At 48.2% G+C, this 60,246-nt stretch overlaps 2 protein-coding genes across 3 annotated transcripts; one reads left to right on the plus strand and one right to left on the minus strand.

The window, feature by feature from the left end:
- The first annotated feature begins 9,538 nt into the window (after positions 1–9,538).
- LOC119260114 (growth/differentiation factor 11-like) lies at positions 9,539–17,672 on the plus strand. Of its 2 annotated transcripts, none has more exons than XM_037528997.1 (4): positions 9,539–9,950; positions 14,475–14,872; positions 15,316–15,697; positions 17,039–17,672. In XM_037528997.1, exons 1-3 carry the CDS (start codon positions 9,539–9,541, stop codon positions 15,694–15,696), a joined length of 1,191 nt encoding a protein of 396 aa, XP_037384894.1. In that variant the 3' UTR covers position 15,697; positions 17,039–17,672. The 2 variants fall into 2 exon arrangements, with proteins under 2 accessions (XP_037384894.1, XP_037384895.1); XM_037528998.1 differs by having other exon boundaries at positions 17,042–17,672.
- Positions 17,673–22,715: 5,043 nt separating this feature from the next.
- Positions 22,716–55,660, minus strand: LOC119260116 (SAP domain-containing ribonucleoprotein). Its single transcript, XM_037528999.2, has 9 exons — positions 55,603–55,660; positions 55,304–55,371; positions 49,317–49,368; positions 48,404–48,477; positions 47,944–47,972; positions 45,267–45,292; positions 43,876–43,944; positions 26,019–26,108; positions 22,716–23,046 (listed from the first exon to the last, which is right to left on the minus strand). The coding sequence occupies exons 4-9, from the start codon at positions 48,472–48,474 to the stop codon at positions 23,005–23,007; spliced, it is 327 nt and encodes a 108-aa protein (XP_037384896.1). The 5' UTR covers positions 48,475–48,477; positions 49,317–49,368; positions 55,304–55,371; positions 55,603–55,660; the 3' UTR covers positions 22,716–23,004.
- Positions 55,661–60,246: the final 4,586 nt, after the last annotated feature.

Here is a 60,246-nt window from a genome sequence, read left to right on the forward strand (position 1 = left end):
CAGGTCCCGCCCCGCGGCCGAGCCCGGGGGTGCCGGGGGGCCCGAGCCCGCGCGCCCCCCGCCCGTCGGGCCCGGGCGCCGGGCCCCAACCCCGGCCCCCGCCCCCCGCCGCGGAGAACGGTCCCCCGCCCGGCCCGGCCCCCACCCGGGGCCCGACCACCCCCCGGAACACAGACGAGGTCGGCCCGGCCCGGCCCGGCCCCGAACTTCTCCGAAGTCACAAAGTTGCGGGGCCGGAAGGCGCGGGCGGGGGTCCCGCCTCCCCGCGAGCCGCAGCGGGGGCTCGGCCCGGCCCCCGCCCGCGCCCCCCGCCCGCGCCCCCCGCCCCGCTACCTGGGCCCGCGAGCTGCGCTGCTGTCCCCGCGGCCGGGCTCTGAGCCCCCGCGGCCCGCCCCGCCCGGCCCGGCCCGGCCCGCCCCGCCCCGGCCCGCGTGACGCGCAGCGGCGCCCCTGAGTCAGCCGGCGCCGGGGGGCCCGCGGGGACCCCCCGCGGGGGGGGCGCCCTGGGCGGAGCCGGGCCGGAGCCGCCCGCCTCCCTCGGGGGCCGCAGGGGGAGACGCGGCTCCGAGGGGCCCCGCGCCCGGGCCCGGCAGCGCCCCCCGGGGCCCCCCGGCTCTGCCCCCCCCACCCCCGGCGCAGGGGGCTGCGGGCCGCCGGGGCGGGTGGGGCCCGAGGGGGCGCTTCCAGGAGGGCCCCGGCCTCTCGCCCGGAGTCTGTCCCCCACCGCAACTGAGGGGGCGCCCTGCCGCCCCCGCAGTTCGCGTCTCGGTGTGCGCCGCCCCCGAGTCACGGCTCCGGTGGGAAGGAAGCCCCGCCCCAGAGACACCCCCCCCCTGTCCCTCAGGGCACCTCGAAATCCCGCCCCTCCCCCCGAGAGAGCGGACGAGGCCTCGGGTCTCCCCTCTCGGGACCGGCCTGCTGGGAGGAGAGGGCCCTGGACACCCCGCCCAGCCCAGCGGACACCCCCAGAGGGACGGCAGGAAGGAGAGGCCGTGGCAGGGGGGATCCCCAGAAGGCCCTGTGTCAACGGGTCAGGGATGGGGCCCAGCCCGCGCCCACCGCACCCTTTGGGGTCCTGAGGCTCGTGCGAGTGGTGTGGGTTTTGGAGTCTCTGGGTTTGGGGTGCGGGGTCCTTGGGGTCACTCTGGGAAAGGTTTCCCCGGAGCTCCCGGGAGACGGAGACTCAGTCATGTTGGGGAGCGGGGCCAGCCAGAAGAACCAGGGACCCGCGCAGAGGGGTGCACCGAAGGGGCGGGCTGGCTGGGAGGCTGCGGGGCTGCAGGCGGCGGCCTTGAGGGGGGGTCAGTGAGGAGACGCCCCGGCAGGCACAGGGCAGGGGCAGGCGGGGGCTGCGGCCCTAGAGCAGAGAGTGGGTGGAAAGAGGCACCTGCAGAGTCTCAGGTGGGCAGACGGGTGCTGCCCGGGGCTGGGCGGAGACTGCGGGGATCGAGCCCTCCAGTTCGGGAGCGGCCCCTCCTTGTGAGCCCTCAGCTTGTTGCTGGTTTCGGACAACCTTGCGGAATCCAAAGACGACAGAAGATTCCAGGCCGAGCCCGACCTCCATCAGTCTGTGCTCCACCCGCTGCCGCAGCCTGGCCCTGCTGCGGGCTCCTGCCTTGAGGGACGGGACGGCATGACCTCTGCAGCTGTGTCGATGGTCATGTTATTTTCCTCTACCCACCTCCTGTGTGAGTCAGGTTTTAGTCTTGTGAGGCCTCCTTTCCAGTCTTTTTATTCTTTTTTAAAGATTTATTTATTCACACAAGCACTGGGGGTACAGGCCGGAGGCGAGGGAGGGTGAGAGGATTCACCAGAGACAGAGTGGGGAGCAGAACAGGCAGATGGACCAAAACCATTGCTGAGGGGAGCAGCAGGGAGACAGGAGGGGTCTGCCGCGCCATGTGCGCATCTCCCTGGAGGGCCAGGAATCGAACCCGCGATGCAGAGGCTGCGGACAGCTTCACAGCACTGCGCTCAACCCGCTGCGCCACCAGGGAGAACCCGGACTTTTCATTCTTGTCCTCCATCATGAGCACCCAAAGGAGGGAAGAAACTGCCAGAGTGAGGAAGGCGCTCTGCTGGGTGGGAACCAACATCCCTGTTCACACCCTCCGGGTGAAAGCAATCAGGCATGATAAAGCAGGCAGCCAAGCCCTTGCTGGACCTTGCTCCCTGGCCAGCTGAGCAGGCGGGCGGTGGAGTTAGGTGGGCAAGGTGCTGAGGAGGGGAGTTCTCATCAATTTGTCTCTATCATGCTGCCCCTGGACGCCAGGCATGTGCCAGGCTGGGGCAGCAAGGCCAGGAAGGGAGCCGTCTGCCCTCCACCAACAGGCAGACCCAGCCTGCGAGAACAGAGGCCCCCCACCCTCGTCTTGTGTGGTTTTTTTAAAGATTTATTTATTTATACAAGAGCTGGGGTACAGGCCAGAGGTGCGGGGGGTGAGAGGATTCACCAGAGACAGAGTGGGGAGCAGAACAGGCAGACTGACCAAAGTACACTGCTGAGGGGAGGGGAGCAGCGGGCGAGTCAGGAGAGGTCTGCTGTGCCATGTGGGTAGCTCCCTGGCGGGGCTGGGGAATCAAATTCTGCTGCAGAGGCAGCAGATTGCTCCATAGTGCAGTGCTTAAGCCCCCCCGCCCCCCGCCCCATCTTGCTTTTTTTTTTTATAATAGCTGTTCTCACCAGAGTACGGCAATACCTGTGGTCTGGGTTTGCATTTCTCTCACAAGGAGAGAGGAACACCTCTTCCTGCGCCTACTGGCCATTTTTACATCTTCTTTAGAGGAGCGTCTATTCAGATTCTCTGCCGGTTTGTTTTTTTTTTAATTGGGTTGTTTGCTTTTGTTGTTGTTGAATTGTTTGAATTCTTGATACAGAACACTTTGGATATCATGAATACGTGACTTGTGACTTTCTCCCACTCAGTAGTTTGCCTTTTTGTTTCTATAACATACACCGGGCGGGCGTTGATTGCAGCTTTATTGATGATAACCAAGAATGGGAAGCAACCAAAGTGCCCATCAGCAGATGATTAGTTAGGAATGTAAGGCAGAGGCACATGATGGGATACTTTTCAGCTGTGAAAAAAGAAAATCATGAAAGCTGCTATTTGCAACAGCTGTGGGTGGGCTTCGAGGGCCTTATGTTTAGTAAAATAGATCAGATGAAGAGAGAGAAGTACAGTATTTCACTCCTGTGTAAGGTAAAGAAACAAAACTAATGAACAAAGCAAAACAAAAACAAACTCGTAGACTCTAAGAACAAAAGTAGTTACCAGAAGGGAAAAACGGGATGAGGGCAGATAAGGAGGGTAAAAAGGGGTCAGTTGTGGGTCCCCCTGGTGGCGCAGGGGTTAAAGTCTCAGCACTCTCCAGCTATGGGCAGCCACTGCAGCACAAGTTCGATCCCGGCCAGGGAGGTGACCCACAGGGCTCAGCAGACCTCTCCTGTCTAACCACAGCTCCCCTCAGCAGTGTGTTTCAGTAGATCCACCTGCTCTGCTCCCCCCTCTGTGTCTGGTGAATCCTCTCACTCTCCGCACCTCTGGCCCTGGCCCGTACCCCAGTTTTTGTATGCATAAATAAGTCTTTAAAATAAGAAGACACATTCTAAAATATTGAAGGGTGAAATCTCATGTCTTCAATTTGCTTTCGAAGACCTCCCACGACGGCAGACATTAGAGGTGTGAGGCCCTGTGGAGTAGCCTAGAAGGCAAGGAAGTGAGGGGCAGTTGGGGAGGTGAATTATCCCTGGATCTGGAGATGAAGAGGAATGACTTCAGGTAACCTAGGAGGTCAAGGTCGAAGGGGAGTTAACGAAGCCTGGAACCACAAGAGGAAGTGAAAGGCAACCAACCCATTCCGGGCAGGTTTGTGAACGGTTCTAGCAGCCACATGCTCTTCGCCGTTGTTTGTAGTCGCTGTACTCCTCGGTACACTCCACTCCTCCACCCTGGACACCGCACCCCCACCACACCGCACTCTGCTGCGCCCCCCTTATAAACCAGTCTCTTAGCTCAGGTGTACCCACCTATGCATGCCCACACCTACTCCAGGGCCCGCCATCAGGCCTGCACTCAGGACCGCAGGGGTCCGTCATCTCATCTCCTACTCGCTGGATTCTATTTATTTATTTATTTATTTAAATAGAGACATGTTTTTTATTTATTTATTTTTATTTGTTTGTTTTGTTTATACAGGCACTGGGTACAGTCAGAAGCGCGGGAGGGTGAGAGAATTCACCAGAGCCAGAGCGGGGAGCAGAGCAGGCACACTGACGAAGTACACTGCTGAGGGGAGCAGCGGGCCGCAGGAGAGGTCTGCGCGCTGTGTGGGACCCTCCCCAGTGGCTGGGGATGGAACCGGTGCTGCAGAGGCCGCGGGCAGCTTCACAACCCAGCGCTCAACCGCTGCGCCACCGGGGAGGCCCCTTGCTGGATTCTAGATTGCTCTTTCTGCCTGGACTCCCGCAGAGCTGTGAGAAATACCCATCGCATGGCTCCTGCCGCCTCGCGGGCACTGCATCCACTCAGGGTTTCTTCTCTTTCATACAGGGCCTGTTCCAACTGCCCCGGGGATCCATCATCCATCCTGATGGCGGGAGGGCAGAAAAGCCTGACATTTTCCTTACCCTACAGGAAGGAAGTCTCAGTGACATTCCCAAGGACAAAGGACCCAGGGATCTTTACCTGTGAAAGGTGAGAGGACATGGGAGGAGTCCGGGATGTCTCAGAACTTTCAGACCTGGGCAGTTGAGGTGCCAGGTACTGTCTGGGAGGCAGGAGGCACACAAGTGACATTCTGGTGGAGACATCCCACCAGGACTTGGAAATGTGTAACTCGGGAGAAGAGTAGTCAGATTTTAGATTAAAAGTGGTATCTAGGGCCTTCCTGGTGGTGCAAGGAGTTAAGATGCAACCTATGAAGCTACCCGCAGCCACTGCCTCCACGGCCACTGCCTCCACGAGTTTGATCCCCGGCCAGGGAGCTCCCCACATGGTGCAGCAGACCTCTCCTGACTCGCCCGCTGCTCCCCTCAGCAGTGGATTTCAGTCAGTCTGCTGTTCTGCTCCCCATTCTGTCTCTGGTGAATCCTCTCACCACCACCCCCGCACCTCTGGCCTGTACCCCAGTTCTTGTACGCATGAATAAATTAAAAAAAGAAAGAAAGAGGCAATGCTAGGGTGGCCCAGGGTTTAGTTCGCTGGGACTGAGAGGTCTAGACGAGGCCAAGGAAGCATCCCCCACCCACCCACGTAGTGAAGCCTGTCCATGCCGGCCCCTGGGACTGTTGGGTGAGACATGGCCCCGCCTTCACGGTGATGACACCCCCCACCACCCCAACCTTGACCTGCACCGGCCTGTGCTGGCTACTGGACCCTGGACTCCCTCTGAACCTTCCGGCCTCCAGCTCTCCCCTGCTCCCCAACAGCTCCTCGCGCGGGGCAGCCCCGGTGGGTCATGCTTTGTCCCCTCTGGGTCGGCGCCTCACCCGTGGTCGGCATTCCCAGGGAGGCCGGCGTGGCCGGACCCTCCCTTCTCACCGCGGGGGAGGCCAACGGGGACCAGCGCCCGCGGGGCCGCCGCGCCGCCAGCAGCAAGGGAGTGTCGCTCCAGCGCCTCTGGGCGCCCCGGTCGCCTCCCACCCACCCCAGCGCTCCCGCTTTGCTCCCCCTCCCGAGCTCCAGCTCCTCCGGGGCCCGGGCGGGCCGGGGGTGCGGCTCTGGGGGAGAAGATCCTCGCTGGGGGCTCCGGGGCTCGCGGGAGAGGCCAGCAGGCGGCGCGGCCCGCAGAAGCCCCGCGGCGCGGAGCAGCCCCCCGCGAGCCGGGCCGGCCGGGAGGGACGCCCCCGCCCCTCGGCTGCTCTGGGGGCGCGGCCCCCCCGGGGAACGGCCCGCGGCGCCAGGGAAGGAGTCCACGGGCCCTAAAACGGCCTTTCGGGGACACGGGCGAGGACCCGGGCCGGGAGCCCGCGGACCCGCTCGCAGGGGCGGCGCGGGGGGGCACGGGCCGGGCGCGCGGCTGGGGCGCCCCCCGGCTGGGGCCCGCGCGCCCCCGCGGCCCGGGGTTCCCGGCCCCCAACCTTGGCCGCGGCCTCCGGGGTCCGCAGTTCCTTTTCCTGAGCTCGCGGCGGACCCTGTGCCGGAGGCCGCGCGAGCCCCCGGGCCCGGCGGGTCTGGACACCCCGCGCCCGCCCGGGGCCGCCGCCGGCCCCCCGCCCGCCCGCCCGCGCCCCGGCCCGCAGCGCCCCTCGAGGCCGGACCCTCACTACCGCGCAGGCAGGACCTGGGGGGAGGCGGGCCTGGGGTTGCCTGGAAACCCCGCGCGGGGCCCCGCGGGAGGCCGGTTGCCGGGGAAACGGGGAGTGGGCGGGGCCGAGGCCGGGCCGGCCGGGCCGGGAGCCGGAGCGCCGGGTCCCTCCTGCGCGCCCGTCCGGCGGCGGCGCCCGCGTGGCCGGGCCTCGAGCGGGGGAGGCCGGCGCTCCGGACGGAAACCGCCCGGCCCAGCTCTGGCTCCTCGGGGGAGCCGCGCAGCGCCCCGGGCCGGAGGCCTGAGGGGAAACAGGCGAAGCGCGAAACAAAAAGGCTTCGGCCGCTCCGGCGGAGGCCGCGGGACCCGACGCCAGGGGGCGGCCTGTCCTCTCGCGGGCGCGGCGGCCGGGCCCGCGGCAGGCCCGAGGCGGAGCCTTCGCTCCCACAGGTTGTTCCCGGCGCCTCCCCCTTCCCGCCGGCGAAGCCCCGCCGCGCGCGGCCAGGCCGCTGTCTCCGCGCCGCCGGGCTCGCCAGGCCCAGTTAGCAGAGTCCATCCGCTCTTTATTCAGAACAGCCAAGGGGGGGTCCCGGTGGCGCAAGGGGGTAAGACTTGACCTGTGAAGCTGTCGGCAGCCTCTGCAGCACGAGTTCGATCCCCCACCGGGGAGCTGCCCACGGGGCGCAGCAGACCTCTCCCGGCTCCCCGCTGCTCCCCTCAGCAGTGTCTTCAGTCCATCCGCCTGTTCTGCTCCCCGCTCTGTCTCTGATGGGTCCTCTCACCCCCACACCCCTGGCCTGCACCCCAGTGCTTGTATGCATAAATAAATAAACCTTTAAAAAAAAAACCAGCTAAGGTGAAAAAGGTTCCTGCTCGCCCTGGTCTCCAGAGGAGGGGCTCACCTGGAATGATAGTAATGACTAACTCACTGAGACCCGTGGTTACACGGCACAAAGGAAACATGGACATCAGGGCTAACAAGCAGGTTTAATGCGCTGGTATTTCGCGGATTCGCATGGAGGCTGAGCCCATCTGCAGGAAGTCATCAGGGCCTTGTATACACCTTCAGTCTCCGCAAGGTTGGGGGCCGGGGGTTGGACATCGTCAGAGGATGTGGCTACATAGCAGGAGGTGAGGCATATGGTGAACACCGAGGGTGAGTAAGCACAGGACCCCCCCATCCTGCCTCGTGGTGGTACCTGGTCTGAGATGCATATCAGGGGCCTCCCTGGTGGCGCAAGGGGTTAAGCACCGGACTGTGAAGCAATCTGCAGCCTCTGCAGCACAAGTTCAATCCCCCCCCCCCCCCCCCGCAGCCAGGGAACAACCCACATGGCACAGACCTCTCCTGTCTCCCCGCTGCTCCCCTCAGCAGTGTGTTTCAGTCAGTCTGCCTGTTCTGCTCCCCGCTCTGTCTGTGGTGAATCCTGTCACACACTCCCCCATCTCCGGCCTGTACCCCAGCTCTTGTATGCACAAATAAAAAACCTTAAGGAAAAAAAATCCTGAGGCAGAAGGAGCCCATGGAGGCCACTACTGAGTGGCTGCCGTGTAATCCTGCACACTCCTTGAGGGGGGACAAGGTGATTCTCATTTTGCAGATGAAGACGGCTGATGGCATGTTGAAATGGCCATGATTTAGCCCCAAGCAAGCGCGGGAACCAGCTGTCCATGTGTTGGGTGGTTGTTTTTTCCCCCATTCTGCCGCTGTCTGCGTTGCTGTTCCCCATGGAAATGGATTCTCTTCCAAGTTCCCCAGCCTGGCGCCCCTAATCCCTCCCTCACACCTGGAGCCCCGGTTTCTTCCCTCAATGCCACTCCCGCTTCCCAGCCCTGCTCCCGCTGGAGCCCAGGGCGCAGCTCCCGCGCGCCGACTTGAGGACGGCCCGCTGGGCTTGATTCCGGAGAGGAAACTGCCGCGCTCGGCTGTGTCCCTGGGGCCCAGCATCGTCACCCGTCCATTCAACTCAAGTTGTCAGTGCCGGGAAGCAGATCGGACCCCCTCAAACAGCTGCAATTACCGCGACTATTGTGTTTTGGCCTCCGGGGCTTTGGACGCAAGGAAGAGACCCGGGGAGAGCGAGGTCTGGGAAGCCGTGTCCGGCGCCGGGAGTTGAGCCCCTCGACAGCGTTTTGGCCCCGCGGCGCCGCCTGCCCGGCCCCGGCTGCGCCCACCCAGGCCGCACCTGCAGACCAGCCCGCCCGGGTCTCCAGGCCGCCTCGCCACAGCCCGCAGCTCCCCCGCAGCCCAAGGCCCTCCTCGGATTTCTAGGACCCCGCAGAGGCGAGCGCCCAGCCCGGAGCCCCGAGGCCGACTCCCCGCCCGGCGCGGGGGTCTCTCCCCGCCCCTCCCCCGGTCCCGGGCAGTGCCGGCCTCTCCCCGCCTCCCCACCCCTTCGAGCTTCAATTTCAAGTTCACTTTCTCCCCGGCTCCCGGTCCGCCCGTGCCCGCGGGGCGCCCAGTCCCCGCCACCCACCCCGGGGGCCCCGGGGCCCGTCCGCGTCCTCGCCGCCCCATTGTCCGCGCCCCCGGCGCCCTCCCGGAGCCTCCGGCTCAGATTCTCTCCCTCCGCCCCCTCGGGCGTCCCGCGCGCCCGCCGGGCCGGCTCGGGTCGGGCTGACTCTGCCCCCACCCCGGGGGCGTCTGCCCGGGCCCGGCCTCCCCAGGCCCTCGCGGAGCTGGGCCCCGGCACCTCCAGTGCCGCGGCCCCCACCCCTCTGGGCGCCCCCGTGCCGGCGCCCTGGCCTCGGTCTCCCGGTCCCTCCGCCTGGCACCCCGCCCGCCGGGCGCTGCCCCCCGCCCCCCGCCCCCGGCCCCGGCCCCGCCGTCTCGGGGCGGCTCCGTCCGCGCGGCGGCGCCCCCGGGCCTCCCCCGGGGCCCCCCTCGCGGCCTCGCCTCCCGGCCGCCGCGCCCCCGACCGGCCCCCCGACTTTGACTTTCGCGGCGCTTCCCGCCTCGCCGAGCGCGCGCCCGTCTCCCCACCTCGCCGGCGCCCGCCCTCTCCCGCCGCGGCGCTGCGGCGGCCGCTCTCGCCTCGGATGACAGCGCTGCCTCTTTTGTTGGCTCCGCAGCCAATCGCGGCCGCTGACGACACGGGGGCCGGGGCTATAAAGGGCCCGGCCCGGGCTCGGGCCCCCCCAGCCGCCCGCCCCGGCCGCCGCCCGCCCCGCCCGCGCGCCGCCGCCCCGGCCCCCGCGGCCCCCCCGGGCGGGCCGCCCCCTCGCGCCCTCCCCGCCCCTCCCCCGGGACCCCGGCGTCCCGCCCCAGTCTCCTCCCCTCCCCTCCAGCATGGTGCTCGCGGCCCCGCGGCTGCTGGGCTTCCTGCTCCTCGCCCTGGAGCTGCGGCCCCGGGGGGGGGCGGCCGAGGGCCCCGCGGCGGGCGCCGGGGGGGAGCGCGCGCGCCGGCCGGCCCCGTCCGCGGCGCCCGAGCCCGCCGGCTGCCCCGTGTGCGTGTGGCGGCAGCACAGCCGCGAGCTGCGCCTGGAGAGCATCAAGGCGCAGATCCTGAGCAAACTGCGGCTCAAGGAGGCGCCCAACATCAGCCGCGAGGTGGTGAAGCAGCTGCTGCCCAAGGCGCCGCCGCTGCAGCAGATCCTGGACCTGCACGACTTCCAGGGCGACGCGCTGCAGCCCGAGGACTTCCTGGAGGAGGACGAGTACCACGCCACCACCGAGACGGTCATCAGCATGGCCCAGGAGAGTGAGTGCGGGCCGGGCGCGCGGGGCCGCCCGGGAACTTTGCGGGCGCGCGGAGTTGGGGCTCGCGGGCCGGCGGGGCGAGCGGAGACGTCGCTGGGCGCGCCCGGCGCTCGGGCCGCGCGGAGGGGGCGCTCGGGGGCGCGGGGCGCGCAGAGGGGGCGGCGGTCAGCCCCGAAGGGCCGCGGGGCGAGCGCACGACGGGCCGGGGGCTCCGGACCCCGGGCGTCCCCGCCGCCCGCGGGCCCGGCCCCCGCGCCCCAGCCGGTCCCCCCGCGCGAGCGCGCCCGCCGGGCCGCCCAGGGGCCCCTCCCCTCCCGGGAGCCAGCCCCGGGGCCGGGGACCCGGCCGGGCAGCCCAGCTGGCAGCTTGTCGACCCCCGGCCCCGGTGACACCCGGGGCCCCAGGGCCCCGAAAGCTGTCTTCGGGGCGCAGCCCGAGGTCAGAGGAGCCGGCCCCGCGCGCCGGGCTAAGGGCATCCGTCGGCGCGTCCACTCCGCGCGCCGCCCCGGGCCGGAGGGACGGGAGGACCTGGGAGAAAAAGAAAGAAACCGACGGGGCGGGAGGGGAGCCCGGGCACCCCGGCCCCCGGCCGAGCGGAAGATGAACATGTTCATGGACTGGAGCGGCTTTGAAATTTTATGGCCCGGAAAATCCAGGCCAGTACCCCGCCCCCCAAAACTCTCCCCGCGCCCAGTCCTCCCGAGGGTCTGATGACCCCCTCTCCCCTCCCCCACGAGGTCCGCCCTCTCCCCCAACTTGTCCAAGTTGGAGCCCAGACGCGTTCCCATTCCCTGGGGCTTGGCAAGTACCCCCCACACACTCCCTGCGCGCACTGTGAGGTTTTATGGCTCTGAGCAGAAGAGGGGGAGGCTGGTTTATGGGCAAACGGGTCATAAAAAGCCGGGGACGAGGGGCGTCCGGGACCTGCCCCCCGGAGAGGCCGGGCGCCCAGGTGCGCCCGGGAGGGTGAGCGCCTCGTGCAGCGCCGGCGACTGCGCGGCCCCAGCGCAGCCCGGGGGGTCGGGGCTGCGGAAGGGGCGCCCGAGGGCGAGGCACCGACTTGCAGGGGGCGTGCGAGGCCGGGCTCGGGCCGGCCCCCGTTGCCCGCGGAGGGTGGACCGAGGCCGGCCGCGGCGGGGCGGGCGTGCGGGACCGGCTGCGCAGGAATGCTGCGAGTTGCTGGACGGCGGCGACCCGGAGGGGACCGGCGGCCGGGCCCGCGGGCGGAGCGAGAGGACTCCCGAGCGGGAGCTGGCGCTGCGGCTCCCCGCGCCCCTGCGCCCCAGGACCCGCGCCCCGAGGGCGCCCCGAGAGGGGTGCAGGACGGACGGGACCCCGCGCGCGAGGAGTGGAAGCGTGGGGCGGGCTGGCGGGGCGGCAGGGGCGGACGTCAGCGGGGGGGGTTCCACCCCAACTTCGGTCCCTCGCCCCCCACGACTGGGAGCCGAGGAGCCGGGGCTCGGGCCAGGTGCGGCGCGGCCCCTTTAAGAGCCGAGCCGAGCTCCCGAGAGCGGGAGGGGGCGGCGGGGAGCGCGGGGAGGGGAGAGGGGAAGAGGAAAAAGAGACTTTTATAGTCTAATCCCCAGGGACCCGCTTTAATAAGAGACTTGTGCTCGGCTAATCGGGGGAGGCGCGCGTCAGCGGAGAAGCCTCGCGCCCCTCCCCCCGCCCCGCCCCCGCCCGCGGCCGGACCCCCGCCCCCACCCGCCGGCCGCGCCCGCCCCGGCTCCCCCGCCCGCGGCTCCCCCACCCCGGCCTCCATCCCGAGCTCGGCCCCCGGCCCTGCTGGGAGCCGGGCCCAGCCCCCGGCCTCCCGCTCCGCCCGCCCCGAGAGGCCCCGGCCGCGGCCCCACCGCGAGCCCGAGGGGAGCGTGTTTGGGGAGGGGGCGGAGGGGGAGGTGCGAGCAGGGAGGGGGTTGGGCCTCCGCTGAAAACAGTGCAATGACCTCTCCGCAGACCAGCGCCGCCCACTAACCCTGACCTGCCGCCCGCCGCCAACCCGATCCATCCAACACAGATGTGGCCCGGCCCTCCCCGGGGAGCGGGCCTCTGCCGTGTTGGGGACTCTGCAGCCCCTTGTTTTCCCTCCGCGCTCTACCTGCCTCTCCTTTGTTCCTCCCTCTGCACCTTCTCTCCTCTCTCGCCGTCCCACGGGGCTTCGCCAGCTCCCCCCTTCAGCGCCCTAACCTCCCCCCGCCCTTTGCGTGCCCCTTCTCCAGCCCCCGAACTTATTTCTTCTCCCCCTACCGTGATCTTGCCCGTTCTCTTCTTTCTCGCCCCCATTTCTTTCTCTTCTAACCTGCCTTCCTCCTGACAGTGTCCTCTCTCACCTCCCTCATCCTCAGCGGTCTCCCCCCTTTCTTGCTCCATTGCTCCACTGTCTCCACATGAGACCCCCTCGGGCAGGGTCGGGACTCTGCCTGAAGGAACCAGGACTTGGAGGGATGGCGCCCTGGGTTCCCCAACTCTAAGCACTGGGTGACTTGGCCACCAGGGGAGTGTGGTTTAGAGCCTAGAAACCAGCAACAAACCAACCCTGATTGAGAAGCAACTGCTTTCAGCGCTTTCTTCAAGGATCCGCACCCCCAGGAAGCAAGGATTACTAGCTGCACCCCTGACGTGGTGATGACACCCTTAGCGAGTAAGGTCAGAAACCGGTTAATGAGGGGTCAGGAAGTGACGAAACCCACTTGAATTGTCATCAAGGAACAATGCTTAGATGCCAGGACCAACTTTCAGAGGTTGGCCCGTGTAATTTAGGATTGCGAGTTCAGGGACGGCCTTCAGCGCGTATATACTGAGAAGCCGGTGCCATGGAGGCACTAAGACTACAATGGTGAGCAAAACAGACACAAGTGTCCACCCTCAAGGAGATTAGTACCCAATTACGCCTAAGACTGGCAGGAAGCTAGAGCAAGCCCCACGTCCAAGAGGAGGCAGAGGCGTGGTAAGCTGTTAGGATGGCTGCGCATGGTAAGCTCTTAGGATGGCTGCTGTGGCGTCACTCCTCTCACCAGCCGCTCCCCTGCCCCCCTGGCTAATCTAATCTCTGAATCTCCACTGCTGAATCCTACCCGGGGGCACTGTCACTGCTGCTCCCGCAGGAGGGTAACTGGCGGGACTCCAGTACCAAGAGCCAAGAGAAAGGAAACTGCAGAGGAACTTCATGCCGCTTGTCCCAAATATACGAAGGTCATAGGCCTTTCCTCCCCGTGTTAACATGAGGGTCCCCGGTCCCCCCGGGGTAGGTGAGGGATTGCTCATGGGAGACAGCTGGTGCTAAGGCCGCCATGGTGATTGTGCAGAACTCCACACCTGGAGTGTCAGCCCAGCGGGGTCTGGGCTTCTGGTCACACTTCCATGGCTCTGGAAGCTTCACTCCCGACTCCTCCTCTATCTAGAGTGAGAATGGATATTCCTGTCCAGCGGAAACATGGTTCAGGGCATTGCCCACTGATTGCACAGGTCAGAAAGGGGAACGGAGAGCAGCTGAAATGGAGGCTAAGGCTAATCATCCTTTAGCCCCAAGAAGGGTCAATTTATGGTCCAGAACAAAGGCAAAGTGCCAAGATACAACTTGGGGATGTTAAACTTTTGTGAGGATTTGCTGGCCCTGGACGGAGAGACCAAAGGGCGCTCGGAGGGGAGCAGGAGCCTGATCAGAGCTGAGCTGCTCAGGTGTCCTTCCGCTCACTGCTTTGGGTAAGTGAGGAAACAGCGTGGAGGTAGCGTGTCCCTCCCTTGACCGCCCAGGCATAAAAACCAGGAGGAGGAAGCAGCTGAGAAAACTTGTTCTCAGGGTCAAGGGACTGGGGAGTCAGATGCACAGGAAGTGTCTGGACAGTTCCCTTCTGCTGCGTGTGTTCTTCGTCGTGGGGATGAGGCAGGAAGCCTCGATCGCGGTTCTGGTTACTTCGTGGCTCCTCTCGGGCCCCTCGGCTAACACGCTCTGAAGCAGTCTGGGGTGTGTGTGTGTTTTGGGGGGTGGCGGGCGTTGTCCCAGGCTCCACCTGACCACCAGACAAAACAGGGCAGACATGGGGCGAGGTGACCTGAGGACAGCAGGTGTGGTCTGATGTTTGACCTCGATGATGGAGCCTCAAAAATTCAGAAAGAGCTGGAGCCCACCTGCTGGGGAAAGTCGCAGGAAAGGAAGGCCGCAGGCAGACTTCCCTCGCCACGCCCGGGAGGCGGGAGTCCAAGCACAAGGACGTGCGGACGGGGTGCGCACTGGTCAGGCCGGGGGAGCGCCGAGGCACTGTTCTGGGGCCCAGTGACAGGCTGGTCACCAAGACAGGCGTGGGCGGGTAAAGAATGAAATCAAGGGGGTGCGAACTGTACGGGGACTATCGCCAGGGTGAAAATGCACGCATTGTGCCAAAATGAAAAATGATGTAAAAAATGTTTAAAATAAAAATAAAGAATTAGAAAACTCGGGCTGAGGACTGCAAACTGCCAGTGCCACGCAGGGCTGCCCCCCCTCCGCACACCCTGGGCTGATCCGTGTCCCCTTCTCTCTCCCCAGCGGACCCTGCGGTGCAGACAGACGGCAGCCCCCTCTGCTGCCACTTCCACTTCAGTCCCAAGGTGATGTTCACAAAGGTGCTGAAAGCCCAGCTGTGGGTGTACCTGCGGCCTGTGCCCCGCCCGGCCACAGTCTACCTGCAGATCTTGCGACTGAAACCCCTCAGTGGGGAGGGGACCGCAGGGGGAGGGGGCGGAGGCCGGCGTCACATCCGCATCCGGTCACTCAAGATCGAGCTGCACTCGCGCTCCGGCCACTGGCAGAGCATCGACTTCAAGCAAGTGCTACACAGCTGGTTCCGCCAGCCACAGAGCAACTGGGGCATCGAGATCAACGCCTTCGACCCCAGCGGCACAGACCTGGCCGTCACCTCCCTGGGGCCGGGAGCGGAGGGGCTGGTGAGCGGGGAGCCCGGGAGGGCGGCAGGCCTGGGCAGCCGGGCTCTGAGGTGGGGTGCTGGAAAAGGTAGAACAGGAATGTAGAGGGGCTTAGGGACCAGCACTGATTTCTGGGGCCAGGAGCCGGTTCTAGAGGACTTGGAGAAGAGGGGGTGGCGGCTATTTATTATTTTCCAGAGAGGGGAGCCAGGCAACAGCTGGAAACTGGATTTGGGGTGAAGAGCCATGGGAACCTAAAAGTGGGCTGTTGCTGAGCTAGGGCCAAGGGCGGAGGAGGGTCAGGTGGCCAGTGGAGGGAGCATTCGGGAAGGACTGGCTAGCTGGTAAGAAAAGGAGGCGTAGGGTGGGCTAAGGCGGGGGCCGTGTCCGATGGCCCCGCCGAGGGGACAGCAGGGGACAGCTGTTCGGGGCCCTCTCATCTTCCGCGCTTCTCCTTCCCTCAGCATCCTTTCATGGAGCTGCGAGTCCTGGAGAACACCAAGCGGTCCCGGCGGAACCTGGGCCTGGACTGTGACGAGCACTCCAGCGAGTCCCGCTGCTGCCGCTACCCGCTCACAGTGGACTTCGAGGCTTTTGGCTGGGACTGGATCATCGCGCCCAAACGCTACAAAGCCAACTACTGCTCCGGCCAGTGCGAGTACATGTTCATGCAGAAGTACCCGCACACCCACTTGGTGCAGCAGGCTAACCCGAGAGGCTCTGCGGGGCCCTGCTGTACCCCCACCAAGATGTCCCCAATCAACATGCTCTACTTCAATGACAAGCAGCAGATTATCTACGGCAAGATCCCTGGCATGGTGGTGGATCGCTGTGGCTGCTCCTAAGGTGGGGGACAGAGGATGCTTCCCCCACAGACCCTACCCCTAGACCCCCAGCCTTGACCCCCAGCCCCCAAAAGGCCCTAGAGCTCCCTCCGCCTCTCCCCATGAACATCACACCTTATTCCCTGCCCAAGCAGTGTGCAATACAACAGAGGGAGGCAGGTGGGGGTGAGGGGTGAAGGCTCTGGGGGAAAGGGGAAGGAGGAGGGAGCATGGTCAGGTGGGAAGTTTTTGAGGTATGCAGGTGAGAAGGTCTGGCAAGAAGGCAGAGGGACAGAGACAGGTAGAGCAGAGGGACAGAGACGGGGAAGAAGAGCAACCGCGAGACGGCGAAGGGCTAGAGAGGCAGACGAGGCCGAGACGAGGCAGAGAGACGAGGAGGAGATGGAAATGGAGTGAGAGGACGCCCCATACCTTCCCTCAGCTGGCAAGGGGACGTGCGTGGTAGGGTGGGGGGAGACCCCCGACTGCCACTCTCAGTAGGCGAGGAAATCGAAAATCCCTTCTTAGCTTCTTCCCTTTCTTCCTGCAGCCGCGGCCAGGGACAGGAGTGAGGGCAGGGGCGCAAGTGAGGATTTGTGGATTTTATTTATTTATTTATTGTGACTTTTCATTTTTGGGGAATTTGGCTTTACCGCACTCGAAGGGCCCCTGCCCACTGCGCTCCCTTCGCCCCTTCTCTCCCACACCCTGTTCTTCCGCAGTAGCCACCTACGTAAGCACTTGTGTAAAGCCTCCGGGGTCCGAAAGGGAGTAGAGGGCAAGAGGGCCGACCATGGACGTTTCCAACCCATACTCGCCCCGTTTAACCTTCCTGAGCCCAACGGGTTGAACTGAATTCCAGTGGAGCCACGACAGTCAAGAGGTCGGGCTTAGGAGCTGAGGAGATGGAGCGGCGCGCCCTCGCCCTCCAGTGTCTGCATGAGAGCCACGACACCAAGCCTCGAGCCGACCCTCAGAGTATTCTGTAGCCAGAGGAGTGGCCCACTTATGCCCACATTCCCCCCAGCCAAGAGGGAGACCAAAGAGCCTGTGGAATGCCCCTGCTCCCGGCCTCTCCCTTCAGGTCAATAAAAAGGAGAGTAGCAAGGCCCCAGAGTCACGAGGTCTGGGCAGGGCTAGGAGGGGGCACACAGAGTGGGGAGGAGGCTGAAGGTTAGAGGGCGTCTAAATCCAAATCACTGCACTGGGCCAGGGAATAGAGCCGGCAGACCGCGGGGGAAGGAATTCTGGAGGGGGGACATTTTAGTTCCCCAGCCCCAAAGCTCAGGGTGGAAGGGGGGGTGGGAGAACAAGGGAACAGAGTGTCTATAATTATTTTTTATCTTTTATTTTTGGAATCTAGCAGTACCTGGCAACAGGGAGGGGACAATACAATGGGGAAAAGCATCTGACAAGGCCAGTTAGAACAGAGGTTGGGAAGGATGGAGACTCCCTGGTTTGGAAGGAGGCAGAGACTGGCTGACTCTCCAAGTCACTAGCTGGGCCTATTTATTCCTCCTAAAATCCTGACCCACCCTCCTCTTGACTCACTGTGCCTCAGTTTCTTCCCCTCGATGGAATGAGAAATAGCAGCACCCGCCACAGCCAAGAGATGAATTCTGAGCACTTACCACGGGCACTTTATGGACATAAAATACCTCTCGCTGTGGGACAGATAACCAGGGCACCAGAGTAGTGGTGAAGAGATGTGAGGCTTAAAGGAGTCACAGGCTTCCGAGTACAAGTTCCCCTCTGCCTCCCAGCTGGACAGTTGTCTGAAGCCAAGGAGCTGAGAATCTCCTGTCCACACCCCATCCACACCTCACCAGCAGACCTCTTGGCTTGAGGCAAGAGCCTAGAGGATGGCAGGAGAGGAGAGGAAAGAACCTTCAGCAACATTATCACTTTAAGTAGAGCCAGCAGTGATGGGTCTGAAGCAAACATTACTGAGCTAAAGCAAAGCCCAGGCTGGAGAGCACTAACCTGGAAGGCTTGTTCTTCCCAGAACACGGTTCTCCCACGTGGCCTTGCTGGTGGAAGGGGCACAGGTCTGCGGCGCCCTCTTGGGAAGGTGATGGTGAGCTGTGTGTAGCATCTTACTCTCATTCCCAGACTGAAAGTGAGACGAGGTGTCTCGGCACAGGAGTGGGCAGGGGCACTCGACTCCCCTCTCCCCATGTAGCACCTGTGCCAGCCCCACCTCCTCTGGCCCTGTTCTTCATGCTTCTTTCTGCCCCCATCGTGGAGAACAAGATGTATCTGACCATCAGCATGAGTCACATGTCCTTGATGGAAGGAGAGGAAAAGAGAAGAACGGAAGATGCCTCCTGCAAGGTCAAATGCCCATCTCTCCATCTTGGCAGAGTGGGGGTTGGCAATAGGCATCAGGTGACTTCCCTCTACCAGTTCTAGAGAGATGGGGCATTAGATTTGGGGGACACTTAGAATATGCTCCTTTAATACCACCAAATAAAGACCTTTGTTGGGGGGGCGGGGGTGTCTTTCTCTTATGAATATAAATCCCAGTTAAAGTTTCATTCCCCTGGGCCTCCCCATCCCTACAGAGGCATGGGATAAAGAGGGGGGGGCACAGCCAAGCGACTTAGTGGAAGCCAGCACCCTCCTCTCCCATCTTACGATGTGTGTGGATCTGGCCAGTGCCCCTCCGATCACAATTAGTATAATTGTTTGTGTATTTGTTACACCACCTGTGTGATTGCCTTTGTTTGTTAAGGGTATCTGAGGAGTACGGGGCTGACAGGGGCACTGGAATGCTGGGAAAGGATTACTTCACTGAGATCAAGGCTTCCTGAAGGGAACCATTACAAAAAAGGCCATCAGGCAGTTTTCAAGTTATGTGACAGAGGGCAAAGATGGCCACAGGGTGCTCTGAGTTTTGGGACGGTCACATGACACAATCCAGCACTTGAACTGAAAAAAGAAAAAAAATAAAAGCAGTCAAAGAGTTTAGAATTCAGTGATGAACTCTTCTCCCTACCCAAGCGTCACCTTTACCCCTCAGAGCCTGGGAACAAAGGCCATCTGAGGAGGAAACCTGGTGCTCAAGGATTAAAAAGGTGGGGCAAGGGAAAAACATGGAGTATGTGGGGTTAAGGTCGGGACATGCAGCCCAAGAGAAGATGGGCAAAGAAAGGGAGGGGACCTGGAGCAACTCTGGAGAGCTTGGTCCAAAACAAGATGAGAAAAAATCTCTTCCCCAGTCTCCAAGGATCTAAATTTCTCTTGAAATGATCCAGAGCTAGTATCTGGTCTATTTCCTACAGTTTCCTAATTCTAGATTTCTTCAACGAAGTGTCACCAAAATCCAGACCAAATCAACACATTCCCCTTGCCAGTGTACCAACTAGTAAGCATCTCAAATATCCCTTTAACCACACCATAAAAATTCTCCCATCTACCTATACTGCACACCTCCTAGGGCATGTAAGAGTTGTGGGTAACAAAGGACCCTCACCTCACATAAAAGGGGGGAGGGGAAGCCCCTGTGACAACTTGATCCAGAATAGGGTACAGAACCCCTGAGGGTTCAATATGCTAAATGTTTTTCCCTGTCAATTCTATCAGCAAACTGACCTCACCTCAGATCAAGACTGAGGTTGAGAAGACAAAAATAGCACACATGGTATCCCTGTATCCCCCCTGGAGCTGCTTTACCCACTCCTGCCCCTAGCCTTTGCCCTGAGCTAAAAATACCTCTCCCCCCTCTATTGCTCATTTGTTTCCTACCTTGAGAGGAATCCCGGAAGAGGCTCCAAGCTGACTTTCAAGCTCCTTTTCTTTATCCCCAAACACCTTCCAATCCAATGCCCGAGTAACTGCCGTATACTGTGGCTTTGCTCATATTTTGGATTCCTGGGGCCCGAGCTAAGAACCAGCAGACACTGGCATTTATAATTTCTGGTCTTTAGTAAGGTAGACACAGGAAAGTCAAAGCTCTAGGCCACAATGTTGGCTTTCCTGCCAGTGAGCTGGGGGTAAAGAAGCAATTGAGATTCCTCACACCTCTCCCCACTATCTGAACCCCCAAATGTACCAGCATGTATGTTGTGGTGAATGACACATACACATGCTCAAACGAGTTCAAACCCTCTAACTGGAATCTTCTCAAGGGAGTATTTCCATTGTAAATCACCTAGTGAAATGGAGAGGTAATACTTAATGATTACAATGCAGATTATGGTAAGGTGTGCTGAGTATAGAGCAACAGCAACCTTCACAATAGGGTTGGTTGCTAATGGGATAGTCTAGAACAAGTCACAGGATAATTAGTTTGTCCAGGGTCTTAGTGGTAGGATACTTAAGTTGTTGCCAAACAGCACCCCATTTTAAGTGATTAATAATAGCCTTAGAGGTAGAGAAACTACAATCAAGGGCAACTGAGGATAGGAAAGCAACTAGGAGCACCTTAGGTCCAAAGAGCCTGCAGAAGCGTGAAACCTGCCTGTCATCCCCTTCAGCGCCTCTGCAGGGAAACAACTGTGGGCACGCGGTGCGAGAAGGGGGAGTTACACTGCGGTAGATTTCAATAATCAGGAGAGACATTGCCTGCTAGAGACCCTCGTAAGAAACAACAGGGGAGGCCACCCCGGTGGTGCAGCGGTTGAGCGCTGGGTTGCAAAGCTGCCCGCGGCCTCTGCGGCGCTGGTTCGATCCCCAGCTGCTCCCCAGCCACCGGAGGAGGGTCCCACATGGCGCGCAGACCTCTCCTGCCGCCCGCTGCTCCCCTCAGCAGTGTACTTCGGTCCTTCTGCCTGCTCTGCCTCCCGCTCTGGCTCTGGTGAATTCTCTCACCCTCCCGCGCTTCTGACTGTACCCAGTGCATGTATAAACAAAACAAACAAATAATAATAATAAAAAAAATGCCTCTATTAAAAAAAAAAGAAAGAAACAACAGGGGGCAAAGTTACGCTCCCTTATTTATACAAGTTCCGTCCTTATTCCCCTGGCCTGCTGCTGTGTCAGACATGGCGACAGGACAGGACTCACCAGCAAGCAGTTCTGCTCTTACTCATACCTTCCTATGGCCTTCACCCCACAGAAGATTCTAGCCTTGTTATCGTCACCAGTTCCCAAGCACTGAGGCTGTGGGGGAAGGGCAGTTTAGAATGATGGTGGAAGAAAAGAGGATGATCCTAGAGAACCATAAAAAGGTACAGATTTATAGCCAAGGAAGCTAGTTCCTCCACGTCTTTTACAGACTCCCTCATTAAAAGCTTCCAGGTATGCAGAGAATGTCACAGCTTCAGGACAGGGAAAAAAAACACTCGAGTCAGTTAACCACATCTGGATCCTGGATCAGCTATACTAGGGAGACTGAGGGATAGGAAGGAAAGGTACTCGGATCAGATAAAGAATTACAAGCCTGGATGCCTGTTCTGCCTTAAATGGGCTTATTATTTTAAGACTGAGTTAGCAAAAAAGACACTGGTGTCCTGAAATATTCATTTTCAAAAAGCATGGCATGACTATAATGAGACAGGAAGGAGAGGATTTGATGTGCAGGCTTGGAAGTGAGATTTCTGACCAACATAAGAACAGCTGTGCAATGCGATGAAAAAGTTAGTGAAAATTCCATATTAAGTAGTTGTATCAAAGACTTGGGGAAATGAGTAGGGAGAAGAATCACTATGCGGGCTTCTGGAAAAGAATCCTAGGAGGAAGGCTGAACACCTTCCTGAAAGGTGATACAGGACAAGAAGACAAAGCGTGAAAGACCCAGTGCTCCTCTCAAATATCAGCATCTGTTCTATTCCTTCCTTTACCAATTTATCAAACTACTCTCTCAGGTTCTGTCTTCAGATAGAGAACAGAGAAGAAAAGTTAGATTCAAGATCACAGCCTGGAATAAAGAAATGAGAGGGAGACAGAGAGGCCAGAGGAAAAAAAAGGGAAGGAGTAGCTTAATCAGCTTCCCCTTTTGTGCACTTCTCCAAAGTCTCAGAATGGGACGAAATTCACAGCAAAAAGGCAAATGGCTAAACTTAGGTCGTCCTAAAGCACTTAAACTCAGGTTCCTGTCCACCTCAGCAACCAAAAAGATTATGTGCAAAGTGACTGTTGTTAGGAAGAGACCATTACTTTTCTATTAATCACAGGCAGGTTTTAATAGAAATCAAGCAACAAAGATCTCATCAGGGTACCAAAGTCTTTAGATAAAGTGTTAGGCCCTTAAGTTTTATTACCAAAACAACAAAACGATATTAATAGAGACATCCAGAAATAAAGATTAAAAGGAGAAACCCTATACCAACCACCTAAAAAGCAGGTCTGGGATCTCTGTGAAACTTCAAATGCAAATAAGAGGCCAGCATGGAGACAACCAAACCTTTCTAAAGAGAGGTTTGACAAGGAAAATGGATTTTAGTAATAGCTGAGAAATGCCACCAAAATCACACTACTAGGCTTCTACAACAGAGAACCACAAAGCTGCACAGGGCTTAATTGGAAGTAGAAGCTTCCAGCCACACTGCTTATGTTCCCAGTGATCTAGGTAATAAGACATCCTGTCATGCTTTGAGTCCCTACAATTCTTGCAGTGCTGGGAGGCAGCTTGGTCTGCTCCTTTCCTGAAGCACAACAGGGCCCCACACACTGGCTTCCGCTAAAACCCACAGTATCATACAAGGTCACTCTTAAAAGTAAGAGTACTTCTGGACTACATTTTATCTAAGAAAAAAGTTTCATTAATAGCTCATAACTACTGATCATTATTATTAGCCCTTGTATTTATATCCTTGTATACTTCCACAGAATTCTCCATTTCATGGTCATGCTCAATCATGCAGCAAAGCAAAGTTTCAGGGTGAAACCTCGCCTCTTCATGGAGGACAAAGAGTTTTGTAAAAGGATGCTGGTGAGTGTGAGAGAAGGGAATAAACAGGCTTAAGGGGATAGACTCCGTCCTTTTCTTTCTCCTCTTTTCCGAAGGATAAAGGAATTATGGCTAATTCCCTATAATACTTGTCCCTGAAGTTCCTTCCCTTCATCTGGCCTAATCTGGCTCTAAGAGCTCAAAGGAGTACCTAATAAGACACATTGTTCTCTTTTCTATTTTTTTATTAACAAGCAAAATAATAATATTAATTAAAAAAAAAAAAAACAACTAGTAACACAACAACCTTAAAGTTGAAACAGCAATAAGTCAAATTGCTGCTGGAGTTCACAGATGTACCTGGGGTACATGCTCCCTCACTGCAAGGCAGGACCTAGGCGCATGACTGTGCATTTAGGTATAATATATATACACACATATGACCAAGAATCAGAGAGCTGGAAACGACTGGAAAATAGAGCATCAAAAGCTTTGTATCAGGCAATCCCAAAACGCTCTGCTCTTTTCCTCTTCTTTGCCTGTAACAAGGAAGCAAGAAGAAAAAAATTAGATCACAAAGCAACAGTAGCCTGGGCTCCTGGCTGCTTGAATCAAACTCACATGGACTATCACTTGGCCCGAGAAGGGAAGACCGAAACCTAATCTCGGCAGTCAAGAGGTTTCATTCCTGAATCTGTCTAGTGACCCCGTTAAGGCGGAGGAGGCTTGGTGGGAAAAGAGGGTAAGGAGAGGAAAAGACCGGGGAAGGTGGGTAGAGAGGAGAGCAGTGGTAAAAATGGAAAGATCCCTGAAGGGTCACTCAGTCTTACAGCAAGTTAGCCTCAAACGATGACCTCTTAACAGGCTGGAGAATGTCTTCCAGTCACTGGGGACAAGGAAGGTTACGGAAGACAAAGGGAGGACAAAGGTTGGTCAATTTGTAGAGAAGGTGAGGGGATGCCCTCCTGGGCAGTCAAGCCCAACCAGCAACTCTTTCTGATGCCTCCAAATGCACAGAGAGGTCTACACATCTTCAGTGCCAGCAGAGTAAATGGAGGGTACCCACCATGGATCTCTTAAGGGAGGCAGCACCGGCGAGCACAAATGAGGGAGGCCTGCCTGCAGGGGGAGGCACCTTTCTGTTCTGGGAGCAGTTCACACACGGCACTGAATCCATCCTCACTCCAACCATTTCCCCCAACAAAGAGGGGACTTTTTAAAATTCCATATAGACAGGTGGTTTAATTCAGATTAAAAGGAAAAGCTGAGTGCCTATCAGCCCAGACTATGCTACCAGGACTACTGATAAAATGTTTTGGCATCAAATGAAAGTCATCTGGTTAATGCAAAATCCATCTGTCTCAGAAGTTAACTACTCCCTTATATACATTGACTCAGCCAACAAAAGCCACTATTCCTTGCCACAAAGCAAAATAAATCCCCACCTGCTGTATCCTGGAGAGGCCAAAGCACCACTTTAGCAAGTATGTCTGGTTTAATAATAGCATCCTTAAAAAAGGAGAAATAATCCTAACTAGAATTAAAAAGAAGCCTAAGTTTACTTCTAGTTTATCCTAACTAGAATTAAAAAGAGAGCCTTATCTTAGGGAGTCAGTTTAAGTCAGTAAGTAAGAAGACTGACAACAGGTAATGCTTTGTTCTGAATTAGTAGCATAAAGAATACAAACTCTTAGTTTTTTCCTAGTGGAAAGAATAAACTGGATTCTGATACTTATTCATAAAGAGACTAAGATTTTGAGGCCATTTCCAGAAATAGATGGAAAGTAGTTAACGCTTTAAATGTATAAAAGAACATTTCAAATTCTTCACCATGCAGGAAGTTTCTATATTCATTATTTCAAGTGTTCACGCACACCTCAGGTGACACCCGATCTCTATTAGAGAGACTCTCAAGTCAGCAAATCAGTATTTGTCAAGGCTCTGAGCAGTCTGCCAATGCTCAGCCTCAGAGAGTAAGATTTACTCCAGGGAAAGCTGGGGTACAGATTAACACAAATCTTGCTGGGGGTGATGGGAGACGCTTTCATTTTGAGAAGCTAGTTGTAAATAAAATGGTAACAACAGTCTTATTTGAGTCCACTGTCCTAATCCAGAGGGGAGGTAGGCTAGATTAGTCAGGGCTTGCATGAAGCGATCAAAGAAATATGCATGGCATGTAACAATCACAGATATTACTACTTAACAAGTACAGTATTAAAGGCACCATGTCAAGCATTTTACAAAGAGTTGTTTCTTTTTACCGAGAATCATTTCATTTCATGCTTCTTCAAAGTATTAATTCCACTTTCCAGATAATGAAGCTGAAGGCTCAGAAAAGCATAACTTGCGGGCCTCCCTGGTGGTGCAGGGGGTTGGAACGCAACCTATGAAGCTGTCCACAACCTCTGCAGCACGAGTTCAATCCCCAGCCAGCCAGGGAGCAACCCACATAGCGCAGCAGACCTCTCCTGACTCGCCCGCTGCTCCCCTTAGCAGTGTACTTCGGTCAGGCTGCCAGTTCTGTTCCCCGCTCTGTCTTTGTGGGTAATACCCACAGAATCCTCTCACCCCCTCACCCCGCACCTCTGGCCTGTGCCCCAGCTCTTGTATGCATAAATAAATAATCTTAAAAAAAAAAAAAAAAAAAAGCAAAGCATAACTTGTAATTGATACCAAGTGGCAGAGCCACTTTTCAATCCAAGGCTATCTGAGTCCAAATCTTACACTCTTTTTTTTTTGTACTTTCTCTTTATTCAATTCTTTTATATAATTTTTTTAATTTTTATATTCCCCATACAATTGTGACCCCCTTATTTTGACCCCAATCCTTCCCCTCCCCACCCCCCCCACCCCATAGAGTGTCTCTGTTCATAGTTGTTTGTTGATTTTGATTTTTACTTTCTTATAGTTCTTCTTTTTCCTGGTCCCTTATGTAAGTTTTCTAGATTCCTGCTATGAGTGAGACCATCCGGTATTTTCCTTTTTCTTTCTGGCTTATTTCTCTGAGCATGATCCCTTCCAGCGCCATCCATGTTGCTGCAAATTCTTGCACTCTTTCTTACTAGGATAACTAGCTCTAACACTGAATGAAGTATATTGATCAAATTCAGTGAGGATGACATACTGTCACCCTGGCACTTAAGAAGCAAGCCAAGGAAATATCAGCCGTTTCTCCAAATCAGTTTGTTTATCCTCATTTCTCTCCAAAAGTTCCTGAAGCAGGGCTCCCTGGGGGCCTAAGGGTCAAGTCTCAGCACTGCCACTGCGACTGCCTGAGTTCGATCCCCAGTTAGCCAGGGATCTGACCCACGTGACTCAACAAACCTCTCCTGTCTCCCCTCTGCTCCCCTCGCAGTGTATTTCAGTAGATCTGCCTGTTCTCCTCCCCACTCTGTCTCTGGTGAATCCTCTTACCCCCTGCACCTCTGGGCTACACCCCAGTTCTTCTACGCAAAAATAAATTTAAAAATCTTTAAAAAAAAGTTTTATGAAGCATTTAGGCATATTTTACCTCTGTATCCTCTGTGGTTCCTGTTCCGGCTGAACTTGTGACAATCCCAAACCGCTCCTTCCTCTTTTTCAGCTTCTCATCATCTTCAGACTATTCAGGGACAAAGAAAAGGGTTGAAACAAGCTATAGTCTCTGTTCACAAGGTAAATGGGAGTGAAGTTTTAACTTATGGTCATAATATTCCAGTCAACCTTGTGCCAAGAACTCAGGATCATACAGATAAAACAGACAGAAAACTGAGTAGCTAGCATATATAGTACTCATTATCTCTGAATAACTAAAAACTTAATTTTAATAGGAACTCAATATTCACAAGACAAGTAGAGTGGAAAAAAAGCAAGAAATATCCATAAAACACATTTGTGCTGAAGAAATTCGTGTAGTTCACACAGATATGGAAAACTGAGTAATACCCACAGAAAGCAAGGTGGTAGAATGCACCTATTTTCTTTTTAAAGATTTATTTATTTATGCATACAAGAGCTGGGGTACAGGCCAGAGATGCGGGGGTGGGGGAGGGTGAGAGGATTCACCAGAGACAGAGCGGGGAACAGAACAGGCAGACTGACTGAAATACACTGCTGAGGGGAGCAGCGGGAGAGTCCGGAGAGGTCCGCTTTGCCACGTGGGTTGTTCCCTGGCAGCGGGGGGATTGAACTTGTGCTGCAGATTGCTTCATAGTGTAGTGCTTAACCCCTTGCGCCACCAGGGAGGCCCCTATTCTTGTTTTTAATAATCATTAAATAGGGGCCTCCCTGATGGCACAAGAGGTTAAGTCTCAGCACCATGAAGCGATCGATCGGCAGCCACTACAGCATGACTTCAATCCCCAGCCAGGGAGCTGACCTACATGGTGCAGCAGACCTCTCCTGTCTTGCCTGCTGTTTTCCTCAGCAATATATTTCAGTACATTTGCCTGTTCTGCTCCCCACTGTCTGGTGTGCACATGCACACACATGCGTGCGCGCGCACACACCCCTACACCTTCCCTGCTCCTCTGGCCTACACTCTAGCTCTTGTGTATATATAAATAAATAAAATAAATCTTAAGGGCTTCCCTGGTGACGCAGGGGTTAAAGACAGTGCTATCAAGCTATGACCAGCCACTGCAGCGAAAGTTCGCTCCCCAGCCAGGGAGCTGACCCATATGGCACAGCAGACCTCTCCTGTCTCCCCACTGCTTCCCTCAGCAGTTTATTTATTCCAGTAGATCTGCCTGTTCTGCTCCCCATTTTCTCTGGTGAATCCTCTCACCACCCCGCACCTCTGGTCCACACCCCAGTTCTTGTATGCATAAATAAATCTTTAAAATTAAAAAAATAAATATTAAAAAACCCATAAAATAATGGTAATATTACAGCTGCTAACATTTGAGTATTTACTGGGTGCCAGGTATAGTTTGAAGTTCTTTACATGCAATAACTCACTTTCTATAATAATCTTAAGCATAATGGGTACTATGACATACACAGGTTACTATGACAAAATTAACTTCATAGAAAAGAAAACTGAGGCTTAGAAAAATAAAGGAGCTTGTCCAAGTCTCACGAGTAGTAAGCGGAAAAGCCAGGAATAGAACCCAGAGTATTTCACTCAAGAACTTACTTTCCTGACTCCTCGGGTATCTCATATAAGCATTTCTTTGCAAGAATGGTAACAGAACAGAGCCAGTGCCCAATTCCCAATGGAAGAAGACTCACTAGAACCCTTAGCTAATAATAGTTGTTTGCCACCTCTCACTACTTCCACAGCACTCATTTTGGGTCAATGCTATTGCCCCATCCACATACCACATGCCTCTACTGTGTAACCAGCATCTAGGGAAAGGAGTTCACTTGTAATCTTATATTAAAGATTTTCAACTAAATTTGTTTCCAATATCGGCTAACTGGCTATTTCATCTGTTGAACTATATAATAAAATAATTACGGGGATTTTCAATGAACACAGGCCTTACTACATTTTTATTTACGAAAGTCACTTCCATGTAGGTAAAAGTAAGCAAGGGATCTGAAGGAGATTTCAAAATGAGAAACTTTAGAATATTCTAGATAAAACAGCTCCATTTTGCTGGTGCCTCCAGGCCAGGAAGGAAACAATTTCAGAGGGAATAAAAGGAGCACCCCCATGCCCTTCCTGGAGAGAGTCAGGGCATGACAAACTGCACCAATACAACTTTCTTTCATTCAGTTCCATGCTGGGGGTACTCCAGCCAGTTCAGGTCCGACAGGGAGAGGCTGTCTGGGCAGCCCAGCCATTCCACTAGCGCAAGCTCTGGTGGCGCGCCCCTCACAAACCTCACTACAAAGCCCATGTCCATCTGGAATGTGTCAGAGGCTTTCCTCTGGATTAGCATTTTGCTATAGTCTGAAATGAGGAATTTCACTTTGAAATTACATTTCTTGTATCTCCTTTCGAACTAAAGTTGAGTAAAGAACAAGGACTAGGAAAGCCGGGTGGGAACACTTCTCTAACCACTAAGACAAGTATCAGAGATTTCCCCATGAGCTTCCTTTTCTAATCAGATCTTTGATGCCTTTCCTGGAGATCCAGGGGGAGCATCTGCTCCAGATCTACCCGGGGGGCTCTACGGGAAATAACAATACCATTCCCCCCCCCCCAACGAGCAGCCTGCCCACCCCTCACCCACAAAGACCAGTGAGGATTTTATTTATTTTGCGCATGCCTGCCCTTTCCACCCTACCCAGCACCCCTCAGCTCCCCCTCAAAGCCTCCTTCCTCCTTGCCCTGCAGGGAAAGTGCATAACAGGCCCAGTAAATCAACACCGTCCTAATGATCTCCCCTCGGCCCTTCTAGCGTGACTATGCGGCATGGAAAGGAGCGCACAATACACTTCGCTCGTCTTTCGCTGCTTGCTGACAGGTTTTGATTCATGGGATGGGAGACCCATCTGAGGGAAATTACCTCCATCAAACACATCTCTCTGCATCTCTCTCCGCATCTCTCCTGGCTCTCAGCATTCATCAGGCCAGTGCTCCCCCAGGCCATGCTCAAGTGCACAAATGGGGTTGTGCATCTGCAAGCAGCACTGACCCCTCTAGCTCAGTGTCACATGCATTTGCAAACCTTTCCCTTCTTCCTCCCTCCCCCACTTCCCTCCAGCAAACTTTCAACTACTAACCCATCTTTTTTCTTCCTAAGTATGCTCCTGTGTGGGAAGAGCAGTGCTTGAATCTGAAGTGTCCTTACCTCCTATCAAACAAAAACCCTCAAAACATACAACTTGCATCCAAAATCAATCCTCAAAATCCAAAATCCACCATTACTGAGTAACGCAGGCATTGAACACTCCCACCAATCTGTACACTTCACATCCCCCACCTTCGCACTAGGATTTAATAGCAAATCAGCTGACGGCCAGTAATTTCTACACACACAATCCTCTTACCATCCCGTAACTGTCGTGTGGTTTTTTCCAAAAGCTCAGACAAGAGAAAGGGAACTGTGCAAAAGAGAAGATCCACAAAAGCAGCACGGAGCAGAAAGCATGATGCATAGATTTAATAAAGTCAAATACCCTATGAATCATCATCATTGTATTTTCCAAAGTGGAATAAAATAATTCTAAATTGAGCCCTTCAGAAGACATCTTCAATTTTCAAAATTTTCTTTTCTCTTTGTTTCCCTTCCATATTTGGAAAATCCTCAGGCCATGTAAAGAAAACAATTCCTGCTGAGATAGAAACAGACACCCAAGGAAGCCCTGAGATGCAAATTACACGTGTGAAAGCGGGCAGGGGCAGTGCACAGAATTATCATACAGGTATTTACAAAGTGTTAGCTATTATTTTTATTGCACATTCCTTCTTGTCCTTGAAACAAAATCTGAGATTATCAATAAAATTTTGAAAATAACAATTAATTCTTTCTACATCAAAAGTAAAATAATCAAAAGTAGGTAACAAACCCACAACCAAAGCAACAAGGAAACTCCCTTAGCTGCAAAGGAATGTGAACACCGACACCTGGACAGATGACTACACTTAGAGTTAAAGTGTGGCAGAATCAAAACCATAGTCTTCCCCGCCTGTACTATTAAGCCATCTTTCTCTTTTCATGACCCTAACATAAATCTATGCTGCCAGACTTCACTAATTCATCACCCCTAATAATTAATAACTGTCTCAAAACTGCTCCGCGATTCTTATATGGGTCTTCTCTTTTGAACAGTTCCCTTCCTCTTGTTGAGAGTAAGCTTTAAAAAAAAACACAACAATTAGGGGAAGATAAGAGGATTGTGCGTGTAGAAATTACTGGCCGTCAGCTGACTTGCTACTTAAATCTTACTAAATAACAACATCTATCTAAGATACATTCAAGGGAACTGAGCCAGGCTCCAACCTCTCACTCAGCAGGCCTAATCCCAGGTATTCTTAAGGCCCCAGAGGAACTGTATTCACTGAATTACTCTACACCAACTTCGCTCAACATTTTCAATGACACTGAAACCCTTAAAATCAATTCATTCATCCACTAGTCATTCAAATATCCACTGAGTTTCTACTTTGGGTCATGCACTGTTCTGACAATGGGAACAGAAAAATGAGTAAGACAATGATCCATAATCTCACGGGGCTTATAAATTCATAATTGAGCTACTGTAATGATGCATGTCAATGTTCTTTACATTACTGCATTATGAGGACCCATGGGAAATTTTTCTTTTTGGCTCAACCCCAAATTATGCTTTTTCTGAGCAAGCTGTTAAGTTTTCTACCTCACTACAAAAACAGAACAAATATATTTTCTTCTTTTTACTCACTGCTATAAAGTCTGGAGCCAAATATATGGCCTACCCCTGGCAAGTGGTTTTGCAAATATTTCTATTAGAAAGGAGAGGCCAGAAGTATTGTGGTAAGAAATACGAGCTCCAGGGGGCCTCACTGGTGGCGCAGGGGTTAAAGACACAGCACCATCAAGCTGTCGCCAGCCACAGCAGCACAAGTTCGATCCTGGCTGGCCAGAGAGGTGACTCACATGGAGCAGCAGACCTCTCCTGTCTTGCCCGCTGCTCCCCTCAGCAGTGTATTTCAGTCAGTCTGCCTGTTCTGCTCCCCACTCTGACTCTGGTGAATCCTCTTAGCCCCCACACCTCTGGCCTGTCCCCCAGTTCTTTTGTATGCATAAATGAAAGAAAGGAAGGAAAGAAGAGGGAGGGAAGGGAGGGAGGGGAGGTGGAGGGAGAGGGAGGGAGGAAGGCCGGCAGGCAGGCAGGTGAACTCCAGAGATGGAGGCTCTGGTCCTGAGCTAGAGGGTTAGAAGGCAAGATGAAGTGCAGTCAGTTACTGTGGTGGGACTGGCTCTAAGAGCTTATGCCTCTCTCTAAATATAATGGGATTAAAAAACAAAAAAACAAAAACCAACTTGATGCTCCCAAAGAAAAAAAAAGGGGACAGAGGTATTAGGTAAACACTAAAATTTTTAAATAAAGGGATCTTGCCAATGGTTTCAATGGCATACACACTGTAACCAGGAATTAAGTCCCACATGTAAGATCTGGTACAATTATTTTTCTGAAATATCACAGATGCTTTCTAAAGTAGTTGCATCTTTTTAAGCAAATAGTATCCATGATAAGATCTCTACCCAAAATGGTTCTAGTTTTGCTGCCTTCCAAACCCAACCTGTATCTTTAAAATTCAAATTCAAGAGAATGTTTTTCAAAACTTAGTAATTTTACACAGAAGACAATAAATAATAATGCTCCAAGCTTCATATGCTATGGGTATTTGCCTGCTCAAAGGTGTCCACTTTGATTTAATTAGTACCACATGGTTTTGTTGAAAGTGTTCATCTTCCTCAATCTTATTATCGGTGTCACTTTGGATCATAAAGAGAAACAAATCAGTGATCCAAATGAAAGCTAGGCTTATTTATGGAACTTGAATTTTGTAATTCAAAACACTAAGCAAGGGTATTTACTGAATTCAAATAAAAAATAGCCTAGGTATCCCCTGAGGAGACCAAAAGAATTAACCAACTCAGGCATTTTTTCCTGGTCAGTGCAACAAACTCACTCACCAATCATTCTTCCTTACACTGTGGATAAGCAGCAGAAAGATTTAAGTCAGAGATATCTTGACAAGTAGAAAAGGGCATTTCAGGGAAGTTCAGGTACTGCTATGAGTTGGAACCGGTCATTCTCCAATAGCTGTTTTAATACTGAGCTGTACAATTTACATCCAACACATATTCAATTTAAAAGTCTCATATAGGGCCTACCTGGTGGTGCAGGGGCTCAACTCTCAGCGCTATCAAGCTATCATCAGCCACTGTGGCATGAGTTCTCTCCCCAGGCAGGGAGCTAACCTACCTGGTACAGCAGACCTCTCCTGTCTCTCCCACTGCTCCCCTCAGCAGTATATATCAGTACATCTGCCTGTTCTGCTCCCCACTCTGTCTCTGGTGAATCCTCTCACCTCCACTCCCTCCCTCCCCATACCTACTTCTGGCCTACACCCCAGTTCTTCTATGCATAAATAAATAAAATAAATCTTTATAAAAAATAAAGTATCACATTGAAAGTCTCATATATATTCCCACCAGGACTTAAACACTTTGTTTATTCCACTTTAACAGTTACTTCCTAGGAAGTATTTTCCTGGAAAGATGGAAGAGAGGTTAGCAATGAGCTATAAGGTCACATTTCACAAAAATAACAAATAGCAGTCTCCTTTTGTAAGTGAATTACCATACCAAGATGTTAATAGTTCTCAGGCCAATCTGATTTTCCAAGGGAATGTAAGGTAAGAGTGAGGTAAAAAGAAGGAGCCTTATGGTCACCTTCCTAACTCTCACTGCATGTGACTGAGCGCAAGATGAAAAGCAGAGCCTGGGGCTTTCAGGCGGCCGTAAATTAATAATGACATGGCCTTGACTTCCCAGAGGTAAAGGTTATGAAACACTGCAGGGTAAGTAGGCTTCCAATTTCATACTCTCAGGGTGAATGACAGCAACTGATGGTTTTTCTCTCAGAAACACTTCAATGCTTAAACACACAGCTGTCACCGCCCTGCCCAAGTATCTGAAATTCATCTGAACATGTTTATTCCTGAGTCTTTAAGTCAGCCAGATCACAGAACATGGGGTGGTCCTAAAAACCAATGTACAGTCTAAGCAGGACTAAAGGTAAAAAAGACCGGACTAGCAGAAGGTATGATGTCATCTTAGCCAATACACAGTAAGAGACACTCCAGTAACACACACACACACACAGAGCCCCCGCCCCACCCTACCCCCGCCCCCACCTCCCAATGCAGTGCATGGCTACCTACACTCAAAAATCTCTTTCAACTGTGAGGTCAGAATCAACTTTCTAGAACCAGAAACGTGCTAAGAATTTTAAAGTTACACCAGAATTAGAGACTACCAGGAAACCTACATCATCACAGGATTTGAAACCAAAACACAGTCATCTCAAAACCAACACTCTCCTGAGATACTAGCTCCCTTCACTTTTTCTTTTTCTTGTCCAAAAACAAGCTCTTTCCCCAACCCCCACTCCTTTCCAACCCCAGAGGAGGTCGTCTCGGTCTCGCTCTAGCTGATTGTAGGACAAAGCAAGGCAGGTGGAGGAAATGAAGGCTTCACACTTGAGACCCCCGGAACCCAAGTTTCTATTAAAAGTCCCCACCTCCCTCCTTTAAAAGCCAGGAAGTTGCTGCTTTTAGGGATAAGCGATGCAGAGCTTGGCAGAAATGTCAAGAAGTCAGTAGAGGGAAGCTAAAAACTTTTGAGGGCAAGTGAGTGCTGTCTTACTCAAAATGCACAGAGAAAGACAGCGAGTTACCTGCACATTACAAAATTTAGCATCAGCACTAGGAAAAGGGATTCTTTTCACCTGTAGTATTTTAACATGCAGATTTCTGGCTTCACTTCAACACAGTGTCAAAATGGTGTACGTAGGAGGATGTATTTTTTAAAGGGTCTGCTGGAGACCCTTGTGTGCAGTTGGGGGAAACTGCAAATAACTTTGAGAAAAACATAGATCAAAATTAAAGAAAAAGAATTTTTCAACAACTCCAAATAAGGCTACTATTCCACACCAATTTCCCCTTTCAAGCACTAGAGGCCTTCCAAAAAAACTGTGGTTACACAAACAGGGTATCTCAGTTGTAGGTATGTGAGGAGAAGAAGAAAGTTATGAAGGAGTCACAGCTGGCTTTGAGGAGCACACCTGTCTTGAAGGCCTTAAAATACAGACAGATGAACAGAGAGACTCTTCTCCCTGAGGAGTTCAATACAGAAAGAACATGCCAAAACAAGACAGGGAGTAAGTCAGTGGGTATAAAAAGGAGGCAAGTAGGTTCAAGCACACAAAGGTATTGCGGATACACAATGAGGGATACAGAGAAAGAGGAAGAATATTATTAATAAGGTGGAGAACAGAAAGATTTTGTCTAAAGGCACGAGTTTTACTTATTCATTTAGAATATTAAAGAAATCCAGTAAGTGATGCCTCTTATGATAGAGCTCTGTTCATTTCTAGTTGCTCTTCCTCTTAAACCAACTCATATTTAAGCATGAACAAGGCAGTTAAAATTCTTTCTAAAACTGGCTCCTCTATTCTCAGTAAATTCGTCACTTGATAAATATTTTCTAAAATCTAGACATCAAGCATTTCGAATATAATCTCCTTTCCCATAACAAAATCTCTACTGCTAAGGTTTTGAAAGACTCAATATTTGAAGTGAATTCCAAATGTGGTATACCCTGAAAATACATTCTATTTTCTGTCCTAAGAATCTGCTCTGGGGATAAGGAAGTAAGATTTGGCTAAAATATTGTTTTTAAAAATGTGAAAAAAGAGAAGCAAAGGAAAAGGACAGGGAATGAAGTTAACATTTCTAGATCTTAACAAGGAAGCTCAGAATTAATTAAAAACTGGAACTTTGCTGGTTTGCAAACATCACTATATATTGCTCAATCTGATACCCTGCTGCATCCCCATCTCCAAAATATTATAGGATTTTATCTGATCTCCTTCAGCTACTAGATACGAAAAGCAAGCCCGCTATTTGATGAATACATAAGAAAATGAACCATCATGTAATTATGAATATGCATTTATAACATGAAATGCCACCTCTCTTTATAATGTCAGTCCAAGGAATGCTATTATTCAGCTGTTAGTCTCTCAAATATTAAATACATCTTAACCATTCCTAGACTGCAACAGCTCTCATAATTATGGGAAGCCTTTGAGCACCAAAATTTCCCTCCAAAACACACAAAACTAACACATATACACACCCAAAACAAAACATACAACAGTTTTTCTGATTTTGAAGGATAAATAGACTTGGATTCTAGTTCACATTTCACCATAGTCGGGGAAGGTATCGGAGTGATCAAACAAGACAGCTATTGTTCTGCTTAGAAAAGTCAGGCCAGTTACAGACGACTCAATCGAAAATTAGATATACAACTAGACATACAACATCCTGTGATTTACAGGTGGCTTTTAACAATTATTTGCCTTCTGTTCTAAGAATGGCACTAAAAAAAAAAAAAAAAAAGACTGACACTCAAGAGAATGGTTCCATCCCAAGAGCTTGACTGGCAAAAATAACTGAAGGCACTTAAAAGTAAAACAGATTTAACAGAATCTTGCATTCCCCCTCATTTTCCAGGCTGTGTTTACTCTTGGGGTAACGACGACAGGAGGACCAAAGAAGCACACAACTTGTTTTATATCACTGTCACCAGCTCTGACATGTTAAAAGAAAGAATGCAAAGCCAGTACTGGGAGTGGGGTATAAAGGAGAGGAGACAGAAAAAGAGTGAGTTTTTTTCTGATAAACTTTCCCACCTCTAGTTTTTTGGGCTCAAATTCAATGAATGAAATCAGAGAGAGAAAACCCTAGTGATCACAACCATGGGAATGCAACCCACAATGAGAAACTTCTTAATGATCCAATTTATAGTAAATAGGATAAAACGCCAGCTATAAGTGTTGCTGCAGCATTAAAAAAATCTCATCTTGATGGGCCTCCCTGGTGGCAGTGGTTGAGCGCTGGTTTGCAAAGCTGCCTGCAGCTTCTGCAACGCCGGTTCGATCCCCACCCGCTGGGTGAGGGTCCCACATGCCGCCTGCTGCTCCCCTCAGCAGTGTACTTTGTCAGTCTGCCTATTCTGCTCTCCGCTCTGGCCCTGGTAAATTCTCTCACTCTCCCGCACTTCTGACTGTACCCAGTGCTTGTATAAATAAATAAAATATAAAATCTTTTAAAAAAAAAATCTCATCTTGCGTCCCCCAATGTTTAGACCTTTTCCTCTTAAAGCAGTCAATTTATTTTCTTAATGTTTCATGTCCAATTTTCCTCTCCTACACGGCTAAGTAAAGTATGTTTGAAGGTTAGGGCATAGTGGGAAGACAGAAGAAGTTGAGTGAAGAAATTGCTGACTCCTATTTCTCCAGCTAAAATTAGAGTACATTTTCAAGAGCCCTGGACAGGAAAGAGAAAAATTCCACTGTTTCTTTGCTCTTCCAAATTCCTACGGCCAAGTGGTTCAAACAGTAGTTGAATGACACACATAATGACATCATTGATTGGAACCATAATAGAGGGGAGTAAGAAGAGTGCATGGGGAGGGCGAATAGGAAGGGAGAGGGGTGAAGATGTATTTGTGTTACAGACAAAAGACAAGTTCTGTTCCTCAGCAGGGACAAATGAAGAAGCAGATGAGGGGATAAACTGAGGTCAGAGAGTTTTCTATATTGTTTCCTCTTTAAACAAACAGTTTTTTGACCACTCTCTCTCCAGGTTTGTTCTAAATGGTGGCAGGACAGTAGTGCTGTGTTTTTATCATATAGGGAGGTAGAGACGAAAAAAGCCAAGTATTTGTTTTCAAATTATGAATTAGAAGGAGATATAAAGTACTGGCTAATTTTTATTAGGCCCTAAACTGCCCTGAGAAATACAGAAAATTGTGTGAAGCTGAGCCTTCACTTTTCATGAAATTTGTCCTCTCTGATAGCTACTCTCAAATGCTAACAACATCCTACATACAATCCATTCCTTTTTCTTTTCTTGCTTGTTAAAATACGTTAAAAGAATATAATATTTCGGGCCTCCCTGGTGGCGTAGTGGTTGAGCGCTGGGTTGCGAAGCTACCTGCAGCCTCTGGAGCACTGGTTTGATCCCCGGCCACTCCCTGGCCACGGGAGGAGGGTCCCACATGGCGCGCAGACCTCTCCTGCCACCCGCTGCTCCCCTCAGCAGTGTGCTTTGGTCCTTCTGCCTGCTCTGCTCCCTGCTCTGGCTCTGGTGAATTCTCTCACCCTCCCGCACTTCTGACTGTACCCAGTGCTTGTATAAATAAATAAATCTTAAAAAAAAAAAAAAAAATATAATTTTTCAAGTAGAAGAAGCATTCTTGGGAAAAATGACAATCTGGATGAAAGCAGAACTTCCCACAAAAACTCTTAATCAATGAAATACAATGAATAAGAGGATCTACAATTTTCTCCATCTACACTCTTAATGCATTTTTCTTGCTTTCCATGGATCCCATGACAAAGGGGAACAGGACCTCCCTGGTGGCACAGTGGGCTGATTTCCGGCAGGCCAGGGAGATGCCCACATGGCATGGCAGACCTCTCCTGTCTCACCCGCTGCTCCCCTCAGCAGTGTCTTTGGTCCGTCTCCCTGTTCTGCTCCCCACTCTGTCTCTGGTGAATTCTTTCACCCTCCCATGCCTCTGGCCTATATACCCCAGTTCTTGTATAAATAAAAAAAACCCTTAAAAAAATAAATAAAAGGCCACAGCCAGGAAGTAACTCATTATTCCGAAAACTGGTAAATGAAAAGAACAAAAACAAAAAAATATATATAGGGCCTCCCCTGGTGGCCCAGGAGGTTGAACGCTGCGCTGTGAAGCTGTCTGCAGCCTCTGCAGTGCCAGTTCGATCCTGGCCGGCCAGGAGGGTCCCACATGGCACAGCAGACCTCTCCTGTCTCGCCCACTGCTCCCCTCAGCAGTGTATTTCATCAGTCTGCCTGTTCTGTTCCCCACTCTGTCTCTGGTGAATCCTCTCACCCTCCCACGCATCTGGCCTGTACCCCGGTTCTTGTATAAAATAAATAAATAAATCTTTTAAAAATATATATATACATATAAAAGAAAGGGGAACAGAAAATAAAGTGTTTACTAGGCCTAGGTTCTGCTACTTGAGTATGTCTAGATGAAAAAGAATTCATACCAACTCAGAAAGTGACTTTCCCAACTCATTTGGGGATGTAAATAATCTACCCATACCTTTTTTTTTAAAGTGGTAGTTTTGACATTTTTTTTTTAAGATTTATTTATTTATTATTTTTTAATTTACACAAGCACTGGGTACAGTCAGAAGCGCGAGAGGGTGAGAGAATTCACCAGAGCCAGAGCGGGGAGCAGAGCAGGCAGAAGGACCGAAGTACACTGCTGAGGGGAGCAACGGGCGGCAGGAGAGGTCTGCGCGCCATGTGGGGCCCTCCTCCGGTGGCCGGGGAGCAGCCGGGGATCGAACCAGCACTGCAGGGGCTGCGGGCAGCTTCGCAACCCAGCGCTCAACCGCTGCGCCACCAGGGAGGCCCTACCCATACCTCTTTTAAAAATATTCTACCAGGGCCTCCCTGGTGGCACAGAAGTTAAAGTCTCCGCGCTATCAAGCTATTGCCAGCCACTACAGCATGAGTTCAATCCCCAGCCAGGGAACTGACCGACATGGTGCAGCAGACCTCTCTTGTCTCGCCCGCTGTTCCCCTCTGCTGTGTATTTCAGTAGATCTGTCTGTTCTGCTCCCCCCAAACCCCTCCCCCAACATCTGCCCTAGACCCCAGTTCTTGTATGCATAAATAAATAAAATAAATCTTAAAAAAAAAAAATGTTACCAATCTCCTCATCACAGCTTATGATTCTTCTGATTCTTACGGTTGTGTTAGCAATGTCCCAAGCATGGCCCCACAGTTCTTCCTTTGGGAAAAAAATCTAGTCTCCAACAAATCCCAATTACAGACCCTCTAAGAAAGTTAGTGACCAACTCCGAAATCCATACTGTGAACTTCCTTTTCTCCTCATCCCAAAGGTTAACCACTCTATACCAAACCCAGTGCTAAATGGGAAATCTTTCATTTACTTCAGATGGTTAAAGGAAATTCTAGATAGACGCAAATAGGTCTTTCAAAGAAATTAAACGGAGATCAGCCCACTATCAGTTAGCCACAATGGAATTTTATTGCAAGGAGGCATGGGTGCCCTCTTTATTCCCCATTTCAGTAACAACCTCCTTAAAAACAAGGCAAGCCCAATAACTCTCTCACTCTGAAGCGATTCTTCTCCAACCAATGGTGAGTAAAAATATATAACTACACAAAAGGTTCACGAAAATAATCACTGCAGCCACCCAAAAATATTCTAGCTACCAGCCCCAACAACAAGGTGGTGGTCAATGGAGAGACAGTTTGTTTTCAACCTTTTATATTCTGGCACAGCACAACACAGAAGGGAAAAACTGCTATTATTCTAGTAGAGAAGTAAGGCAAGATGTACTAAGATCACTACAGAATCAAGACGCCTATATTTCCTACTACCAATCAAGAATCAGAAAGCAGTAACATACACGTCTCTCACATTCTTGTGGAGGGAGAATATAAATCATACTCCAGTTTTCTGCTTAGTCCCTAGGGTTGGTAGTGTTTTCTGTGCCCTTTCTCCCCTCAGACACTTACATCTAGCTCAATTTCCCGTAACCTTCTAACATATCAAGTTTCATGTTCTGAAAGTTGTCAAATCCACTCAAATCAGTTCTATCAGTTGATACTACAACGCTAAGTACAGACTTAGTTTTTATACCAAAGCCGATATCCTATGATAAAGTATTACTGAGCTGACTTTCCATCTTCACTCCCACTATCCAGCTATCATTCCTTTCAGAGATGACTTTCCTGTGTGCAAGGCTAAGTCCTGCCCAGCGACAGGACTGACTCAAATACTGCTTCTCCTGGGAGGAATGGAAAACTGAACAGAAAAAAAAACCACCCAAAATAAAAACAAAAAACAACCAGTTAAGCACAAGACAGAAAACCTAACTGTGATCAATCAGAACCAACCAGGCAGAGGTTATTTATCTGGGTTTTGTTTTGTTTGTGGGGGTGGGAGGTTTCTCAGCCCACAGTCACCATGAGGTTTGTATGAGAAAAGGCATGCCATTCTAGCCTCAAACAGTCCAAAGAGTTGGAGGGGACAATTTACAGCCTCTTGTGTAAAAAATGTCTATAAATGCCAGGGCCATTCTTCCCCCCGTCACTTCCCATTATCCTAAACCAACAGGATTCCATTCACTGAGACTTGAGCTGGAAACATGAACGGACAGGCCTTTCTTGGGCAGGGGGAAGAGGGGACAGATGATTGAGGGGGGAAGGGAAGCCAGATTTCTTTAAGTTTCTGTGTACTCCCTAATGTGTACAGTACACTAATGGAGCTGAAAACTGAAATACATGAACAGCAATGTAAAAGTCGACCTACAAAAGAAGAGATTTAGTACCCCCAGATCTGTGATATGGTCAAGCCATAAATCTAAAATATGAAGAGGATATGATCAGATTGTGAGTTAAAAAAAAAAAATCAGTCATTAACACTACTGATCCGTGGCCAGCTTCACCTCACAAACTCTCTCTTTACCATATACATTGGTCTGCAGCAGAGTCTACTGAAATCAGCAAGCAATCAGGGTCTTTCTTTGTTTTTAAGATTTATTTTATCTATTTATGCATACAAGAACTAGGGTGTAGGCCAGAGATGCAGGGAGTGAGAAGATTCACCAGAGACAGAGTGGGGAGTAGAACAGAAGAATCTACGGAAATACACTGCTGAGGGGAGCAGATGGGAAACAGGAGAGGTCTGTTGCGCCATGTGGGTAGCTCCCTGGCCAGTATTACAGATGCTGCGGATGGCTTCACAGTGCTGTGCTTAACCCCTGCACCACCAGGGAGACCCTCCAGGGACATTTTGATTTTATTTTACAAAAGTATTACTCAGTGATGCATAGGAAATTTTTAAAAACTAGGCTTCTGCCACAGTATTTAAGAAGCACTCTTCTAAAACATGTGCTAATGAATGCTATTAGAGAACAGCCCTCATACCATCAGACTTCTGCCAATTACTATTATCTGACTACAACCCCTCAGAGATTTAAAATGGAAACAGAGCTTATCAATGATCAACTAAAACACAGAAGTTAATTGACTTAAAGCCATAAAATCAGTTGGTCAAAAGAACACAACTAAGAAAAAAGGGAAAACTAGTATTTATTAAAGGTCAAAGTGTCACGACATTAGACAATTTCAAATATACAATTATTTATTCTTCATAGTCACAGTGTTAGGTAGTAAGTTTCAGTTTTTTAAATGAGGACCACAGAAGTTTAGTGATTTGCTAAAGCCACAAAGTTAGTAAGTTAGTAAATGTATCTCTTGTTTTACTCAGCCTGCTATGGATTAAAAATGAAAAACAGGTCAAATGTGGAAAAAAGATTCCAGGGAAAGAGATGAGAAAAGGCTGATGCTCTTGGAAAGAAACACTATAATAACTGAAGTCGACGGTATAGAGGGACAAACTTTTCTCAATATGTCCATATGAACCAATTAGTGAGAGATGATATTCCATTTTGTATATTTTGACGGAACACGCAAACACATACAATTCCCTAAAGGAGTGCAGTTATTGCTGAGATAATCAGACACCTAGCCCTCACATACAAAAACCGGGCAACAGATGAGAACCAGGGTCACAGATTCAAGGTACACTTCCCCTTGGTCAGTCAGCAAAACACAAATGACTTTGGTTTACAATTCCCAATTATGGTGCACGTGGTATTAATCACATAATTTGGGGCCTTCCAGGTGGCGCAGAAGGTTAAGCACTGTGAAGCTGTCTGCAGCCTCTGCAGCACGGGTTCGATTACTGGACAGCTAGGGAGATTCCCACATGTCATGGCAGACCTCGGCAGTGCTTTCGGTCAGTCTGCCTTTTCTGTTCCCCACTCTGTCTCTGGTGAATCCTCTCACCCTCCCGTGCCTCTGGCCTATACCCCAGCTGTTGTATAAATAAATAAATAAATCTTAAAAAAAAAAAAAAAACTCACATATGCTGTCTATCTCTCAACCCATAAATATTATCCGTAAACCTGCAGCAGTAGCAAATACTGCTACTGAACAGTTGTGCTCTCAGCATCAAGCTAGGCACAGAGAACTGATGTTTATTCCCAGTAAACATCAAAAATGTAATCTAAAGGGAAAGAAGATTAGAGCACTGTTGCATGCAAGGTTATTAGGGAACATATATGGGCCCATAAGGACACAATGTGTTAACTTTTTAGTTTTATTTTTCTGACCAAAATGTAACCATTGTCAGGTCAGTTTTTTCCAACAGATTTCCTCAGAGCTAAATGCTTCCTAATATAAATGGGATATAAAATTTTTTTTTATTTTTTAAAAGATTTATTTATTTATTGATTTATACAAGCGCTGGATATAGTCAGAGGCACAGGAGGGTAGGAGAATTCACCAGAGCCAGAGTGGAGAGCAGAACAGGTCTGCACGCCATGTGGGACCCTCGCCCAGCAGCCGGGAATAGAACTGGTGCTGCAGAGACTGCGGGCAGCTTCACAACCCAGCGCTCAATCGCTGCGCCGCCAGGGAGGCCCATTATTATTCTTTTTTTAAGATTTATTTTATTTATACAAGAACTGGGGTACAAGCCAGATGCGCGGGAGGGTGAGAGGATTCACCAGAGACAGAGCGGGGAACAGAACAGGCAGACAGATGGAAGACGCTGCTGAGGGGAGCAGCAGGCAAGGCAGGAGAGGTCTGCTGTGCCATGTGGGTTTCTCCGCAGCTGGCGGGGATCAAACTGGCACCGCAGAGGCTGCAGACAGCTTCACAATGCTGCGGTCAACCACCTGCGCCAGCAGGGAGGCCCTGATTTTTTTAAATGATTGCTTTCTGGCTTGAAATAGTCCTACCTGAATCCTGCCACCACTTCAACAAAGATTAAGAGACAACCTATTCTAGGCAAAAAGGAGAATCCTCAGTGTTTTCTCCAATGAGTCTAGCAAAACTCCAAACACAGCAATGGCTGTAGAACCAATCACCCCATATACCATGGTACTGATAAAGCCATCTTAATAAGTTAAAAAGTCAGCAATTAAAAGAGTGATTTAACTTTTTTTAACTCACTTTTGTTCACAGAACCTCCAAATTTTGTTCCTAGGTAATTCTAACTTAAAGGTTAAGATTGTAGGCCTCCCTGGTGGCCTAGGGGTTAAGGCTCAGTGCTATCACTGGCTACAGCCTAAAGTTTGATCCCCAGCCAGGGAGCTGACCCACACTGCACATCAGACCTCTCCTGTCTCGCCTGCTGCTCCCCTCAGCAGTGTATTTCAGTAAATACACCTGCTCTGCTCCCCACTCTGTCTCTGGTGAATTCTCACTCCCTCCCCTCCATGCACCTCTGGCCTACTCCCCAGTTCTTCTATGCAAAAAAATGAGAGAGAGAGAAAAAAAAGATAGGATTGTTTTCCCCTGATTATTTCATTTCCATTATGCCTGTATCAGAAGTTGAAGCAAATGCACCTACATCTGAATTCTGTAAGAAAATATAAACCATCCGTGGGAAGAAATGATTATCTCTGTGAAACAAATCCTACCATGCAAATTAATAGCCAATGGAGGCAATATTCAAATGACTGGATGAAATGAAGTGCTGAGTAGTCAGATACAGTCTCAGGACAATCCACTTCCAGGTGTTGTAGCCCCTACATTGCTGTATTTGCAAAAAAACACAGTACTTTACCTTTCTGGAGATTGAAGACACATTCAAACCAAATCTTTGAGCTCTTTCCTTTAGCTTATCCAGGTTAACCTATTAAAAAAAGAGAGAGGAACCCCGCATATTAAAATAAAACAGACAACACAAAAGGCAAAAACTGTGATCCAAAGATAGAATTCAAATAAACCTACAATATCAAAGTTAATTTATGTGCCAAATTAGGAAACTAAGTAGCACCCATCCATGTCAACAAGTACTAAAAGACCACTGCTAGAATGCAGTCAGCCTCGACTCCTTTATCCATTAAGGAGGGAAAATGTCTAAGGAGTTCTCAAGATCAATGTAAGCCAAACGCTGCTTGAAAAATGCAAACAAATGTCTAAGTCATCACCTTCAAACAAGTCCATCATTTACATTTCAAATCATTAATTCCCATACATGGTCTATGCAAATAGTTCTTTTTAACAAAAAAGATTTATTTTATTTATTAATGCGTACAAGAGCTGGGGTATAGGCCAGAGGTGTGGGGGGTGAGAGGGTTCACCAGAGTCAGAGTGGGGAGCAGAACAGGTAGACTGACTGAACTACACTTCTGAGGGGACCAGGAGAGGTCTGCTGTGCCACATGGGTCAGCTCCCTGGCTGGGGATCGAACTCATGCTGCAGTGGTTGGTCACAGCTTCATAGTTCTTAGACTTAACCCCTTACATCACCAGGGAGGCCCTATGCAAATAGTTCTTAACATCTAGTTCTCCTTTCTTCAAAAGACATCTACTACCACTTCCCCACTATTTTTTCTTCCTTCCTTTTTTTAAGAAGCTTTGTTAACAACTTCCGCTACAACATTTCACTTTCATTAAAATCCTGAATTGAAGCCACAAGAAAAGGATTTCATAAAGCTGAAGGTATTTTACCACCACCACATTTTTTAAACATGACAATCAGACACAATGGTCCAGAGGCATTTTATTCTACTAGTCTTTATTCTGATTTTATTTTTAATAGGTAATATTGAAAAATACCAATATCTACAAATAGGATCCATAAATTTATTCCAGTTTTTCTTGTGATAATTACACATTATCCAAAACCAATGGGTAACTACGCCTAATACCCAAGTAGCACAAAACAAAGAATTATACGAATTATCCTCTAGCTAACAAAATCTATCTTTTGAAGAGGAGTGAGAGGAAGGAAAATATCTATAATGATTTAGAAGATGTAGCCATTTTCCGCAAACAACTCAAACAACTCTTCTTATTCAGAATATACAACACTGTATTAAAAAAAAAAGTCACCAAAGTCATACGATCTCAGAGTTTCCTTTGATCTGGAGAGAAGGAGGTCTCTCTAACTTCAAAACTAACTGTAGAGAGTTAAGTTCTGGTTTTCAAGGTATAAAAAAAGATTTCTTACCATAGGCTTGGTGTCAGATGACGGACCTAAGGAAGCAAATAAAAAGTTTTATTATTTGTGAAAGTCATAAAGGAAGTTGACAGTCTTCAAATCAAATTATATAGAACAGAAATAGTACACAGGACAAATGTTCTTTATCCTATGGTAAGAAAAGGCATGGATAAGAAATGGGAACATTTAATAGTGCAGCCACTTCGGAAAAGTTTGACAGTCACTCAAGAAGTCCAATGCAGGGTTTACCATACGAGCTAGCAATTCCACAGCTAGGTACAGACCCAAGAGAAAGAGAAACATACATCCACACAGAAACTTTTATATGAATGTTCACAACAGCATTATCCATAGTGGCCAAAAAAAGTGAAAACAACTCCAACTGTCCATTAACTGATGAATGAATAAATAAAATGTGGTATATGTATACAATGGAATATTATCCAATGGTCAAAGACAAAGTCCTGATGCATGCTACAACATGGCTGAGCCCTTTTGTGCTAAGTAGAGGAAGCCAGTTAGAAAAGACCACAAATGACTTAATTTATATGAAGGCATATATATACACGTATGTATATATAAATGCAGTTGCTTAAGACAGGAGGCGGAGGGAAAGAACGGGAAAAATTGCTAATAGGTACAGGGCTTATTTCTGGCGTGCTGGATATGTCCTAAAGTTAGACTGTGAGAATGCTTCCACAATCTCACAAATAATATTTAAAAACAATGAATTATAGGCTTTAAAAACAATGAATTAGGGCCTCCCTGGTGGCGCAAGGGGTTAAGCACATTGCACTGTGAAGCAATCCGCAGCCTCTGCAGCATGAGTTCAAAATGAACAACAACCAAAAAAAAAAAAAAAAAAAAAAAACCCAATGAATCACAGGCTTTATTCTTTTTATTTTTTTTTTAAAGATTTATTTATTTATGCATATGAGAGCTGGGTTACAGGCCAGAGATGCGTGGGATGAGAGGATTCACCAGAAACAGAGTGGGGAACAGAACAGGCAGATTGATCCCCCGAAGTACACAGCTGAGGGGAGCAGCAGGCAAGTCAGGAGAGATCTGCTGCGCCATGTGGGTTGCTCCCTGGCTGGCCGGGGATCGAACTCATGCTGCAGGGGCTGCAGATTGCTTCATAGTGTGGTGCTTAACCCCTTGTGCCACCAGAGAGGCCTGGCTTTATTCTTTTTAAAGATTTATGCATACAAGAACTGGGATATAGGCCAGAGGTGTGTTGCGGGTGAGAGGATTCACCAGAGACAGAGTGGGGAGCAGAACAGGTGAATCTACGGAAATACACTGCTGAGGGGAGCAATGGGGAAACAGGAGAGGTCTGCTGTGCCATGTGAGTCAGCTCCCTGGCTGGGGATCAAACTCAGGCTGAGACTTAACCCCTAGCCTACCAGAGAGGCCCTGGAATTTTAATTTTTGTCTTTCTTCAAATAGCACTATGTAGTATCTTTAAATTTTTGTTTACCATTGCCATTCCTATTATATCTTTCTATACAACTAAAAGCTGGAAAATATTTTGTTTCTAAAACAGTGACAGTGGCCAGAATTCTACTGGTCTTTTAAAAAACACAGCAAAACACTACAAAGTGTTTGGAGAACGTTTTCTTAACACACCTGAAATACGAGCAGGTCATTAGGAAGCCTAGATTGAATTAGGAGACTACATTAAAATTTTCAGTCTCTGAGAAAAAGAAATATGCTCTTTTAAAAAGTTACACACACCCTTTATTACAAGATATTCGTTGGAGTTTGAAAAACACAGACAAACACAATGAAGTCAGACTCCACCAACCAGAGATAATAAATGTTAACTATTCATGTGTATCTATACACATACTCCTCTTCTTCTTCCTTTTTTTTTTTTTTTTTTTTTTTTTTTGGGACCCTCGCCAGTGGTGGGGATCAAACTGGTGCTGCAGAGGCTGCGGGTAGCCTCGCAACCCAGCGCTCAACCGCTGCGCCACCAGGGCAGCCCTATACACATACACTTCTAATCTTTTTTCCTTTTCAAACATGTACTTTTATTACTAGAACAGGAACATATTGCTAGTGTAATTTTATAACTTGTTTTTTTCACTTAGTATCTTTAACAAGTATTCTTCAATGTCATTCTTAATACCTGTATGGTCTTGTATACTATAGCACATATCTATTTAACTAATTCTCTATCATATATTATACAGTTTCCAGTTACTGATCCAGTTGTTTGGACATGACACCTAGAAATAATGTTACAATAAACTCTATGCCTAATTCTTCAAGCATACCTAAAATCATTCCCTTGTAAATTCCTGTAAGCTGGAGCATTAAGGTAAAAGATACTCTCCTTTCCATTTTTTTACTCACAGTTGGGAGTATAAAACTGGAGAGGTACACAATAATTATATTGAGATACTGGAATTAAAGTAAGGAAGGTACTACAAACTTTCTGAAGGTGTACAAGAAAAGGGAAACAAATGTTATAGCACTCTCTCCTATTCTCTCATAACTTCACTTCCTCCTTTAAATTGCCCAAGAAGTCTTAAGGTTTAAAGCAAAATGGTAAATGTTATAACCTCTTAAAGGTTTCTAGCGCTAACAAATTTACCTTAACTTGGGGGAATGAAAACCGTTATATCAGAAAAGTAAGACTATAAAAATAACTTTCTCAGAAGAGTCTCTGTATTCTTACCTTTTGATGGAACTGAAGAAATCCCAAATCTATAGAGAGAAAAGCAAGTTAAATTTTAGGAAGCTGTTCACACTCCTGGTTGTCTGCAGCCGTGTCAAGTGTACATATGACACTTCTTGCTTGTGATCTTAAGCTTGCAATCATTAGCTAATTCTAACAACCCCATGAAAGAGGTTCAGTTTACTGTTTTTCTCACCAAGAGCCCAGAGAATAAGCTAAAAGGAAGCCTTAGCAGTATTGGGAATAGCATTCAGTTCTTGACATTTACTAATTACAAAAACTTTTGATAATAAAACCCCATCTATAGCTACTACATCCCAATCAGCAGAGACGTTATGGATAGAGCCAATGAGTATTTCTTTTCCAGAAGGCCTCTATTCTACCTAAAAACAATTATATGTAACCCACCCCCTCCTTAATATCAGCACTGTATTAGATTCAACAGGGTGGGGAAACTCACCTAGCTGCCCGTGCAGCTTTCTTACTCTCCAGGCTCACAGGTACATTGAATCGTTCAGCCCTCTTCTGCATTCTCTAAGTGAGAAGAGACAAAAGGAGGGAAAGAAAAAATTCAACTTCTGATTTGCTTCAATTTTAAAAGTTGTTTACAGACATGTATCTCTAGAATATCATGAATAATCTTATCTAAACTGAGAATACTGACAATCCTCTAGAGGGTATCATGTTGTATCCATTCGAAGGCTTAACTCAACAGCCCTTTCCAGAAAGCAAACACAAAAAGACTATTATTACATTCATGTCCCCAAAAACAAAAGAGAAGGAATAAAATAAAACCCACATTCTGTATGAAGCCAAGAAGACAAAAGCCGTGTTTGGTTGACCTCTGAAAAGGGATCAAAGGAACAGCTTGGTTCCAATACTAGTGGTACGCTTTCACTTAGAAACAAGGCAGTGTTGTCCTATGCGGTTTTCACTTTAAAGATACAAGAAAAAAAGATTGATCTCAACTAGAACCTAGTTTCAGACACTGTGAAACAGAGTCGAGAGAAATTTCAATCTCACCAGCTAGTGGACAGTAACTTAAGAGGGACATCTTCCCTTTTCACTTTTCATCTCTTCTAAGCGACAACTGCCCCAAACTCTGATCCTACTTTGTAGACATCTAAAAGAAAGTTATCACTAAGAACACAGCAGTATACACACAAAATACAGGGCTTCAAAAGTGACATCCACTGTGCCACTCCAAATATTTCCCCAAGTATAGGTTTGGTGGGAAAACCTATCAACACAAAAATCTGTCAATACTGATTTTCTACTATGAGTAAAATGTTTAAAATGGTAATACATACAATAAAGGGTAAGAGAGAAGTAAATACAGAAACTGCTATTCTACTAAGGAGCAGAATACCAACCTCAGTCTGTGGTAATTCAGATGTAATCTTTACCACTTTCTTCTCTGCTGCCCTAGAAAAGAAGGAAGATTTTTAAAAACAGAAAACTGATATTCTAAACTAAAACCTTAGAACCGTATAAGAATTTACATGACTCACGTCCCCGTCCCATATTTGCCACCCCTTAGGAAAAAAAAAGAAGAAAAACAAAGCCATGAAGCTTATTAGAATTTTGGTTCCCTGAACTATCATCTATTGGCAAAAGTTCAAGTAACAGACTAAGCTGCTTTGCTGAGGTATAAGAAAGTAATAAGGAAAGAAGTCTAGCTAAATATAATTAGGCTGAAGGACACCAGAAACCATTTTACTTACAGGATTTTTCTGGACTAATCACTATTCCTCCAACCCTTATTTAAATACCAGCTCTCAAATTTCATCATAACAATTAATGAGTGCTCTACAATTTCTGGTTTCCTTCTTTTACAAATCTTTTAATTCTCCCATGGGACCTGTAGCTTCAGCTGGAACAGTCAAAGTGGAACAAATAAAAGTGCCAAAGGGGGCCAGAACAAAAAAGGTTAAAGGGATTTTGAATTAGGAAAACATGGCAAGTTACTAGTTAAAAGGTTTAAGAGAAAACAAAAGAAGGGGGACCATAGGGGCGGGAGACAAAGTTCGGAAGTACCCGGGATAAATGGAAGGGCATTAACCCTCCACCAAACAACTCTCATAAAACTGTGGGTCATAACCAGTCTCATTAAGGTGCCTCATTTAGAGACATGGGCAGCTTTTGTTCCAATATCCCGGACACTTTTCCCATTTGATGCCCTGTAAGGTAGTAATGGTTTAATGGCATTTTCAGAGGAAGCAATTCTAAAACAGGAACTTACTCTCTCCTTCATTCTTTTGTTGGAGGTCCCCGGACTGACAAATATGCACTGGGTGCCCCCTGCTGACCATAACTAGGTCCTACAACATTTAACTGTCTTGGGTGGGGAAAAAAAAATCATCACACTACAAACAGGTTATTTTTCAGAACGTGGAATGATGAAGCAAGGAGACTCCTTTGGAATGCTCAAAGGGCATAAATGACCCCTATCTTGACTTTTAAAGAAATTTCTAAATTCTTCCCATTTCCCAATCATGCTCCCTTTCCCAGCCCTCTTTCATTTAGGCAGAAAGGGATACTGAAATTTATTAAGGTTTTACTTGAAGTCCAATGCCATTAGGAAAACAGTCCTCTCCTCCAACCCCAGGCTCCTATTTCCCATCTTGAAGCACAATCACTGCAGCATACCTCACAGCAAAAAAGGAACCGCAGAGAGGAAACTTTCTTACGTTCTATTCCAACTCCCTAACACACAATTAAGCTTAAGAAGTAAATACACATCACATTCTGGGGTGCAAGGGAAATTTCTCTGTACTGAGAAATCTCTCTCCTACTCACAGTCACACGTATAACATTCCACAACTAAGGGAACCCAGAACCTTTCTGCATATACTTTGGTCTAACCACTACTATCCCTCCAAAAAATCAAAATTACCACCCACACACTTTCAATTTTCTTGCTTAAAAATTTATTCATAAAGTTAAATTCCTCTAACAACTGTTCTCTATCCCAGCCCAAGGCCTCTCCCACAACCATCTTCTGCCAGACCCTCAGAAAAGCACCCTAATTTGATTCCTCTCTTTTGGAGCCAGAGGTGCTAGAGCAGCACTTTATTTCATGTGCCTGGTTTTGTTCAATCCAGATGTCAGCTGGAACAGAAACAACCTAGAACTCAGGAACAAACCAGTTCCAATGACAATACAAGTTCTACTCTGTGAATATACGGTATTCACTGGACAATGAATGTACAGCAAACTGAAGAAAGTCCAGACTTCTAAAGGAAACATTTCATTATAAAGCAGCTTAAAATGAAGGTCTTCCAGAAGTCATCTTCACAATTTTCCACTTAACAAGGAAACATTTCCCCTCTAAATGCATGAAATCATGTTAGTAGACTGTGTTGGAATTTAATCTGGTTAATAAATATCTGAAACTTGGTTGGGGGGTGTGGGAATTAAAGCCTTCTAAAAACAAGAGAATAGGGATCTAACCCACATATGACACAACAGACCTATCCTGTGTCGCCCGCTACTCCCCTTAGGAGTGTATTTTGTAAATCCGCCTGTTCCGTTCCCCACTATGTCTCTGGTGAATCCTCTCACCCCACTCTCCCACACATCTGGCCTATACCCCAGTTCTTCTACACAAAAATTAAAAAAAAAATCACATTTTACATATTCTGAGAATGAATTTTTTTTGAAAATTTCAAACCACTATTTTTTAACTCACACAAGTAAATGATCGTTGCATTTACCCATCTGCATTCTAAACCCAGAATTCCCCAAAGTATCTCTATTTAAAAACTCTCCCATTAGGGCAACATATTCCTATTGATGGAACTGTTGAGAGTAAAAAAACTTTACTACAAAGGACTGAATAGACCTGGAAATACACCTGACATTTACTAAGGTTTCTTTGACATAATACTGGAACTTTTTTTTTATGCATTCTGTCCTGAATCCACGAAATTTTTGTTTTGTTTTGTTTTGTTTTGAGTAACCAGGATCTGCAGAAAGGTTGTAATTTTTTTCCAGCAAAGCTAACTTGTCGCATTTTCTCTCCCCTTGATACCAACACAGCATACAAATAGTGGTAGTAATTTTTGCTACTTATTTCAGAGTCTGTTTTTGCATAACTTCCATAGGGATTTTGTCTGTTTTAACAAAAAATTGGACATAAGTTTGATTGTGTGGCTTTGTGTGGAGTTCTTCCAGAAAGTTAAAAAAGAGCTGAACCAAGAAGAGGAGAACCTGTTTGCCTTGTTTGTAGGGTTCCAGAGACCTCCAAAGAAGGTGAGGAAGCTTGCCTCCATTGGCAGGACTGGACAACCCGGCCAACGAAAATGCCCTGGTACCCTCGAGAAGAGAAAAGCCCAGGTGGAGTCTGATGAGACCAACTTTATACCTGAAGCATACATCGACTGAATGCCACCGGTTCGCTCTGATCCTGTGTGGAGTATTTCAACAAAGCCAGCTAAAAATTGCTGTTAGTTATTTCTACCCTGTGATTTTATGCAAAAATAGAAAAAATGGTTTAAAAGTAGATTTAGTTTGCAAACTTTTGCTATGCTGTTAAAAGTTTGGGATCAAGGTTGAGAAAATTTGTGTTTTACATCAGTTGAACCATTTTAACATTTTTTCTCTGTGATTTTGATATATTTGCTATCTTGTTTTAGCCAATTCTCCAAATTTTTTTTTCTTTTGGCTTGGATAATGGACTATTTTTAAGTAATGAAACTGTCATACTGGACATTCATGGACAATGCTGCTGACTAATTGTTGCTTCTCTTACACACATTGTAACCCTGAAAAAAAAGACTGTCTCCTAAGACTACACCCTGAGATTGTGCCACCATAGATATGGTGAAATAAAAATTAAAAGGGGGGATTGCAACAGGGTGGTCCCCAGGAAAGGGGGAGGTTCCCTGCCCCACCCAAGGAGGGTGGAGCTGAGCAGCAAAAGAAGAAGCTGCAGAAGAGACGGAGGAAGGAAGGAAGCAAGATGGAGCCAGGAGACCTGGAGGAGGCGCATGGAGCCTAGAGACATGTGAAGAAACTGCGCTTGTCTTTTGGTCGTGGGCTGGGTGACACAGATGTGGGTGAGACCCGTGGGGAGGTGACAATGGCAGCTTTTATCTGGATGTTGATTTTGCTCTTTTCCTTCCGGGCTTGTCCGGTTGTTTGTGACCCTTTGCTGTGGGTCCCCACTGGAAGATGCTTTAGACTTGTGGCAGGCTTTGGGCCTTGCTCTGGGCCGACCCCATATGGATGGAGTTTTACCCACGAGGGGATGGGTAACTTTGGGTGCTTCATTTAGAAACTAGACTCTTTGCCTTACCTGTATTGTTTTCTAGTTTTTATTAAAGTTCCTTCCCATTAAAGTGTCATATGTTTTGTGTTGATGCGGCGGATGGCAGAACCCATTTAGAATAGGCAGGTTTGTGGGGGTCTGGGGTGCCCCTCTCCCTGTCCTATAACATCCCCAGTGGCACAGCACTTGAGCGCTGGGTTGCAAAGCTGCCCGCAGCCTCTGAAGCGCCGGTTCAATCCCCGGCCGCTGGGCGAGTGTCCCACATGGCACGCAGACCTCTCCTGCCATGCCCGGTGCTCCCCTCAGCAGTGTACTTCGGTCCTTCTGCCTGTTCTGCTCCCCGCTCTGGCTCTGGTGAATTCTCTCACCCTACTGCGCTTCTGACTGTACCCAGTGCTTGTATAAATAAATAAATAAAGAAATCTACCAAAAAAAAAAAAATCACACTCTAATGTATGGCGGGGTTAGCTTTCTTTCTCCCATTGTTAAAAAAAAAAAACTATCCCATTAGCTATTTTCTCAAGATACTATATCTAAACATAAACCTCCTATGATAAAAAAATAAATAGCTCATTTTAGAAAGCAATTATACTTGATAACATCTAATAAAACATTAAACGCACATCGCTGGTGATGAAGCAAATTCACTGCTAGGAATTTATATCATACAAACACAGCACTGCATTTTTTGCTATTATGAATAATCTAAATGTCCATCAACAAGAGACTGGTGAAACTACTGTTAATCCATAGAAGGGAGTACTATTAGCTGTCAAAAAAAAGAATAAGTTCTAATTTGGTAACTACTAAATCTGAACATGAATACATGTACTATTCTTACAACTTCTGTATCTAATTGCAATTTTCCATAGTTACAAGCTAAAAAGAGAATGATCACTCACTTACTAGAATAATTATCCCTATTTCATAGGGTTGACAAGGATTGTGAGAATACTTATAAAACATTTCAAATCTTGCCTAAAATGTAATTACCGTTTAAATAAGAACATTATACAGAAAGCTTCAATGTGAAAAACAACAAAAGCAGGCATAATGTGTATGTGTCTGTATGTATACAGCAATAAGTTATTCTTGAAGACTATATTTAAAAACTCCAGGAAGTCATATAGGGATGGAGACAAGGGATACACAATTTCCAATTTATGTGCTCCTTTACATTTTTATCAGTACATATATTATTTATTATTAGTATATATGTTGTCTTTAATAATAAAATATTAATACAACCAGGAGAAACAGAATGTAAAAAAAGAACCAACTGCTCTTAAAGAACTGAAGTATAAGATGGTCAGATATTTGTGTAAAAAGTTCCAAATAGGCCTCTCCTGGTGGCGCAGCGGTTGAGCACTGGGCTGCGAAGCTGCCCACAGCCTCTGTAGTGCTGGTTCGATCCCCGGCCACCCCACTGGCGAGGGTCCCACATACATGGCGCACAGACCTCTCCTGCCACACCCGATGCTCCCCTCAGCAGTGTATTTCGTCGGTCTGCCTATTCTGTTCCCCACTCTGGCTCTGGTGAATTCTCTCACTCTCCCGCGCTTCTGACTGTACTTGTATAAATAAATAAATAAATCTTTAAAAAAAAAAATGTCCCAAATAAAGGTGGCTATAATCAACCTTGTGGCAGTTTAAATAAATCAGAACCACTTTCCCCTATAGTATCCTATCCTCCCCTTTTCCACTGTAAATAAAGAAGGGAGAATACAGCGTTACTTAAGAGACAAAAACCTCTGCTCAGCACCCTCTACCCTTATAAAATTCCTGATAAGCAGACAATAGGTATGATTCTCTATACAGAAAATGATCTAATGTGGTAATCCTACAAAAGACTAACAAAGGCTAGGAGACTGTCTGGGATTGAAGTCTCCTGATTCTAATCTAATATAACCCAGATATGACTTTGCTTCTTTGAGACCATGGATTTGGAATGAAGTAAACTCTTTCCAAAAATTGTATAATCTAATGAGAAATAAAAAGGCCAATAGGGGTGTATAAGAGATTAAAAGTTCCCCCAAAACCCAGAACTGTCCATTCTGTAATGAGATTATTAAAAAAAAGGATAGTTACACGTCAACAGTTTTTTCAGCAGGTTCTTCTTCTTTGGCAGGAAGATCTATTGGCTTTGGTTCTTCTTCCTAAAACCAAATGAAACAAGATGATTAACTTAAATCAAGAGTACTGCACATACCCATCAACAAAGACTATGAGAACTCCAAAATGAACAAGTCTTTCTGAACCTTCATTTCCCCTTTATGCTCCCCTAATGAGTTAGTATTTGAGTACTCTTATGATTGGTTGTTAAGCAATGTGGACAAGGCAGTGGCACATTGCCAGGCCAGTGACTAACCTTACTCTGTCCAACTCACCTCTGTTTCATCTCCCAGTACATCTTCTTCATTTGCTTCCTCTTCAGCTAAAGAATATTAAAATATTTAGGTCAAGCCCTGCTATAAAACCATCTCGATCACTGTACTTAGGCTAAAATTATAATCATTTTGCTTTCCCCAAATGAAACTCAATCATGAAGGCAGAACTAACACTAACAAAATTTGCTCTATATAAAATATAAAATTATATTCTCAACCTAACATTAATATAAAGTTGAACTCCAACTGGACTGAAGAACTAAATATAACGAGGTCAACCATGGCATTAGTAAAAAGCAATAGAGAATATCTTTATTATTAAGTAGTGGGGAGGGGAAAAAAAATCAAAGACACAAAAGAGGCAAAAAATTTACTATTTCTCAAAACTAAGGACATCTACTTAAGGAATGACACCAAAGGAAAAGAAATAAATGACAAAGAAGGTATCTGTATCTAAAAATAACAATGTAATAGCATTAGAATATAAAAGAGATGCCTGTAAACTGAGAGTAATGGAAACCCCAATAAAAAAACAGGCAAAGATGACACCCAAAGAACCAAGAACACAAGAAATATTTAACAATCGTAAATTAGAGGAATATAAATTAAAACAACAGATAAGCAAAAATTAGACTACTTGGTAGAACAGCACCAAGTTTAGGTTTGTGATGATACAAGAACCCTAATGATGAGAATATCAATTTTACCCTATAATGACTCTCACACAGGAGCATTAGGAAATATTAAGGAAGTAGTTCAGGAGGCAAAATAGGTATGTCACTGGGTGAATTAAGTAAGACGTGGTGGATTCTTGTATATTATAGAACACTACACCAAAACTGAGTCAATAGACTACATGAGTCAATAGATTACACGACCTCACAGCCACAGGTCACATGGATCTATCATTATTTAAAAAAAAAAAAAAAAAAGACATAAAGGAAAAAGAGAAAGTAAGGCCATGGCCTCACTGCCACTCATATAAAAATACTATATGCCGGGCCTCCCCTGGTGGCGCAGCGGTTGAGCGCTGGGCTGTGAGGCTGCCTGCAGCCTCTGCAGCACCGGTTTGTTCCCCAGCCACCGGCGAGGGTCCCACCAAAAAAAAACAAAACTTTATGCCAAATACTACATGGTTTACGAGGACAAAGATTGGCTGAGTGTGTTGGGTGTGAAAGAAATGGAAATAAAATTGGAGGGGATATTGTACAACCTGGCATGATAGTAAAACCTATTTCATGTTATTGTACTTAACTTTATTGGGTTTTTATAAAAGATTTATTTATTTATGCATACAAGAGCTGGGGTACAGGCCAGAGGTACGGGGGGTGACAGGATTCACCAGAGAGAGTGGGGAGCAGAATAGGAGGATCTACTGAAATACACTGCTAAGAGGAGCAGCGGGCAAGACAGGAGAGGTCTGCTGTGCCCTGTGGGTTGCTCCCTGGTCGGCTGAGAGTCAAACTTGTGCTGCAGTGGCTGGCAATAGCTTGATGGCGCTGTCTTTAACCCCATGCCACCAGGGAGGACCCCCGTACTTCACTTTATTGTACTTTACAAATACTGGTTTCTTTACGAACTGAAAGTTTATTACAACCCTGCACAAAGCAAGTCTATCTGGCACGATTTTTCTTACAGTGCATGTGCCTACTTCATGTCTTTGTTACGTTTTGGCAACCATTACATTTTTTTAAATATTTTTTTATTATACATACATAAGTATATACTATATATATTAAAACATTATATTTTATGGTGATCTATAATCTTTGCTGTTACTATTGTAATTGTTTTGGGCACCATGAACCACACCCACACAAAATGGAGAACTTAATAAATGTATGTGTTCTCACTGCCCCACCAACTGGTTGCTCTCTCTCCTTGGGTCTCCCTGTTCCCTGAGACACAATATTGAAATTAGGCCAATTAGTAACTCTATAATGACCTCTCTATTGTTCAAATGAAAAAAGAGTCAAACACCTCTCATTTTCAATCAGAAGCTAAAATTGCTTAAGCTTAGTGAGGAGGGAATATCAAAGCCAATAAACAAACAACTAGATCTTTTGTGCAAAAAAGGCTAGCCAATTTGCAAAAATAAAGGAAAAGCTCTTGAAGGGAATTAAAAGTGCTACTCCAGTGGACACACAAATGGTAAGAAAGTAAAACAGTCTTATTGATACGGAGAAAGTTTTAGTGGTCTGGACAGATTAAACCAGTCACAACAATTCCTTAAGCCAAAGCCTAATCCAGAGATAGGCCCTAAATCTCCTTAAGTCTGTGACAGATAGGAGGTGAGGAAGCTTCAGAAGAACAGTCTGAGGTTAGCAGAAATTAATTCATGAAGTTTTAGGAAAGAAGTCAACTCCGTAACATCTAAGTACACTGTGAAATAACAAGTGCTAATACAGAAGCTGTACCAAGTTATCCACTAGATCAAGCTAAAATCATTAATGAAGGTGACTACACTAAGCAACAGATTTTCCCATATGAATGAAATAACCTTATTAGCAGGGGTAAAAGTAGCTGGTGACTTCAAGTTCAAACCAATGCTCATTTACCATTTTGAAAATCGTAGGTCCCTTAAGAATATGCTAAATCAACTATGTCTGTGCCCTATAAATGGAATAACAAAGCCTGAATGATAGCACATCTGTTTACAACATGGCTTACTGCTTATTTTAAGCCCACTGTTAAAGATCTATTGCTCAGAAATAGATTCCTTTCAAAATATTACTGCTCACTGATAATGTACCCAGTCACCCAAGAGGTCTGAAGGAAATGTGTAAGATTAACATTGTTTTCATGCCTGCTAACATCCTTTCTGCAGTCTGAGGTTCAAGGAATTCTGAGTTTTTTTAAAAAGATTTATTTATTTATGCATACAAAAACTAGGCACAGGCCAGAGATGCGGGGGTGAGCAGATTCACCACAGACAGAGTAGGGAACAGAACAGGCAGACCCACTGAAATACACAGCTGAGGGGGGCAGTGGGCAAGACAGGAGAGGTCTGCTGCGCCATGTGGGTAGCTCCCTGGCCTGCTGAGGATCGAACTTGTGCTGCAGAGGCTGCGGACAATTTCACAGTGTTGTGCTTAACCCCTCGCGCCACCAGGGAGGCCCCTAATTCTGACTTTCAAATCTTATTATTTAATAAATAAAGCTATAGCTGTTATGGAAAATGACTCCTCTGATGAATCTGGGCAAAGTAAATAAAATGTCTTCTGGAAAAGATTCACCATTCTATATGTCATTAAGAACATGTGTGATTCAAGAGAAGTCAGAATAAAAGGAATTTGGAAGAAGTTAACTGCAACCCTCACAGATCACTTTAAGCAACCTTCAAGACTTCAGTGGAAGAAGTAACTGCAGATATGATGGAAATAGCAAAAGCAGAACTAAAAATGGAACCTGAATTGCTACATTTTTACAATAAAACTTGAATGAGTGAGAAGTTGGAACTTATGAAAAGCAAAAAAAGGAATTTCTTAAGATGGAATCTATTGCAGATGAAGATGCTGTTGACATTGTAGAAATTCCAACAAAGCATTTAAAATACAATATAAACTTAGTTGATAAAGCAGCAATAGAGTTTGAGAAGACCGAGTCCAATTTTGAAAGAAGTTCTAAAGTGGGTAGTATGCTATAAACCAGCACTGCAAGCCAGTAGAAAAAAAGTCAACTATGTGGCAAACTTCATTATGATTTATTTTAAGAAACTGCCAGGGGCCTCCCTGGTGGTGCAAGGGGTTAAGACACAACCTATGAAGCTACCCACAGCCACTGCAGCATGAGTTCGATCCCTGACCAAGGAGCTACCATATGGCGCAGCAGACCTCAACTCTCCCACTGCTCCCCTCAGCAGTGTATTTCAGTCAATCTGCCTGTTCTGTTTCCCACTCTGTCTCTAGTGAATCTTCTCACACCCACATTTCTGGCCTGCACCCCAGTTCTTGCATGCACAAATAAATAAATAAATCTTTAAAAAAAAATGCCAGTCACCCCAAACTTCAGTCTGATCAGTCAGCAGTCATCAACAATGAGGAAAGACTTTCTACCAACAAAATGGTTAGGAATTAATGAAGGCTCAGATGACGGCATTTTTAGCAAAAAAGTAATAATGCTACCGCACACTTAATAGACCATAGTACAGTACATACAAAACTTTTATATGAACTAAAAAAAACAACCAAAATATTTGTGATTCCTTCATTGCAGTGGTCTAAACCAAACCAGCAGTATCAACAAAGTATGCCAATAAACCTTAAATGAAGTTGTTTTTAAAAGGCAGAATTAGAATTTGTCAGAGCTAGAAGAGACCAGAAGTTTCTGGATTTCAAAGGTGGAGTCACATCAAATTTCACAGATCAGAATTCAGCCATATAAACGGTGAATGTCCAAAGTTACCTAACAAATAAGAGGAATTAGAATTCAAATCTTCCAATTCTCAGTCTAGTGACACTTGTTTTACCATATTTCTTTAAATAATTTGCTTGAATATTGAATAAATCATGTCTTAAAAAGGGGGGATAAGGGAATATTTCTTTGCATTAACGACCACTATTTTAGATGACAAAGAGGTTTTTTATAAATTAATTAAGAGCTTTTATCACATCAACAACCTTAATGAAAAGAAATCTTTTAAAT

The sequence above is a fragment of the Talpa occidentalis genome, unplaced genomic scaffold (genome assembly GCF_014898055.3).
Source record: "Talpa occidentalis isolate TD23 unplaced genomic scaffold, MPIMG_talOcc4v2.1 talOcc4.54, whole genome shotgun sequence".
Taxonomy (NCBI): domain Eukaryota; kingdom Metazoa; phylum Chordata; class Mammalia; order Eulipotyphla; family Talpidae; genus Talpa; species Talpa occidentalis.

What these genes read in the sequence shown, in the direction of transcription:
- LOC119260114 (XM_037528997.1), top strand. Translation starts at nt 9,539, where the DNA reads ATGGTGCTCGCGGCCCCGCGGCTGCTGGGCTTCCTGCTCCTCGCCCTG. An exon ending in CATCAGCATGGCCCAGGAGA is followed by an intron (nt 9,951 to 14,474) that starts GTGAGTGCGGGC and finishes CTCTCTCCCCAG; the next exon opens with CGGACCCTGCGGTGCAGACA. An exon ending in GGCCGGGAGCGGAGGGGCTG is followed by an intron (nt 14,873 to 15,315) that starts GTGAGCGGGGAG and finishes TCCTTCCCTCAG; the next exon opens with CATCCTTTCATGGAGCTGCG.
- LOC119260116 (XM_037528999.2), bottom strand. Translation starts at nt 48,474, where the DNA reads ATGCAGAAGAGGGCTGAACGATTCAATGTACCTGTGAGCCTGGAGAGT. An exon ending in AAAGCTGCACGGGCAGCTAG is followed by an intron (nt 47,973 to 48,403) that starts GTGAGTTTCCCC and finishes TTCTCTCTATAG; the next exon opens with ATTTGGGATTTCTTCAGTTC. An exon ending in TTCTTCAGTTCCATCAAAAG is followed by an intron (nt 45,293 to 47,943) that starts GTAAGAATACAG and finishes TTGCTTCCTTAG; the next exon opens with GTCCGTCATCTGACACCAAG.